The sequence below is a fragment of the Chiloscyllium plagiosum genome, unplaced genomic scaffold, assembly GCF_037043375.1.
Source record: "Chiloscyllium plagiosum isolate Xiang-an unplaced genomic scaffold, Cpla_swu_hap1 HiC_scaffold_21, whole genome shotgun sequence".
In the NCBI taxonomy this organism is placed as follows: Eukaryota; Metazoa; Chordata; class Chondrichthyes; order Orectolobiformes; family Hemiscylliidae; genus Chiloscyllium; species Chiloscyllium plagiosum.
The window spans coordinates 98,980,645-99,052,733 of NW_028270159.1; the positions used below are offsets into that span (position 1 = coordinate 98,980,645).

The 72,089-nt window shown below is 45.4% G+C and overlaps 8 non-coding genes across 8 annotated transcripts; all 8 read right to left on the minus strand.

Annotated features, from left to right (window-relative positions):
• Positions 1-27,986: 27,986 nt before the first annotated feature.
• trnav-aac (transfer RNA valine (anticodon AAC)) lies at positions 27,987-28,059 on the minus strand. The gene has a single exon. It is a non-coding gene; the product is annotated as a tRNA-Val (tRNA).
• A 3,265-nt stretch (positions 28,060-31,324) lies between these two features.
• On the minus strand, positions 31,325-31,397 carry trnav-aac (transfer RNA valine (anticodon AAC)). The gene has a single exon. It is a non-coding gene; the product is annotated as a tRNA-Val (tRNA).
• Positions 31,398-34,664: 3,267 nt separating this feature from the next.
• On the minus strand, positions 34,665-34,737 carry trnav-aac (transfer RNA valine (anticodon AAC)). Its single transcript has one exon. It is a non-coding gene; the product is annotated as a tRNA-Val (tRNA).
• A 3,267-nt stretch (positions 34,738-38,004) lies between these two features.
• trnav-aac (transfer RNA valine (anticodon AAC)) lies at positions 38,005-38,077 on the minus strand. Its single transcript has one exon. It is a non-coding gene; the product is annotated as a tRNA-Val (tRNA).
• A 19,940-nt stretch (positions 38,078-58,017) lies between these two features.
• On the minus strand, positions 58,018-58,090 carry trnav-aac (transfer RNA valine (anticodon AAC)). Its single transcript has one exon. It is a non-coding gene; the product is annotated as a tRNA-Val (tRNA).
• A 3,281-nt stretch (positions 58,091-61,371) lies between these two features.
• On the minus strand, positions 61,372-61,444 carry trnav-aac (transfer RNA valine (anticodon AAC)). Its single transcript has one exon. It is a non-coding gene; the product is annotated as a tRNA-Val (tRNA).
• A 3,280-nt stretch (positions 61,445-64,724) lies between these two features.
• On the minus strand, positions 64,725-64,797 carry trnav-aac (transfer RNA valine (anticodon AAC)). The gene has a single exon. It is a non-coding gene; the product is annotated as a tRNA-Val (tRNA).
• Positions 64,798-68,088: 3,291 nt separating this feature from the next.
• Positions 68,089-68,161, minus strand: trnav-aac (transfer RNA valine (anticodon AAC)). The gene has a single exon. It is a non-coding gene; the product is annotated as a tRNA-Val (tRNA).
• Between the last annotated feature and the right edge of the window lie 3,928 nt (positions 68,162-72,089).

The following is a 72,089-nucleotide window of genomic DNA, read 5'->3' on the forward strand; positions in this document are numbered from 1 at the left end:
CGAAACACACCGGACTACAGGGAAAATGCACAAACCTGAGCAGGCCGTGATCCACATCATACCGTGCAGCATAGTTTCAGTCACTGTGTCTGTTTTTTTTTTCAGAATAAGAGCCCCAAAGAATGTTCTCCACCCTAAAACCGGAGGTAGCATGACAATCCGAGAACGACAGATCACATTGTGAGAATGCTCTGACCTCGGAGCCAGTTCGAGATGCCACTTTCCTTGCCTTTTACCTTAACCGTGCAATTTGCTGCTGAGATGTTCACTCCTGGACATGAGCCACATGGATACCAACTGAGTTGGAAACCTGTGTGGGAATCGAGGAGAAGCGACTCAAGAAATTTTGCTAAATTCCGTGGTGCTTTTTAGAAATGCAGTTTCTGTTCACCTCAATCTAAAAGCCAGTTTCTGAACATAGTAACAGAAGTCAAAAGGTAATTACCTCACCCCACCCCCACTCCAGAAGAGGTGCTAACTGCCCTTGAGTACTTTTTGTTCTCAATGTGAAGAGCTTTCACGCCTGAGTCACCTTCACGTCTCTGGTTGCTGAGTGACTCACAAAGAAGGAATTTCAACAGAGTTGCAACTGCTTCACTTCTCCACTCGCCCTCCCCGTTTACATTTTCCTGATGGTCAGTGATTTAAAGAAAACCAAATGGATGCGATGTCATTCTGTAGCCTCTCTGTCGATTCCTCCGTTTCAGTTCCAACATGACTTAGATCTCGGGGCGGATCTTAATACTAGCGACGCTATGAATGCGCAAGTCGAAAGGTTCCTCTGAGAGTGCAATTTCTTTCATTGCTGTTGCTGATTGAATGAGCCACTAACGTGCGAATTGCTCCAAAACATGATTCAGGATATCTGGTGCCAATTCTCGCACATTGAATAACGATTGACAGCTTCCAAATGAGGTCTTTCTGAGACGGCTTTGGGGTACATTTGACAGGCAGACAAGTTCAGGAATTCGTGGTGCGCTGTGACACCAGAGCATCTGCTTCTTTCCTGTCTTTGAACCGAGCCGCCTGCGCAAGGAAGGCAAATGCGCTACTGCTTTTCGTGGAAGGATCAGAAGGCGGTAACTACACTCTCCAACAGAATGGCATATGATCAGAACCAGGTTGGAGAAAAACTTAACAACGCTTTGCACTGTAATTAAATGGAATTGCATTACATTTCACTCCCAGAGCAGATTTGATCAAGCAAATTCAAAGGCAGGTTTGCAGATGGGAAAGCGTGCAAGAAAGCTCAGCTCTTGTCCATGCAGTTGAAGAACAAAACAGTTTCTGCCCAGTTTAGAAGTGGGGACCTTTCGCGTGTTAGGCGAACGTGATGACCACTACACTACAGAAACAAGCCGCAGCCGGCCGTGCTGCGGCACAGTTGCGTCCAGCACTGAAAGTTGAATCCGTTCTTCTTTTTACAACGCGCTGTCCGTTCCCAATAGCTCGTTGTTGTCCAGCGTAATCGACATCTTGAAAACGTAAAAAAAAAGACACGTTAAATTGATGACAAAATATAGACAAAGATGTCGTCGATGTTTGTACCGTAGGGCGAGGTGGAATAGGCTGGGACGACTTTCCCTGCAGCGTAACAGCTGCGACATGACCTTATGGAAGGGTGGTAAACTGAGTATTTACGTGTTTTACCTAAGTTGGTGTGAGTTGAAAACTCGACAGCATAGCTTTAATGTGAGTGGGCTGAAAGTGACAAAGGACCTGAGGCACATTTCCCATAAAGAAGGTTGTGCGTGTTTGGAGTGATCTACCAGAGGAAGTGGAGGAGGCTATTCCACTCAGAAAATTGCAAAGGTAATCGGTTGAGTTTCTGGATAGGATGCGTTCAGAGGGATTGGGGCCTAAAGGTTGGGGAACGGGACTTGTTTAACTTTGGCTATGTGGTGAGCATGGACGAGGTCCACCGAAGTATCTTTTTCCACGGTGTACCCCAATAACGTCACGTTGCTTCCACCGGCTTTAAAGGATTACTTTTTAGCGGAGTTTGCCATCGCAGTCTGTGGCACAATCATTTCGTCTGTTCGACTGCTCACGGGAAAGGTAGTATTGTGAAACACTGCAGAAACGAACGACTTCCTTACTTTAGCTCCGACTGACCATACTCTGTGAAATTTTCCCAGATCCTCAGCTGAGGATTTTTGCTGCTGGAAGTTACCTCAGAAACCCTGTTAAATCGAAATGTATTGAGCGAATCGCAAAACAGAAAGCATTTAACACGGAACACAAACAAAACTGGCATACCTCATGCATTTTCAGACACAGAGATGCATGAATGCTAAATGTGATACAATCCGAGGGCATGAGTCATAAGGTAATCTCACAACTAACAACAGGGCATTTCCAAACGACTCTTTCAAACATACTGCAGCCTTACTGAACCATGACTTTCCAGACAATGCTGAAAAGAGAGGAAGAATTGGCCGTAAAAAGTGAATTTCACCAAGCACAGTCTCGATTAGATTACCTTTCCCTTCAGATGTTTCCAGGACGGAAATGAAGGAAATTCAACAAGGTATGACATCGAAATTCATTGGAACGATTTTCCCATTAGCTAGAAACCCAAATAACAACGAGTAGAGTCACCGTAGGACTTCGTTTCACAACAACGATGAAATAACAGTCTCCATTCGGTTTCAGAAAAAGCTCAACTTGCCTGGGACGGCAGAACTGTTTGCGATTTACCGAGCGGGAGGCGAACACGATCATGAGAGTAGAGACATTTTGAAATATTTGTCAGTATCCCACACCACAGTTAGTTCCCTGGGAAGCAAACCCATTTTACTTTTGTTTTCGACATCAATATACAGTGGGCACCGAAACAGCATTTTAACAAGCTGCAGCGTTGGAGTTGATCAGCAGAAATGGCAGTGGTGGGATGCGAACGCACGCCCCTTTCGAGACTGGAACCTGGATCCAGCGCCTTAGACCTCTCGGCCACACTACCAGCGGCCGTGCCGCCTCATTTTCTTCTATTTCCAATTGTGCTCCTGCATAACAACAGGTGCAAAGTCACATGAAATGGGTTCAATGATTCCTCTCGGACTCGCACAGCTGCTGGGATGTGGCCGGCTACAATGTCAATTTCGCAGCAGATATTGATAGCCCATCAATCCAGACAAAAATCAATGGTAAGCTCAGTCTATCTTCTCAGACTCTTTTCAGCTACAAATGTGTCTGTGAGTGCGTGAGAATAAGGGTTCGCTTATGATTTGGTCAAACAACCATGAGCAGCTTGACATTACTGGAATTTCCATTCTTGCTTTGCTAAATGATTTCACCCATTGCTCGAAACAGGACGACTTTCACGTTTACACGGAACACGAAACACACCGGACTACAGGGAAAATGCACAAACCTGAGCAGGCCGTGATCCACATCATACCGTGCAGCATAGTTTCAGTCACTGTGTCTGTTTTTTTTTTCAGAATAAGAGCCCCAAAGAATGTTCTCCACCCTAAAACCGGAGGTAGCATGACAATCCGAGAACGACAGATCACATTGCGAGAATGCTCTGACCTCGGAGCCAGTTCGAGATGCCACTTTCCTTGCCTTTTCCCTTAACCGTGCAATTTGCTGCTGAGATGTTCACTCCTGGACATGAGCCACATGGATACCAACTGAGTTGGAAACCTGTGTGGGAATCGAGGAGAAGCGACTCAAGAAATTTTGCTAAATTCCGTGGTGCTTTTTAGAAATGCAGTTTCTGTTCACCTCAATCTAAAAGCCAGTTTCTGAACATAGTAACAGAAGTCAAAAGGTAATTACCTCACCCCACCCCCACTCCAGAAGAGGTGCTAACTGCCCTTGAGTGCTTTTTGTTCTCAATGTGAAGAGCTTTCACGCCTGAGTCACCTTCACGTCTCTGGTTGCTGAGTGACTCACAAAGAAGGAATTTCACCAGAGCTGCAACTGCTTCACTTCTCCACTCGCCCTCCCCGTTTACATTTTCCTGATGGTCAGTGATTTAAAGAAAACCAAATGGATGCGATGTCATTCTGTAGCCTCTCTGTCGATTCCTCCGTTTCAGTTCCAACATGACTTAGATCTCGGGGCGGATCTTAATACTAGCGACGCTATGAATGCGCAAGTCGAAAGGTTCCTCTGAGAGTGCAATTTCTTTCATTGCTGTTGCTGATTGAATGAGCCACTAACGTGCGAATTGCTCCAAAACATGATTCAGGATATCTGGTGCCAATTCTCGCACATTGAATAACGATTGACAGCTTCCAAATGAGGTCTTTCTGAGACGGCTTTGGGGTACATTTGACAGGCAGACAAGTTCAGGAATTCGTGGTGCGCTGTGACACCAGAGCATCTGCTTCTTTCCTGTCTTTGAACCGAGCCGCCTGCGCAAGGAAGGCAAATGCTTTTCTGCTTTTCGTGGAAGGATCAGAAGGCGGTAACTACACTCTCCAACAGAATGGCATATGATCAGAACCAGGTTGGAGAAAAACTTAACAACGCTTTGCACTGTAATTAAATGGAATTGCATGACATTTCACTCCCAGAGCAGATTTGATCAAGCAAATTCAAAGGCAGGTTTGCAGATGGGAAAGCGTGCAAGAAAGCTCAGCTCTTGTCCATGCAGTTGAAGAACAAAACAGTTTCTGCCCAGTTTAGAAGTGGGGACCTTTCGCGTGTTAGACGAACGTGATGACCACTACACTACAGAAACAAGCCGCAGCCGGCCGTGCTGCGGCACAGTTGCGTCCAGCACTGAAAGTTGAATCCGTTCTTCTTTTTACAACGCGCTGTCCGTTCCCAATAGCTCGTTGTTGTCCAGCGTAATCGACATCTTGAAAACGTAAAAAAAAGACACGTTAAATTGATGACAAAATATAGACAAAGATGTCGTCGATGTTTGTACCGTAGGGCGAGGTGGAATAGGCTGGGACGACTTTCCCTGCAGCGTAACAGCTGCGACATGACCTTATGGAAGGGTGGTAAACTGAGTATTTACGTGTTTTACCTAAGTTGGTGTGAGTTGAAAACTCGACAGCATAGCTTTAATGTGAGTGGGCTGAAAGTGACAAAGGACCTGAGGCACATTTCCCATAAAGAAGGTTGTGCGTGTTTGGAGTGATCTACCAGAGGAAGTGGAGGAGGCTATTACACTCAGAAAATTGCAAAGGTAATCGGTTGAGTTTCTGGATAGGATGCGTTCAGAGGGATTGGGGCCTAAAGGTTGGGGAACGGGACTTGTTTAACTTTGGCTATGTGGTGAGCATGGACGAGGTCCACCGAAGTATCTTTTTCCACGGTGTACCCCAATAACGTCACGTTGCTTCCACCGGCTTTAAAGGATTACTTTTTAGCGGAGTTTGCCATCGCAGTCTGTGGCACAATCATTTCGTCTGTTCGACTGCTCACGGGAAAGGTAGTATTGTGAAACACTGCAGAAACGAACGACTTCCTTACTTTAGCTCCGACTGACCATACTCTGTGAAATTTTCCCAGATCCTCAGCTGAGGATTTTTGCTGCTGGAAGTTACCTCAGAAACCCTGTTAAATCGAAATGTATTGAGCGAATCGCAAAACAGAAAGCATTTAACACGGAACACAAACAAAACTGGCATACCTCATGCATTTTCAGACACAGAGATGCATGAATGCTAAATGTGATACAATCCGAGGGCATGAGTCATAAGGTAATCTCACAACTAACAACAGGGCATTTCCAAACGACTCTTTCAAACATACTGCAGCCTTACTGAACCATGACTTTCCAGACAATGCTGAAAAGAGAGGAAGAATTGGCCGTAAAAAGTGAATTTCACCAAGCACAGTCTCGATTAGATTACCTTTCCCTTCCGATGTTTCCAGGACGGAAATGAAGGAAATTCAACAAGGTATGACATCGAAATTCATTGGAACGATTTTCCCATTAGCTAGAAACCCAAATAACAACGAGTAGAGTCACCGTAGGACTTCGTTTCACAACAACGATGAAATAACAGTCTCCATTCGGTTTCAGAAAAAGCTCAACTTGCCTGGGACGGCAGAACTGTTTGCGATTTACCGAGCGGGAGGCGAACACGATCATGAGAGTAGAGACATTTTGAAATATTTGTCAGTATCCCACACCACAGTTAGTTCCCTGGGAAGCAAACCCATTTTACTTTTGTTTTCGACATCAATATACAGTGGGCACCGAAACAGCATTTTAACAAGCTGCAGCGTTGGAGTTGATCAGCAGAAATGGCAGTGGTGGGATGCGAACCCACGCCCCTTTCGAGACTGGAACCTGGATCCAGCGCCTTAGACCTCTCGGCCACACTACCAGCGGCCGTGCCGCCTCATTTTCTTCTATTTCCAATTGTGCTCCTGCATAACAACAGGTGCAAAGTCACATGAAATGGGTTCAATGATTCCTCTCGGACTCGCACAGCTGCTGGGATGTGGCCGGCTACAATGTCAATTTCGCAGCAGATATTGATAGCCCATCAATCCAGACAAAAATCAATGGTAAGCTCAGTCTATCTTCTCAGACTCTTTTCAGCTACAAATGTGTCTGTGAGTGCGTGAGAATAAGGGTTCGCTTATGATTTGGTCAAACAACCATGAGCAGCTTGACATTACTGGAATTTCCATTCTTGCTTTGCTAAATGATTTCACCCATTGCTCGAAACAGGACGACTTTCACGTTTACACGGAACACGAAACACAGCGGACTACAGGGAAAATGCACAAACCTGAGCAGGCCGTGATCCACATCATACCGTGCAGCATAGTTTCAGTCACTGTGTCTGTTTTTTTTTTCAGAATAAGAGCCCCAAAGAATGTTCTCCACCCTAAAACCGGAGGTAGCATGACAATCCGAGAACGACAGATCACATTGTGAGAATGCTCTGACCTCGGAGCCAGTTCGAGATGCCACTTTCCTTGCCTTTTACCTTAACCGTGCAATTTGCTGCTGAGATGTTCACTCCTGGACATGAGCCACATGGATACCAACTGAGTTGGAAACCTGTGTGGGAATCGAGGAGAAGCGACTCAAGAAATTTTGCTAAATTCCGTGGTGCTTTTTAGAAATGCAGTTTCTGTTCACCTCAATCTAAAAGCCAGTTTCTGAACATAGTAACAGAAGTCAAAAGGTAATTACCTCACCCCAACCCCACTCCAGAAGAGGTGCTAACTGCCCTTGAGTGCTTTTTGTTCTCAATGTGAAGAGCTTTCACGCCTGAGTCACCTTCACGTCTCTGGTTGCTGAGTGACTCACAAAGAAGGAATTTCACCAGAGCTGCAACTGCTTCACTTCTCCACTCGCCCTCCCCGTTTACATTTTCCTGATGGTCAGTGATTTAAAGAAAACCAAATGGATGCGATGTCATTCTGTAGCCTCTCTGTCGATTCCTCCGTTTCAGTTCCAACATGACTTAGATCTCGGGGCGGATCTTAATACTAGCGACGCTATGAATGCGCAAGTCGAAAGGTTCCTCTGAGAGTGCAATTTCTTTCATTGCTGTTGCTGATTGAATGAGCCACTAACGTGCGAATTGCTCCAAAACATGATTCAGGATATCTGGTGCCAATTCTCGCACATTGAATAACGATTGACAGCTTCCAAATGAGGTCTTTCTGAGACGGCTTTGGGGTACATTTGACAGGCAGACAAGTTCAGGAATTCGTGGTGCGCTGTGACACCAGAGCATCTGCTTCTTTCCTGTCTTTGAACCGAGCCGTCTGCGCAAGGAAGGCAAATGCTTTACTGCTTTTCGTGGAAGGATCAGAAGGCGGTAACTACACTCTCCAACAGAATGGCATATGATCAGAACCAGGTTGGAGAAAAACTTAACAACGCTTTGCACTGTAATTAAATGGAATTGCATTACATTTCACTCCCAGAGCAGATTTGATCAAGCAAATTCAAAGGCAGGTTTGCAGATGGGAAAGCGTGCAAGAAAGCTCAGCTCTTGTCCATGCAGTTGAAGAACAAAACAGTTTCTGCCCAGTTTAGAAGTGGGGACCTTTCGCGTGTTAGGCGAACGTGATGACCACTACACTACAGAAACAAGCCGCAGCCGGCCGTGCTGCGGCACAGTTGCGTCCAGCACTGAAAGTTGAATCCGATCTTCTTTTTACAACGCGCTGTCCGTTCCCAATAGCTCGTTGTTGTCCAGCGTAATCGACATCTTGAAAACGTAAAAAAAAAGACACGTTAAATTGATGACAAAATATAGACAAAGATGTCGTCGATGTTTGTACCGTAGGGCGAGGTGGAATAGGCTGGGACGACTTTCCCTGCAGCGTAACAGCTGCGACATGACCTTATGGAAGGGTGGTAAACTGAGTATTTACGTGTTTTACCTAAGTTGGTGTGAGTTGAAAACTCGACAGCATAGCTTTAATGTGAGTGGGCTGAAAGTGACAAAGGACCTGAGGCACATTTCCCATAAAGAAGGTTGTGCGTGTTTGGAGTGATCTACCAGAGGAAGTGGAGGAGGCTATTACACTCAGAAAATTGCAAAGGTAATCGGTTGAGTTTCTGGATAGGATGCGTTCAGAGGGATTGGGGCCTAAAGGTTGGGGAACGGGACTTGTTTAACTTTGGCTATGTGGTGAGCATGGACGAGGTCCACCGAAGTATCTTTTTCCACGGTGTACCCCAATAACGTCACGTTGCTTTCCACCGGCTTTAAAGGATTACTTTTTAGCGGAGTTTGCCATCGCAGTCTGTGGCACAATCATTTCGTCTGTTCGACTGCTCACGGGAAAGGTAGTATTGTGAAACACTGCAGAAACGAACGACTTCCTTACTTTAGCTCCGACTGACCATACTCTGTGAAATTTTCCCAGATCCTCAGCTGAGGATTTTTGCTGCTGGAAGTTACCTCATAAACCCTGTTAAATCGAAATGTATTGAGCGAATCGCAAAACAGAAAGCATTTAACACGGAACACAAACAAAACTGGCATACCCCATGCATTTTCAGACACAGAGATGCATGAATGCTAAATGTGATACAATCCGAGGGCATGAGTCATAAGGTAATCTCACAACTAACAACAGGGCATTTCCAAACGACTCTTTCAAACATACTGCAGCCTTACTGAACCATGACTTTCCAGACAATGCTGAAAAGAGAGGAAGAATTGGCCGTAAAAAGTGAATTTCACCAAGCACAGTCTCGATTAGATTACCTTTCCCTTCAGATGTTTCCAGGACGGAAATGAAGGAAATTCAACAAGGTACGACATCGAAATTCATTGGAACGATTTTCCCATTAGCTAGAAACCCAAATAACAACGAGTAGAGTCACCGTAGGACTTCGTTTCACAACAACGATGAAATAACAGTCTCCATTCGGTTTCAGAAAAAGCTCAACTTGCCTGGGACGGCAGAACTGTTTGCGATTTACCGAGCGGGAGGCGAACACGATCATGAGAGTAGAGACATTTTGAAATATTTGTCAGTATCCCACACCACAGTTAGTTCCCTGGGAAGCAAACCCATTTTACTTTTGTTTTCGACATCAATATACAGTGGGCACCGAAACAGCATTTTAACAAGCTGCAGCGTTGGAGTTGATCAGCAGAAATGGCAGTGGTGGGATGCGAACGCACGCCCATTTCGAGACTGGAACCTGGATCCAGCGCCTTAGACCTCTCGGCCACACTACCAGCGGCCGTGCCGCCTCATTTTCTTCTATTTCCAATTGTGCTCCTGCATAACAACAGGTGCAAAGTCACATGAAATGGGTTCAATGATTCCTCTCGGACTCGCACAGCTGCTGGGATGTGGCCGGCTACAATGTCAATTTCGCAGCAGATATTGATAGCCCATCAATCCAGACAAAAATCAATGGTAAGCTCAGTCTATCTTCTCAGACTCTTTTCAGCTACAAATGTGTCTGTGAGTGCGTGAGAATAAGGGTTCGCTTATGATTTGGTCAAACAACCATGAGCAGCTTGACATTACTGGAATTTCCATTCTTGCTTTGCTAAATGATTTCACCCATTGCTCGAAACAGGACGACTTTCACGTTTACACGGAACACGAAACACACCGGACTACAGAGAAAATGCACAAACCTGAGCAGGCCGTGATCCACATCATACCGTGCAGCATAGTTTCAGTCACTGTGTCTGTTTTTTTTTTCAGAATAAGAGCCCCAAAGAATGTTCTCCACCCTAAAACCGGAGGTAGCATGACAATCCGAGAACGACAGATCACATTGTGAGAATGCTCTGACCTCGGAGCCAGTTCGAGATGCCACTTTCCTTGCCTTTTACCTTAACCGTGCAATTTGCTGCTGAGATGTTCACTCCTGGACATGAGCCACATGGATACCAACTGAGTTGGAAACCTGTGTGGGAATCGAGGAGAAGCGACTCAAGAAATTTTGCTAAATTCCGTGGTGCTTTTTAGAAATGCAGTTTCTGTTCACCTCAATCTAAAAGCCAGTTTCTGAACATAGTAACAGAAGTCAAAAGGTAATTACCTCACCCCAACCCCACTCCAGAAGAGGTGCTAACTGCCCTTGAGTGCTTTTTGTTCTCAATGTGAAGAGCTTTCACGCCTGAGTCACCTTCACGTCTCTGGTTGCTGAGTGACTCACAAAGAAGGAATTTCACCAGAGCTGCAACTGCTTCACTTCTCCACTCGCCCTCCCCGTTTACATTTTCCTGATGGTCAGTGATTTAAAGAAAACCAAATGGATGCGATGTCATTCTGTAGCCTCTCTGTCGATTCCTCCGTTTCAGTTCCAACATGACTTAGATCTCGGGGCGGATCTTAATACTAGCGACGCTATGAATGCGCAAGTCGAAAGGTTCCTCTGAGAGTGCAATTTCTTTCATTGCTGTTGCTGATTGAATGAGCCACTAACGTGCGAATTGCTCCAAAACATGATTCAGGATATCTGGTGCCAATTCTCGCACATTGAATAACGATTGACAGCTTCCAAATGAGGTCTTTCTGAGACGGCTTTGGGGTACATTTGACAGGCAGACAAGTTCAGGAATTCGTGGTGCGCTGTGACACCAGAGCATCTGCTTCTTTCCTGTCTTTGAACCGAGCCGTCTGCGCAAGGAAGGCAAATGCTTTACTGCTTTTCGTGGAAGGATCAGAAGGCGGTAACTACACTCTCCAACAGAATGGCATATGATCAGAACCAGGTTGGAGAAAAACTTAACAACGCTTTGCACTGTAATTAAATGGAATTGCATTACATTTCACTCCCAGAGCAGATTTGATCAAGCAAATTCAAAGGCAGGTTTGCAGATGGGAAAGCGTGCAAGAAAGCTCAGCTCTTGTCCATGCAGTTGAAGAACAAAACAGTTTCTGCCCAGTTTAGAAGTGGGGACCTTTCGCGTGTTAGGCGAACGTGATGACCACTACACTACAGAAACAAGCCGCAGCCGGCCGTGCTGCGGCACAGTTGCGTCCAGCACTGAAAGTTGAATCCGATCTTCTTTTTACAACGCGCTGTCCGTTCCCAATAGCTCGTTGTTGTCCAGCGTAATCGACATCTTGAAAACGTAAAAAAAAAGACACGTTAAATTGATGACAAAATATAGACAAAGATGTCGTCGATGTTCGTACCGTAGGGCGAGGTGGAATAGGCTGGGACGACTTTCCCTGCAGCGTAACAGCTGCGACATGACCTTATGGAAGGGTGGTAAACTGAGTATTTACGTGTTTTACCTAAGTTGGTGTGAGTTGAAAACTCGACAGCATAGCTTTAATGTGAGTGGGCTGAAAGTGACAAAGGACCTGAGGCACATTTCCCATAAAGAAGGTTGTGCGTGTTTGGAGTGATCTACCAGAGGAAGTGGAGGAGGCTATTACACTCAGAAAATTGCAAAGGTAATCGGTTGAGTTTCTGGATAGGATGCGTTCAGAGGGATTGGGGCCTAAAGGTTGGGGAACGGGACTTGTTTAACTTTGGCTATGTGGTGAGCATGGACGAGGTCCACCGAAGTATCTTTTTCCACGGTGTACCCCAATAACGTCACGTTGCTTTCCACCGGCTTTAAAGGATTACTTTTTAGCGGAGTTTGCCATCGCAGTCTGTGGCACAATCATTTCGTCTGTTCGACTGCTCACGGGAAAGGTAGTATTGTGAAACACTGCAGAAACGAACGACTTCCTTACTTTAGCTCCGACTGACCATACTCTGTGAAATTTTCCCAGATCCTCAGCTGAGGATTTTTGCTGCTGGAAGTTACCTCATAAACCCTGTTAAATCGAAATGTATTGAGCGAATCGCAAAACAGAAAGCATTTAACACGGAACACAAACAAAACTGGCATACCCCATGCATTTTCAGACACAGAGATGCATGAATGCTAAATGTGATACAATCCGAGGGCATGAGTCATAAGGTAATCTCACAACTAACAACAGGGCATTTCCAAACGACTCTTTCAAACATACTGCAGCCTTACTGAACCATGACTTTCCAGACAATGCTGAAAAGAGAGGAAGAATTGGCCGTAAAAAGTGAATTTCACCAAGCACAGTCTCGATTAGATTACCTTTCCCTTCAGATGTTTCCAGGACGGAAATGAAGGAAATTCAACAAGGTACGACATCGAAATTCATTGGAACGATTTTCCCATTAGCTAGAAACCCAAATAACAACGAGTAGAGTCACCGTAGGACTTCGTTTCACAACAACGATGAAATAACAGTCTCCATTCGGTTTCAGAAAAAGCTCAACTTGCCTGGGACGGCAGAACTGTTTGCGATTTACCGAGCGGGAGGCGAACACGATCATGAGAGTAGAGACATTTTGAAATATTTGTCAGTATCCCACACCACAGTTAGTTCCCTGGGAAGCAAACCCATTTTACTTTTGTTTTCGACATCAATATACAGTGGGCACCGAAACAGCATTTTAACAAGCTGCAGCGTTGGAGTTGATCAGCAGAAATGGCAGTGGTGGGATGCGAACGCACGCCCATTTCGAGACTGGAACCTGGATCCAGCGCCTTAGACCTCTCGGCCACACTACCAGCGGCCGTGCCGCCTCATTTTCTTCTATTTCCAATTGTGCTCCTGCATAACAACAGGTGCAAAGTCACATGAAATGGGTTCAATGATTCCTCTCGGACTCGCACAGCTGCTGGGATGTGGCCGGCTACAATGTCAATTTCGCAGCAGATATTGATAGCCCATCAATCCAGACAAAAATCAATGGTAAGCTCAGTCTATCTTCTCAGACTCTTTTCAGCTACAAATGTGTCTGTGAGTGCGTGAGAATAAGGGTTCGCTTATGATTTGGTCAAACAACCATGAGCAGCTTGACATTACTGGAATTTCCATTCTTGCTTTGCTAAATGATTTCACCCATTGCTCGAAACAGGACGACTTTCACGTTTACACGGAACACGAAACACACCGGACTACAGAGAAAATGCACAAACCTGAGCAGGCCGTGATCCACATCATACCGTGCAGCATAGTTTCAGTCACTGTGTCTGTTTTTTTTTTCAGAATAAGAGCCCCAAAGAATGTTCTCCACCCTAAAACCGGAGGTAGCATGACAATCCGAGAACGACAGATCACATTGTGAGAATGCTCTGACCTCGGAGCCAGTTCGAGATGCCACTTTCCTTGCCTTTTACCTTAACCGTGCAATTTGCTGCTGAGATGTTCACTCCTGGACATGAGCCACATGGATACCAACTGAGTTGGAAACCTGTGTGGGAATCGAGGAGAAGCGACTCAAGAAATTTTGCTAAATTCCGTGGTGCTTTTTAGAAATGCAGTTTCTGTTCACCTCAATCTAAAAGCCAGTTTCTGAACATAGTAACAGAAGTCAAAAGGTAATTACCTCACCCCACCCCCACTCCAGAAGAGGTGCTAACTGCCCTTGAGTGCTTTTTGTTCTCAATGTGAAGAGCTTTCACGCCTGAGTCACCTTCACGTCTCTGGTTGCTGAGTGACTCACAAAGAAGGAATTTCAACAGAGCTGCAACTGCTTCACTTCTCCACTCGCCCTCCCCGTTTACATTTTCCTGATGGTCAGTGATTTAAAGAAAACCAAACGGATGCGATGTCATTCTGTAGCCTCTCTGTCGATTCCTCCGTTTCAGTTCCAACATGACTTAGATCTCGGGGCGGATCTTAATACTAGCGACGCTATGAATGCGCAAGTCGAAAGGTTGCTCTGAGAGTGCAATTTCTTTCATTGCTGTTGCTGATTGAATGAGCCACTAACGTGCGAATTGCTCCAAAACATGATTCCGGATATCTGGTGCCAATTCTCGCACATTGAATAACGATTGACAGCTTCCAAATGAGGTCTTTCTGAGACGGCTTTGGGGTACATTTGACAGGCAGACAAGTTCAGGAATTCGTGGTGCGCTGTGACACCAGAGCATCTGCTTCTTTCCTGTCTTTGAACCGAGCCGCCTGCGCAAGGAAGGCAAATGCGCTACTGCTTTTCGTGGAAGGATCAGAAGGCGGTAACTACACTCTCCAACAGAATGGCATATGATCAGAACCAGGTTGGAGAAAAACTTAACAACGCTTTGCACTGTAATTAAATGGAATTGCATTACATTTCACTCCCAGAGCAGATTTGATCAAGCAAATTCAAAGGCAGGTTTGCAGATGGGAAAGCGTGCAAGAAAGCTCAGCTCTTGTCCATGCAGTTGAAGAACAAAACAGTTTCTGCCCAGTTTAGAAGTGGGGACCTTTCGCGTGTTAGGCGAACGTGATGACCACTACACTACAGAAACAAGCCGCAGCCGGCCGTGCTGCGGCACAGTTGCGTCCAGCACTGAAAGTTGAATCCGTTCTTCTTTTTACAACGCGCTGTCCGTTCCCAATAGCTCGTTGTTGTCCAGCGTAATCGACATCTTGAAAACGTAAAAAAAAAGACACGTTAAATTGATGACAAAATATAGACAAAGATGTCGTCGATGTTTGTACCGTAGGGCGAGGTGGAATAGGCTGGGACGACTTTCCCTGCAGCGTAACAGCTGCGACATGACCTTATGGAAGGGTGGTAAACTGAGTATTTACGTGTTTTACCTAAGTTGGTGTGAGTTGAAAACTCGACAGCATAGCTTTAATGTGAGTGGGCTGAAAGTGACAAAGGACCTGAGGCACATTTCCCATAAAGAAGGTTGTGCGTGTTTGGAGTGATCTACCAGAGGAAGTGGAGGAGGCTATTACACTCAGAAAATTGCAAAGGTAATCGGTTGAGTTTCTGGATAGGATGCGTTCAGAGGGATTGGGGCCTAAAGGTTGGGGAACGGGACTTGTTTAACTTTGGCTATGTGGTGAGCATGGACGAGGTCCACCGAAGTATCTTTTTCCACGGTGTACCCCAATAACGTCACGTTGCTTCCACCGGCTTTAAAGGATTACTTTTTAGCGGAGTTTGCCATCGCAGTCTGTGGCACAATCATTTCGTCTGTTCGACTGCTCACGGGAAAGGTAGTATTGTGAAACACTGCAGAAACGAACGACTTCCTTACTTTAGCTCCGACTGACCATACTCTGTGAAATTTTCCCAGATCCTCAGCTGAGGATTTTTGCTGCTGGAAGTTACCTCAGAAACCCTGTTAAATCGAAATGTATTGAGCGAATCGCAAAACAGAAAGCATTTAACACGGAACACAAACAAAACTGGCATACCTCATGCATTTTCAGACACAGAGATGCATGAATGCTAAATGTGATACAATCCGAGGGCATGAGTCATAAGGTAATCTCACAACTAACAACAGGGCATTTCCAAACGACTCTTTCAAACATACTGCAGCCTTACTGAACCATGACTTTCCAGACAATGCTGAAAAGAGAGGAAGAATTGGCCGTAAAAAGTGAATTTCACCAAGCACAGTCTCGATTAGATTACCTTTCCCTTCCGATGTTTCCAGGACGGAAATGAAGGAAATTCAACAAGGTATGACATCGAAATTCATTGGAACGATTTTCCCATTAGCTAGAAACCCAAATAACAACGAGTAGAGTCACCGTAGGACTTCGTTTCACAACAACGATGAAATAACAGTCTCCATTCGGTTTCAGAAAAAGCTCAACTTGCCTGGGACGGCAGAACTGTTTGCGATTTACCGAGCGGGAGGCGAACACGATCATGAGAGTAGAGACATTTTGAAATATTTGTCAGTATCCCACACCACAGTTAGTTCCCTGGGAAGCAAACCCATTTTACTTTTGTTTTCGACATCAATATACAGTGGGCACCGAAACAGCATTTTAACAAGCTGCAGCGTTGGAGTTGATCAGCAGAAATGGCAGTGGTGGGATGCGAACCCACGCCCCTTTCGAGACTGGAACCTGGATCCAGCGCCTTAGACCTCTCGGCCACACTACCAGCGGCCGTGCCGCCTCATTTTCTTCTATTTCCAATTGTGCTCCTGCATAACAACAGGTGCAAAGTCACATGAAATGGGTTCAATGATTCCTCTCGGACTCGCACAGCTGCTGGGATGTGGCCGGCTACAATGTCAATTTCGCAGCAGATATTGATAGCCCATCAATCCAGACAAAAATCAATGGTAAGCTCAGTCTATCTTCTCAGACTCTTTTCAGCTACAAATGTGTCTGTGAGTGCGTGAGAATAAGGGTTCGCTTATGATTTGGTCAAACAACCATGAGCAGCTTGACATTACTGGAATTTCCATTCTTGCTTTGCTAAATGATTTCACCCATTGCTCGAAACAGGACGACTTTCACGTTTACACGGAACACGAAACACACCGGACTACAGGGAAAATGCACAAACCTGAGCAGGCCGTGATCCACATCATACCGTGCAGCATAGTTTCAGTCACTGTGTCTGTTTTTTTTTCAGAATAAGAGCCCCAAAGAATGTTCTCCACCCTAAAACCGGAGGTAGCATGACAATCCGAGAACGACAGATCACATTGTGAGAATGCTCTGACCTCGGAGCCAGTTCGAGATGCCACTTTCCTTGCCTTTTACCTTAACCGTGCAATTTGCTGCTGAGATGTTCACTCCTGGACATGAGCCACATGGATACCAACTGAGTTGGAAACCTGTGTGGGAATCGAGGAGAAGCGACTCAAGAAATTTTGCTAAATTCCGTGGTGCTTTTTAGAAATGCAGTTTCTGTTCACCTCAATCTAAAAGCCAGTTTCTGAACATAGTAACAGAAGTCAAAAGGTAATTACCTCACCCCAACCCCACTCCAGAAGAGGTGCTAACTGCCCTTGAGTGCTTTTTGTTCTCAATGTGAAGAGCTTTCACGCCTGAGTCACCTTCACGTCTCTGGTTGCTGAGTGACTCACAAAGAAGGAATTTCACCAGAGCTGCAACTGCTTCACTTCTCCACTCGCCCTCCCCGTTTACATTTTCCTGATGGTCAGTGATTTAAAGAAAACCAAATGGATGCGATGTCATTCTGTAGCCTCTCTGTCGATTCCTCCGTTTCAGTTCCAACATGACTTAGATCTCGGGGCGGATCTTAATACTAGCGACGCTATGAATGCGCAAGTCGAAAGGTTCCTCTGAGAGTGCAATTTCTTTCATTGCTGTTGCTGATTGAATGAGCCACTAACGTGCGAATTGCTCCAAAACATGATTCAGGATATCTGGTGCCAATTCTCGCACATTGAATAACGATTGACAGCTTCCAAATGAGGTCTTTCTGAGACGGCTTTGGGGTACATTTGACAGGCAGACAAGTTCAGGAATTCGTGGTGCGCTGTGACACCAGAGCATCTGCTTCTTTCCTGTCTTTGAACCGAGCCGTCTGCGCAAGGAAGGCAAATGCTTTACTGCTTTTCGTGGAAGGATCAGAAGGCGGTAACTACACTCTCCAACAGAATGGCATATGATCAGAACCAGGTTGGAGAAAAACTTAACAACGCTTTGCACTGTAATTAAATGGAATTGCATTACATTTCACTCCCAGAGCAGATTTGATCAAGCAAATTCAAAGGCAGGTTTGCAGATGGGAAAGCGTGCAAGAAAGCTCAGCTCTTGTCCATGCAGTTGAAGAACAAAACAGTTTCTGCCCAGTTTAGAAGTGGGGACCTTTCGCGTGTTAGGCGAACGTGATGACCACTACACTACAGAAACAAGCCGCAGCCGGCCGTGCTGCGGCACAGTTGCGTCCAGCACTGAAAGTTGAATCCGATCTTCTTTTTACAACGCGCTGTCCGTTCCCAATAGCTCGTTGTTGTCCAGCGTAATCGACATCTTGAAAACGTAAAAAAAAAGACACGTTAAATTGATGACAAAATATAGACAAAGATGTCGTCGATGTTCGTACCGTAGGGCGAGGTGGAATAGGCTGGGACGACTTTCCCTGCAGCGTAACAGCTGCGACATGACCTTATGGAAGGGTGGTAAACTGAGTATTTACGTGTTTTACCTAAGTTGGTGTGAGTTGAAAACTCGACAGCATAGCTTTAATGTGAGTGGGCTGAAAGTGACAAAGGACCTGAGGCACATTTCCCATAAAGAAGGTTGTGCGTGTTTGGAGTGATCTACCAGAGGAAGTGGAGGAGGCTATTACACTCAGAAAATTGCAAAGGTAATCGGTTGAGTTTCTGGATAGGATGCGTTCAGAGGGATTGGGGCCTAAAGGTTGGGGAACGGGACTTGTTTAACTTTGGCTATGTGGTGAGCATGGACGAGGTCCACCGAAGTATCTTTTTCCACGGTGTACCCCAATAACGTCACGTTGCTTTCCACCGGCTTTAAAGGATTACTTTTTAGCGGAGTTTGCCATCGCAGTCTGTGGCACAATCATTTCGTCTGTTCGACTGCTCACGGGAAAGGTAGTATTGTGAAACACTGCAGAAACGAACGACTTCCTTACTTTAGCTCCGACTGACCATACTCTGTGAAATTTTCCCAGATCCTCAGCTGAGGATTTTTGCTGCTGGAAGTTACCTCATAAACCCTGTTAAATCGAAATGTATTGAGCGAATCGCAAAACAGAAAGCATTTAACACGGAACACAAACAAAACTGGCATACCCCATGCATTTTCAGACACAGAGATGCATGAATGCTAAATGTGATACAATCCGAGGGCATGAGTCATAAGGTAATCTCACAACTAACAACAGGGCATTTCCAAACGACTCTTTCAAACATACTGCAGCCTTACTGAACCATGACTTTCCAGACAATGCTGAAAAGAGAGGAAGAATTGGCCGTAAAAAGTGAATTTCACCAAGCACAGTCTCGATTAGATTACCTTTCCCTTCAGATGTTTCCAGGACGGAAATGAAGGAAATTCAACAAGGTACGACATCGAAATTCATTGGAACGATTTTCCCATTAGCTAGAAACCCAAATAACAACGATTAGAGTCACCGTAGGACTTCGTTTCACAACAACGATGAAATAACAGTCTCCATTCGGTTTCAGAAAAAGCTCAACTTGCCTGGGACGGCAGAACTGTTTGCGATTTACCGAGCGGGAGGCGAACACGATCATGAGAGTAGAGACATTTTGAAATATTTGTCAGTATCCCACACCACAGTTAGTTCCCTGGGAAGCAAACCCATTTTACTTTTGTTTTCGACATCAATATACAGTGGGCACCGAAACAGCATTTTAACAAGCTGCAGCGTTGGAGTTGATCAGCAGAAATGGCAGTGGTGGGATGCGAACGCACGCCCATTTCGAGACTGGAACCTGGATCCAGCGCCTTAGACCTCTCGGCCACACTACCAGCGGCCGTGCCGCCTCATTTTCTTCTATTTCCAATTGTGCTCCTGCATAACAACAGGTGCAAAGTCACATGAAATGGGTTCAATGATTCCTCTCGGACTCGCACAGCTGCTGGGATGTGGCCGGCTACAATGTCAATTTCGCAGCAGATATTGATAGCCCATCAATCCAGACAAAAATCAATGGTAAGCTCAGTCTATCTTCTCAGACTCTTTTCAGCTACAAATGTGTCTGTGAGTGCGTGAGAATAAGGGTTCGCTTATGATTTGGTCAAACAACCATGAGCAGCTTGACATTACTGGAATTTCCATTCTTGCTTTGCTAAATGATTTCACCCATTGCTCGAAACAGGACGACTTTCACGTTTACACGGAACACGAAACACACCGGACTACAGAGAAAATGCACAAACCTGAGCAGGCCGTGATCCACATCATACCGTGCAGCATAGTTTCAGTCACTGTGTCTGTTTTTTTTTTCAGAATAAGAGCCCCAAAGAATGTTCTCCACCCTAAAACCGGAGGTAGCATGACAATCCGAGAACGACAGATCACATTGTGAGAATGCTCTGACCTCGGAGCCAGTTCGAGATGCCACTTTCCTTGCCTTTTACCTTAACCGTGCAATTTGCTGCTGAGATGTTCACTCCTGGACATGAGCCACATGGATACCAACTGAGTTGGAAACCTGTGTGGGAATCGAGGAGAAGCGACTCAAGAAATTTTGCTAAATTCCGTGGTGCTTTTTAGAAATGCAGTTTCTGTTCACCTCAATCTAAAAGCCAGTTTCTGAACATAGTAACAGAAGTCAAAAGGTAATTACCTCACCCCACCCCCACTCCAGAAGAGGTGCTAACTGCCCTTGAGTGCTTTTTGTTCTCAATGTGAAGAGCTTTCACGCCTGAGTCACCTTCACGTCTCTGGTTGCTGAGTGACTCACAAAGAAGGAATTTCAACAGAGCTGCAACTGCTTCACTTCTCCACTCGCCCTCCCCGTTTACATTTTCCTGATGGTCAGTGATTTAAAGAAAACCAAACGGATGCGATGTCATTCTGTAGCCTCTCTGTCGATTCCTCCGTTTCAGTTCCAACATGACTTAGATCTCGGGGCGGATCTTAATACTAGCGACGCTATGAATGCGCAAGTCGAAAGGTTGCTCTGAGAGTGCAATTTCTTTCATTGCTGTTGCTGATTGAATGAGCCACTAACGTGCGAATTGCTCCAAAACATGATTCCGGATATCTGGTGCCAATTCTCGCACATTGAATAACGATTGACAGCTTCCAAATGAGGTCTTTCTGAGACGGCTTTGGGGTACATTTGACAGGCAGACAAGTTCAGGAATTCGTGGTGCGCTGTGACACCAGAGCATCTGCTTCTTTCCTGTCTTTGAACCGAGCCGCCTGCGCAAGGAAGGCAAATGCGCTACTGCTTTTCGTGGAAGGATCAGAAGGCGGTAACTACACTCTCCAACAGAATGGCATATGATCAGAACCAGGTTGGAGAAAAACTTAACAACGCTTTGCACTGTAATTAAATGGAATTGCATTACATTTCACTCCCAGAGCAGATTTGATCAAGCAAATTCAAAGGCAGGTTTGCAGATGGGAAAGCGTGCAAGAAAGCTCAGCTCTTGTCCATGCAGTTGAAGAACAAAACAGTTTCTGCCCAGTTTAGAAGTGGGGACCTTTCGCGTGTTAGGCGAACGTGATGACCACTACACTACAGAAACAAGCCGCAGCCGGCCGTGCTGCGGCACAGTTGCGTCCAGCACTGAAAGTTGAATCCGTTCTTCTTTTTACAACGCGCTGTCCGTTCCCAATAGCTCGTTGTTGTCCAGCGTAATCGACATCTTGAAAACGTAAAAAAAAAGACACGTTAAATTGATGACAAAATATAGACAAAGATGTCGTCGATGTTTGTACCGTAGGGCGAGGTGGAATAGGCTGGGACGACTTTCCCTGCAGCGTAACAGCTGCGACATGACCTTATGGAAGGGTGGTAAACTGAGTATTTACGTGTTTTACCTAAGTTGGTGTGAGTTGAAAACTCGACAGCATAGCTTTAATGTGAGTGGGCTGAAAGTGACAAAGGACCTGAGGCACATTTCCCATAAAGAAGGTTGTGCGTGTTTGGAGTGATCTACCAGAGGAAGTGGAGGAGGCTATTACACTCAGAAAATTGCAAAGGTAATCGGTTGAGTTTCTGGATAGGATGCGTTCAGAGGGATTGGGGCCTAAAGGTTGGGGAACGGGACTTGTTTAACTTTGGCTATGTGGTGAGCATGGACGAGGTCCACCGAAGTATCTTTTTCCACGGTGTACCCCAATAACGTCACGTTGCTTCCACCGGCTTTAAAGGATTACTTTTTAGCGGAGTTTGCCATCGCAGTCTGTGGCACAATCATTTCGTCTGTTCGACTGCTCACGGGAAAGGTAGTATTGTGAAACACTGCAGAAACGAACGACTTCCTTACTTTAGCTCCGACTGACCATACTCTGTGAAATTTTCCCAGATCCTCAGCTGAGGATTTTTGCTGCTGGAAGTTACCTCAGAAACCCTGTTAAATCGAAATGTATTGAGCGAATCGCAAAACAGAAAGCATTTAACACGGAACACAAACAAAACTGGCATACCTCATGCATTTTCAGACACAGAGATGCATGAATGCTAAATGTGATACAATCCGAGGGCATGAGTCATAAGGTAATCTCACAACTAACAACAGGGCATTTCCAAACGACTCTTTCAAACATACTGCAGCCTTACTGAACCATGACTTTCCAGACAATGCTGAAAAGAGAGGAAGAATTGGCCGTAAAAAGTGAATTTCACCAAGCACAGTCTCGATTAGATTACCTTTCCCTTCCGATGTTTCCAGGACGGAAATGAAGGAAATTCAACAAGGTATGACATCGAAATTCATTGGAACGATTTTCCCATTAGCTAGAAACCCAAATAACAACGAGTAGAGTCACCGTAGGACTTCGTTTCACAACAACGATGAAATAACAGTCTCCATTCGGTTTCAGAAAAAGCTCAACTTGCCTGGGACGGCAGAACTGTTTGCGATTTACCGAGCGGGAGGCGAACACGATCATGAGAGTAGAGACATTTTGAAATATTTGTCAGTATCCCACACCACAGTTAGTTCCCTGGGAAGCAAACCCATTTTACTTTTGTTTTCGACATCAATATACAGTGGGCACCGAAACAGCATTTTAACAAGCTGCAGCGTTGGAGTTGATCAGCAGAAATGGCAGTGGTGGGATGCGAACCCACGCCCCTTTCGAGACTGGAACCTGGATCCAGCGCCTTAGACCTCTCGGCCACACTACCAGCGGCCGTGCCGCCTCATTTTCTTCTATTTCCAATTGTGCTCCTGCATAACAACAGGTGCAAAGTCACATGAAATGGGTTCAATGATTCCTCTCGGACTCGCACAGCTGCTGGGATGTGGCCGGCTACAATGTCAATTTCGCAGCAGATATTGATAGCCCATCAATCCAGACAAAAATCAATGGTAAGCTCAGTCTATCTTCTCAGACTCTTTTCAGCTACAAATGTGTCTGTGAGTGCGTGAGAATAAGGGTTCGCTTATGATTTGGTCAAACAACCATGAGCAGCTTGACATTACTGGAATTTCCATTCTTGCTTTGCTAAATGATTTCACCCATTGCTCGAAACAGGACGACTTTCACGTTTACACGGAACACGAAACACACCGGACTACAGGGAAAATGCACAAACCTGAGCAGGCCGTGATCCACATCATACCGTGCAGCATAGTTTCAGTCACTGTGTCTGTTTTTTTTTCAGAATAAGAGCCCCAAAGAATGTTCTCCACCCTAAAACCGGAGGTAGCATGACAATCCGAGAACGACAGATCACATTGTGAGAATGCTCTGACCTCGGAGCCAGTTCGAGATGCCACTTTCCTTGCCTTTTACCTTAACCGTGCAATTTGCTGCTGAGATGTTCACTCCTGGACATGAGCCACATGGATACCAACTGAGTTGGAAACCTGTGTGGGAATCGAGGAGAAGCGACTCAAGAAATTTTGCTAAATTCCGTGGTGCTTTTTAGAAATGCAGTTTCTGTTCACCTCAATCTAAAAGCCAGTTTCTGAACATAGTAACAGAAGTCAAAAGGTAATTACCTCACCCCACCCCCACTCCAGAAGAGGTGCTAACTGCCCTTGAGTGCTTTTTGTTCTCAATGTGAAGAGCTTTCACGCCTGAGTCACCTTCACGTCTCTGGTTGCTGAGTGACTCACAAAGAAGGAATTTCACCAGAGCTGCAACTGCTTCACTTCTCCACTCGCCCTCCCCGTTTACATTTTCCTGATGGTCAGTGATTTAAAGAAAACCAAATGGATGCGATGTCATTCTGTAGCCTCTCTGTCGATTCCTCCGTTTCATTTCCAACATGACTTAGATCTCGGGGCGGATCTTAATACGAGCGACGCTATGAATGCGCAAGTCGAAAGGTTCCTCTGAGAGTGCAATTTCTTTCATTGCTGTTGCTGATTGAATGAGCCACTAACGTGCGAATTGCTCCAAAACATGATTCAGGATAACTGGTGCCAATTCTCGCACATTGAATAACGATTGACAGCTTCCAAATGAGGTCTTTCTGAGACGGCTTTGGGGTACATTTGACAGGCAGACAAGTTCAGGAATTCGTGGTGCGCTGTGACACCAGAGCATCTGCTTCTTTCCTGTCTTTGAACCGAGCCGCCTGCGCAAGGAAGGCAAATGCTTTACTGCTTTTCGTGGAAGGATCAGAAGGCGGTAACTACACTCTCCAACAGAATGGCATATGATCAGAACCAGGTTGGAGAAAAACTTAACAACGCTTTGCACTGTAATTAAATGGAATTGCATGACATTTCACTCCCAGAGCAGATTTGATCAAGCAAATTCAAAGGCAGGTTTGCAGATGGGAAAGCGTGCAAGAAAGCTCAGCTCTTGTCCATGCAGTTGAAGAACAAAACAGTTTCAGCCCAGTTTAGAAGTGGGGACCTTTCGCGTGTTAGGCGAACGTGATGACCACTACACTACAGAAACAAGCCGCAGCCGGCCGTGCTGCGGCACAGTTGCGTCCAGCACTGAAAGTTGAATCCGTTCTTCTTTTTACAACGCGCTGTCCGTTCCCAATAGCTCGTTGTTGTCCATCGTAATCGACATCTTGAAAACGTAAAAATAATGACACGTTAAATTGATGACAAAATATAGACAAAGATGTCGTCGATGTTTGTACCGTAGGGCGAGGTGGAATAGGCTGGGACGACTTTCCCTGCAGCGTAACAGCTGCGACATGACCTTATGGAAGGGTGGTAAACTGAGTATTTACGTGTTTTACCTAAGTTGGTGTGAGTTGAAAACTCGACAGCATAGCTTTAATGTGAGTGGGCTGAAAGTGACAAAGGACCTGAGGCACATTTCCCATAAAGAAGGTTGTGCGTGTTTGGAGTGATCTACCAGAGGAAGTGGAGGAGGCTATTACACTCAGAAAATTGCAAAGGTAATCGGTTGAGTTTCTGGATAGGATGCGTTCAGAGGGATTGGGGCCTAAAGGTTGGGGAACGGGACTTGTTTAACTTTGGCTATGTGGTGAGCATGGACGAGGTCCACCGAAGTATCTTTTTCCACGGTGTACCCCAATAACGTCACGTTGCTTCCACCGGCTTTAAAGGATTACTTTTTAGCGGAGTTTGCCATCGCAGTCTGTGGCACAATCATTTCGTCTGTTCGACTGCTCACGGGAAAGGTAGTATTGTGAAACACTGCAGAAACGAACGACTTCCTTACTTTAGCTCCGACTGACCATACTCTGTGAAATTTTCCCAGATCCTCAGCTGAGGATTTTTGCTGCTGGAAGTTACCTCAGAAACCCTGTTAAATCGAAATTTATTGAGCGAATCGCAAAACAGAAAGCATTTAACACGGAACACAAACAAAACTGGCATACCTCATGCATTTTCAGACACAGAGATGCATGAATGCTAAATGTGATACAATCCGAGGGCATGAGTCATAAGGTAATCTCACAACTAACAACAGGGCATTTCCAAACGACTCTTTCAAACATACTGCAGCCTTACTGAACCATGACTTTCCAGACAATGCTGAAAAGAGAGGAAGAATTGGCCGTAAAAAGTGAATTTCACCAAGCACAGTCTCGATTAGATTACCTTTCCCTTCAGATGTTTCCAGGACGGAAATGAAGGAAATTCAACAAGGTATGACATCGAAATTCATTGGAACGATTTTCCCATTAGCTAGAAACCCAAATAACAACGAGTAGAGTCACCGTAGGACTTCGTTTCACAACAACGATGAAATAACAGTCTCCATTCGGTTTCAGAAAAAGCTCAACTTGCCTGGGACGGCAGAACTGTTTGCGATTTACCGAGCGGGAGGCGAACACGATCATGAGAGTAGAGACATTTTGAAATATTTGTCAGTATCCCACACCACAGTTAGTTCCCTGGGAAGCAAACCCATTTTACTTTTGTTTTCGACATCAATATACAGTGGGCACCGAAACAGCATTTTAACAAGCTGCAGCGTTGGAGTTGATCAGCAGAAATGGCAGTGGTGGGATGCGAACCCACGCCCCTTTCGAGACTGGAACCTGGATCCAGCGCCTTAGACCTCTCGGCCACACTACCAGCGGCCGTGCCGCCTCATTTTCTTCTATTTCCAATTGTGCTCCTGCATAACAACAGGTGCAAAGTCACATGAAATGGGTTCAATGATTCCTCTCGGACTCGCACAGCTACTGGGATGTGGCCGGCTACAATGTCAATTTCGCAGCAGATATTGATAGCCCATCAATCCAGACAAAAATCAATGGTAAGCTCAGTCTATCTTCTCAGACTCTTTTCAGCTACAAATGTGTCTGTGAGTGCGTGAGAATAAGGGTTCGCTTATGATTTGGTCAAACAACCATGAGCAGCTTGACATTACTGGAATTTCCATTCTTGCTTTGCTAAATGATTTCACCCATTGCTCGAAACAGGACGACTTTCACGTTTACACGGAACACGAAACACACCGGACTACAGAGAAAATGCACAAACCTGAGCAGGCCGTGATCCACATCATACCGTGCAGCATAGTTTCAGTCACTGTGTCTGTTTTTTTTTTCAGAATAAGAGCCCCAAAGAATGTTCTCCACCCTAAAACCGGAGGTAGCATGACAATCCGAGAACGGCAGATCACATTGCGAGAATGCTCTGACCTCGGAGCCAGTTCGAGATGCCACTTTCCTTGCCTTTTACCTTAACCGTGCAATTTGCTGCTGAGATGTTCACTCCTGGACATGAGCCACATGGATACCAACTGAGTTGGAAACCTGTGTGGGAATCGAGGAGAAGCGACTCAAGAAATTTTGCTAAATTCCGTGGTGCTTTTTAGAAATGCAGTTTCTGTTCACCTCAATCTAAAAGCCAGTTTCTGAACATAGTAACAGAAGTCAAAAGGTAATTACCTCACCCCACCCCCACTCCAGAAGAGGTGCTAACTGCCCTTGAATGCTTTTTGTTCTCAATGTGAAGAGCTTTCACGCCTGAGTCACCTTCACGTCTCTGGTTGCTGAGTGACTCACAAAGAAGGAATTTCAACAGAGCTGCAACTGCTTCACTTCTCCACTCGCCCTCCCCGTTTACATTTTCCTGATGGTCAGTGATTTAAAGAAAACCAAATGGATGCGATGTCATTCTGTAGCCTCTCTGTCGATTCCTCCGTTTCAGTTCCAACATGATTTAGATCTCGGGGCGGATCTTAATACTAGCGACGCTATGAATGCGCAAGTCGAAAGGTTCCTCTGAGAGTGCAATTTCTTTCATTGCTGTTGCTGATTGAATGAGCCACTAACGTGCGAATTGCTCCAAAACATGATTCAGGATATCTGGTGCCAATTCTCGCACATTGAATAACGATTGACAGCTTCCAAATGAGGTCTTTCTGAGACGGCTTTGGGGTACATTTGACAGGCAGACAAGTTCAGGAATTCGTGGTGCGCTGTGACACCAGAGCATCTGCTTCTTTCCTGTCTTTGAACCGAGCCGCCTGCGCAAGGAAGGCAAATGCTTTACTGCTTTTCGTGGAAGGATCAGAAGGCGGTAACTACACTCTCCAACAGAATGGCATATGATCAGAACCAGGTTGGAGAAAAACTTAACAACGCTTTGCACTGTAATTAAATGGAATTGCATTACATTTCACTCCCAGAGCAGATTTGATCAAGCAAATTCAAAGGCAGGTTTGCAGATGGGAAAGCGTGCAAGAAAGCTCAGCTCTTGTCCATGCAGTTGAAGAACAAAACAGTTTCTGCCCAGTTTCGAACTGGGGACCTTTCGCGTGTTAGGCGAACGTGATGACCACTACACTACAGAAACAAGCCGCAGCCGGCCGTGCTGCGGCACAGTTGCGTCCAGCACTGAAAGTTGAATCCGTTCTTCTTTTTACAACGCGCTGTCCGTTCCCAATAGCTCGTTGTTGTCCAGCGTAATCGACATCTTGAAAACGTAAAAAAAAAGACACGTTAAATTGATGACAAAATATAGACAAAGATGTCGTCGATGTTTGTACCGTAGGGCGAGGTGGAATAGGCTGGGACGACTTTCCCTGCAGCGTAACAGCTGCGACATGACCTTATGGAAGGGTGGTAAACTGAGTATTTACGTGTTTTACCTAAGTTGGTGTGAGTTGAAAACTCGACAGCATAGCTTTAATGTGAGTGGGCTGAAAGTGACAAAGGACCTGAGGCACATTTCCCATAAAGAAGGTTGTGCGTGTTTGGAGTGATCTACCAGAGGAAGTGGAGGAGGCTATTACACTCAGAAAATTGCAAAGGTAATCGGTTGAGTTTCTGGATAGGATGCGTTCAGAGGGATTGGGGCCTAAAGGTTGGGGAACGGGAATTGTTTAACTTTGGCTATGTGGTGAGCATTGACGAGGTCCACCGAAGTATCTTTTTCCACGGTGTACCCCAATAACGTCACGTTGCTTTCCACCGGCTTTAAAGGATTACTTTTTAGCGGAGTTTGCCATCGCAGTCTGTGGCACAATCATTTCGTCTGTTCGACTGCTCACGGGAAAGGTAGTATTGTGAAACACTGCAGAAACGAACGACTTCCTTACTTTAGCTCCGACTGACCATACTCTGTGAAATTTTCCCAGATCCTCAGCTGAGGATTTTTGCTGCTGGAAGTTACCTCATAAACCCTGTTAAATCGAAATGTATTGAGCGAATCGCAAAACAGAAAGCATTTAACACGGAACACAAACAAAACTGGCATACCCCATGCATTTTCAGACACAGAGATGCATGAATGCTAAATGTGATACAATCCGAGGGCATGAGTCATAAGGTAATCTCACAACTAACAACAGGGCATTTCCAAACGACTCTTTCAAACATACTGCAGCCTTACTGAACCATGACTTTCCAGACAATGCTGAAAAGAGAGGAAGAATTGGCCGTAAAAAGTGAATTTCACCAAGCACAGTCTCGATTAGATTACCTTTCCCTTCAGATGTTTCCAGGACGGAAATGAAGGAAATTCAACAAGGTACGACATCGAAATTCATTGGAACGATTTTCCCATTAGCTAGAAACCCAAATAACAACGAGTAGAGTCACCGTAGGACTTCGTTTCACAACAACGATGAAATAACAGTCTCCATTCGGTTTCAGAAAAAGCTCAACTTGCCTGGGACGGCAGAACTGTTTGCGATTTACCGAGCGGGAGGCGAACACGATCATGAGAGTAGAGACATTTTGAAATATTTGTCAGTATCCCACACCACAGTTAGTTCCCTGGGAAGCAAACCCATTTTACTTTTGTTTTCGACATCAATATACAGTGGGCACCGAAACAGCATTTTAACAAGCTGCAGCGTTGGAGTTGATCAGCAGAAATGGCAGTGGTGGGATGCGAACCCACGCCCCTTTCGAGACTGGAACCTGGATCCAGCGCCTTAGACCTCTCGGCCACACTACCAGCGGCCGTGCCGCCTCATTTTCTTCTATTTCCAATTGTGCTCCTGCATAACAACAGGTGCAAAGTCACATGAAATGGGTTCAATGATTCCTCTCGGACTCGCACAGCTACTGGGATGTGGCCGGCTACAATGTCAATTTCGCAGCAGATATTGATAGCCCATCAATCCAGACAAAAATCAATGGTAAGCTCAGTCTATCTTCTCAGACTCTTTTCAGCTACAAATGTGTCTGTGAGTGCGTGAGAATAAGGGTTCGCTTATGATTTGGTCAAACAACCATGAGCAGCTTGACATTACTGGAATTTCCATTCTTGCTTTGCTAAATGATTTCACCCATTGCTCGAAACAGGACGACTTTCACGTTTACACGGAACACGAAACACACCGGACTACAGAGAAAATGCACAAACCTGAGCAGGCCGTGATCCACATCATACCGTGCAGCATAGTTTCAGTCACTGTGTCTGTTTTTTTTTCAGAATAAGAGCCCCAAAGAATGTTCTCCACCCTAAAACCGGAGGTAGCATGACAATCCGAGAACGGCAGATCACATTGCGAGAATGCTCTGACCTCGGAGCCAGTTCGAGATGCCACTTTCCTTGCCTTTTACCTTAACCGTGCAATTTGCTGCTGAGATGTTCACTCCTGGACATGAGCCACATGGATACCAACTGAGTTGGAAACCTGTGTGGGAATCGAGGAGAAGCGACTCAAGAAATTTTGCTAAATTCCGTGGTGCTTTTTAGAAATGCAGTTTCTGTTCACCTCAATCTAAAAGCCAGTTTCTGAACATAGTAACAGAAGTCAAAAGGTAATTACCTCACCCCACCCCCACTCCAGAAGAGGTGCTAACTGCCCTTGAATGCTTTTTGTTCTCAATGTGAAGAGCTTTCACGCCTGAGTCACCTTCACGTCTCTGGTTGCTGAGTGACTCACAAAGAAGGAATTTCAACAGAGCTGCAACTGCTTCACTTCTCCACTCGCCCTCCCCGTTTACATTTTCCTGATGGTCAGTGATTTAAAGAAAACCAAATGGATGCGATGTCATTCTGTAGCCTCTCTGTCGATTCCTCCGTTTCAGTTCCAACATGATTTAGATCTCGGGGCGGATCTTAATACTAGCGACGCTATGAATGCGCAAGTCGAAAGGTTCCTCTGAGAGTGCAATTTCTTTCATTGCTGTTGCTGATTGAATGAGCCACTAACGTGCGAATTGCTCCAAAACATGATTCAGGATATCTGGTGCCAATTCTCGCACATTGAATAACGATTGACAGCTTCCAAATGAGGTCTTTCTGAGACGGCTTTGGGGTACATTTGACAGGCAGACAAGTTCAGGAATTCGTGGTGCGCTGTGACACCAGAGCATCTGCTTCTTTCCTGTCTTTGAACCGAGCCGCCTGCGCAAGGAAGGCAAATGCTTTACTGCTTTTCGTGGAAGGATCAGAAGGCGGTAACTACACTCTCCAACAGAATGGCATATGATCAGAACCAGGTTGGAGAAAAACTTAACAACGCTTTGCACTGTAATTAAATGGAATTGCATTACATTTCACTCCCAGAGCAGATTTGATCAAGCAAATTCAAAGGCAGGTTTGCAGATGGGAAAGCGTGCAAGAAAGCTCAGCTCTTGTCCATGCAGTTGAAGAACAAAACAGTTTCTGCCCAGTTTCGAACTGGGGACCTTTCGCGTGTTAGGCGAACGTGATGACCACTACACTACAGAAACAAGCCGCAGCCGGCCGTGCTGCGGCACAGTTGCGTCCAGCACTGAAAGTTGAATCCGTTCTTCTTTTTACAACGCGCTGTCCGTTCCCAATAGCTCGTTGTTGTCCAGCGTAATCGACATCTTGAAAACGTAAAAAAAAAGACACGTTAAATTGATGACAAAATATAGACAAAGATGTCGTCGATGTTTGTACCGTAGGGCGAGGTGGAATAGGCTGGGACGACTTTCCCTGCAGCGTAACAGCTGCGACATGACCTTATGGAAGGGTGGTAAACTGAGTATTTACGTGTTTTACCTAAGTTGGTGTGAGTTGAAAACTCGACAGCATAGCTTTAATGTGAGTGGGCTGAAAGTGACAAAGGACCTGAGGCACATTTCCCATAAAGAAGGTTGTGCGTGTTTGGAGTGATCTACCAGAGGAAGTGGAGGAGGCTATTACACTCAGAAAATTGCAAAGGTAATCGGTTGAGTTTCTGGATAGGATGCGTTCAGAGGGATTGGGGCCTAAAGGTTGGGGAACGGGACTTGTTTAACTTTGGCTATGTGGTGAGCATGGACGAGGTCCACCGAAGTATCTTTTTCCACGGTGTACCCCAATAACGTCACGTTGCTTTCCACCGGCTTTAAAGGATTACTTTTTAGCGGAGTTTGCCATCGCAGTCTGTGGCACAATCATTTCGTCTGTTCGACTGCTCACGGGAAAGGTAGTATTGTGAAACACTGCAGAAACGAACGACTTCCTTACTTTAGCTCCGACTGACCATACTCTGTGAAATTTTCCCAGATCCTCAGCTGAGGATTTTTGCTGCTGGAAGTTACCTCAGAAACCCTGTTAAATCGAAATTTATTGAGCGAATCGCAAAACAGAAAGCATTTAACACGGAACACAAACAAAACTGGCATACCTCATGCATTTTCAGACACAGAGATGCATGAATGCTAAATGTGATACAATCCGAGGGCATGAGTCATAAGGTAATCTCACAACTAACAACAGGGCATTTCCAAACGACTCTTTCAAACATACTGCAGCCTTACTGAACCATGACTTTCCAGACAATGCTGAAAAGAGAGGAAGAATTGGCCGTAAAAAGTGAATTTCACCAAGCACAGTCTCGATTAGATTACCTTTCCCTTCAGATGTTTCCAGGACGGAAATGAAGGAAATTCAACAAGGTATGACATCGAAATTCATTGGAACGATTTTCCCATTAGCTAGAAACCCAAATAACAACGAGTAGAGTCACCGTAGGACTTCGTTTCACAACAACGATGAAATAACAGTCTCCATTCGGTTTCAGAAAAAGCTCAACTTGCCTGGGACGGCAGAACTGTTTGCGATTTACCGAGCGGGAGGCGAACACGATCATGAGAGTAGAGACATTTTGAAATATTTGTCAGTATCCCACACCACAGTTAGTTCCCTGGGAAGCAAACCCATTTTACTTTTGTTTTCGACATCAATATACAGTGGGCACCGAAACAGCATTTTAACAAGCTGCAGCGTTGGAGTTGATCAGCAGAAATGGCAGTGGTGGGATGCGAACCCACGCCCCTTTCGAGACTGGAACCTGGATCCAGCGCCTTAGACCTCTCGGCCACACTACCAGCGGCCGTGCCGCCTCATTTTCTTCTATTTCCAATTGTGCTCCTGCATAACAACAGGTGCAAAGTCACATGAAATGGGTTCAATGATTCCTCTCGGACTCGCACAGCTGCTGGGATGTGGCCGGCTACAATGTCAATTTCGCAGCAGATATTGATAGCCCATCAATCCAGACAAAAATCAATGGTAAGCTCAGTCTATCTTCTCAGACTCTTTTCAGCTACAAATGTGTCTGTGAGTGCGTGAGAATAAGGGTTCGCTTATGATTTGGTCAAACAACCATGAGCAGCTTGACATTACTGGAATTTCCATTCTTGCTTTGCTAAATGATTTCACCCATTGCTCGAAACAGGACGACTTTCACGTTTACACGGAACACGAAACACACCGGACTACAGAGAAAATGCACAAACCTGAGCAGGCCGTGATCCACATCATACCGTGCAGCATAGTTTCAGTCACTGTGTCTGTTTTTTTTTTTCAGAATAAGAGCCCCAAAGAATGTTCTCCACCCTAAAACCGGAGGTAGCATGACAATCCGAGAACGGCAGATCACATTGCGAGAATGCTCTGACCTCGGAGCCAGTTCGAGATGCCACTTTCCTTGCCTTTTACCTTAACCGTGCAATTTGCTGCTGAGATGTTCACTCCTGGACATGAGCCACATGGATACCAACTGAGTTGGAAACCTGTGTGGGAATCGAGGAGAAGCGACTCAAGAAATTTTGCTAAATTCCGTGGTGCTTTTTAGAAATGCAGTTTCTGTTCACCTCAATCTAAAAGCCAGTTTCTGAACATAGTAACAGAAGTCAAAAGGTAATTACCTCACCCCACCCCCACTCCAGAAGAGGTGCTAACTGCCCTTGAATGCTTTTTGTTCTCAATGTGAAGAGCTTTCACGCCTGAGTCACCTTCACGTCTCTGGTTGCTGAGTGACTCACAAAGAAGGAATTTCAACAGAGCTGCAACTGCTTCACTTCTCCACTCGCCCTCCCCGTTTACATTTTCCTGATGGTCAGTGATTTAAAGAAAACCAAATGGATGCGATGTCATTCTGTAGCCTCTCTGTCGATTCCTCCGTTTCAGTTCCAACATGATTTAGATCTCGGGGCGGATCTTAATACTAGCGACGCTATGAATGCGCAAGTCGAAAGGTTCCTCTGAGAGTGCAATTTCTTTCATTGCTGTTGCTGATTGAATGAGCCACTAACGTGCGAATTGCTCCAAAACATGATTCAGGATATCTGGTGCCAATTCTCGCACATTGAATAACGATTGACAGCTTCCAAATGAGGTCTTTCTGAGACGGCTTTGGGGTACATTTGACAGGCAGACAAGTTCAGGAATTCGTGGTGCGCTGTGACACCAGAGCATCTGCTTCTTTCCTGTCTTTGAACCGAGCCGCCTGCGCAAGGAAGGCAAATGCTTTACTGCTTTTCGTGGAAGGATCAGAAGGCGGTAACTACACTCTCCAACAGAATGGCATATGATCAGAACCAGGTTGGAGAAAAACTTAACAACGCTTTGCACTGTAATTAAATGGAATTGCATTACATTTCACTCCCAGAGCAGATTTGATCAAGCAAATTCAAAGGCAGGTTTGCAGATGGGAAAGCGTGCAAGAAAGCTCAGCTCTTGTCCATGCAGTTGAAGAACAAAACAGTTTCTGCCCAGTTTCGAACTGGGGACCTTTCGCGTGTTAGGCGAACGTGATGACCACTACACTACAGAAACAAGCCGCAGCCGGCCGTGCTGCGGCACAGTTGCGTCCAGCACTGAAAGTTGAATCCGTTCTTCTTTTTACAACGCGCTGTCCGTTCCCAATAGCTCGTTGTTGTCCAGCGTAATCGACATCTTGAAAACGTAAAAAAAAAGACACGTTAAATTGATGACAAAATATAGACAAAGATGTCGTCGATGTTTGTACCGTAGGGCGAGGTGGAATAGGCTGGGACGACTTTCCCTGCAGCGTAACAGCTGCGACATGACCTTATGGAAGGGTGGTAAACTGAGTATTTACGTGTTTTACCTAAGTTGGTGTGAGTTGAAAACTCGACAGCATAGCTTTAATGTGAGTGGGCTGAAAGTGACAAAGGACCTGAGGCACATTTCCCATAAAGAAGGTTGTGCGTGTTTGGAGTGATCTACCAGAGGAAGTGGAGGAGGCTATTACACTCAGAAAATTGCAAAGGTAATCGGTTGAGTTTCTGGATAGGATGCGTTCAGAGGGATTGGGGCCTAAAGGTTGGGGAACGGGAATTGTTTAACTTTGGCTATGTGGTGAGCATGGACGAGGTCCACCGAAGTATCTTTTTCCACGGTGTACCCCAATAACGTCACGTTGCTTTCCACCGGCTTTAAAGGATTACTTTTTAGCGGAGTTTGCCATCGCAGTCTGTGGCACAATCATTTCGTCTGTTCGACTGCTCACGGGAAAGGTAGTATTGTGAAACACTGCAGAAACGAACGACTTCCTTACTTTAGCTCCGACTGACCATACTCTGTGAAATTTTCCCAGATCCTCAGCTGAGGATTTTTGCTGCTGGAAGTTACCTCATAAACCCTGTTAAATCGAAATGTATTGAGCGAATCGCAAAACAGAAAGCATTTAACACGGAACACAAACAAAACTGGCATACCCCATGCATTTTCAGACACAGAGATGCATGAATGCTAAATGTGATACAATCCGAGGGCATGAGTCATAAGGTAATCTCACAACTAACAACAGGGCATTTCCAAACGACTCTTTCAAACATACTGCAGCCTTACTGAACCATGACTTTCCAGACAATGCTGAAAAGAGAGGAAGAATTGGCCGTAAAAAGTGAATTTCACCAAGCACAGTCTCGATTAGATTACCTTTCCCTTCAGATGTTTCCAGGACGGAAATGAAGGAAATTCAACAAGGTACGACATCGAAATTCATTGGAACGATTTTCCCATTAGCTAGAAACCCAAATAACAACGAGTAGAGTCACCGTAGGACTTCGTTTCACAACAACGATGAAATAACAGTCTCCATTCGGTTTCAGAAAAAGCTCAACTTGCCTGGGACGGCAGAACTGTTTGCGATTTACCGAGCGGGAGGCGAACACGATCATGAGAGTAGAGACATTTTGAAATATTTGTCAGTATCCCACACCACAGTTAGTTCCCTGGGAAGCAAACCCATTTTACTTTTGTTTTCGACATCAATATACAGTGGGCACCGAAACAGCATTTTAACAAGCTGCAGCGTTGGAGTTGATCAGCAGAAATGGCAGTGGTGGGATGCGAACCCACGCCCCTTTCGAGACTGGAACCTGGATCCAGCGCCTTAGACCTCTCGGCCACACTACCAGCGGCCGTGCCGCCTCATTTTCTTCTATTTCCAATTGTGCTCCTGCATAACAACAGGTGCAAAGTCACATGAAATGGGTTCAATGATTCCTCTCGGACTCGCACAGCTGCTGGGATGTGGCCGGCTACAATGTCAATTTCGCAGCAGATATTGATAGCCCATCAATCCAGACAAAAATCAATGGTAAGCTCAGTCTATCTTCTCAGACTCTTTTCAGCTACAAATGTGTCTGTGAGTGCGTGAGAATAAGGGTTCGCTTATGATTTGGTCAAACAACCATGAGCAGCTTGACATTACTGGAATTTCCATTCTTGCTTTGCTAAATGATTTCACCCATTGCTCGAAACAGGACGACTTTCACGTTTACACGGAACACGAAACACACCGGACTACAGAGAAAATGCACAAACCTGAGCAGGCCGTGATCCACATCATACCGTGCAGCATAGTTTCAGTCACTGTGTCTGTTTTTTTTTTTCAGAATAAGAGCCCCAAAGAATGTTCTCCACCCTAAAACCGGAGGTAGCATGACAATCCGAGAACGGCAGATCACATTGCGAGAATGCTCTGACCTCGGAGCCAGTTCGAGATGCCACTTTCCTTGCCTTTTACCTTAACCGTGCAATTTGCTGCTGAGATGTTCACTCCTGGACATGAGCCACATGGATACCAACTGAGTTGGAAACCTGTGTGGGAATCGAGGAGAAGCGACTCAAGAAATTTTGCTAAATTCCGTGGTGCTTTTTAGAAATGCAGTTTCTGTTCACCTCAATCTAAAAGCCAGTTTCTGAACATAGTAACAGAAGTCAAAAGGTAATTACCTCACCCCACCCCCACTCCAGAAGAGGTGCTAACTGCCCTTGAATGCTTTTTGTTCTCAATGTGAAGAGCTTTCACGCCTGAGTCACCTTCACGTCTCTGGTTGCTGAGTGACTCACAAAGAAGGAATTTCAACAGAGCTGCAACTGCTTCACTTCTCCACTCGCCCTCCCCGTTTACATTTTCCTGATGGTCAGTGATTTAAAGAAAACCAAATGGATGCGATGTCATTCTGTAGCCTCTCTGTCGATTCCTCCGTTTCAGTTCCAACATGATTTAGATCTCGGGGCGGATCTTAATACTAGCGACGCTATGAATGCGCAAGTCGAAAGGTTCCTCTGAGAGTGCAATTTCTTTCATTGCTGTTGCTGATTGAATGAGCCACTAACGTGCGAATTGCTCCAAAACATGATTCAGGATATCTGGTGCCAATTCTCGCACATTGAATAACGATTGACAGCTTCCAAATGAGGTCTTTCTGAGACGGCTTTGGGGTACATTTGACAGGCAGACAAGTTCAGGAATTCGTGGTGCGCTGTGACACCAGAGCATCTGCTTCTTTCCTGTCTTTGAACCGAGCCGCCTGCGCAAGGAAGGCAAATGCTTTACTGCTTTTCGTGGAAGGATCAGAAGGCGGTAACTACACTCTCCAACAGAATGGCATATGATCAGAACCAGGTTGGAGAAAAACTTAACAACGCTTTGCACTGTAATTAAATGGAATTGCATTACATTTCACTCCCAGAGCAGATTTGATCAAGCAAATTCAAAGGCAGGTTTGCAGATGGGAAAGCGTGCAAGAAAGCTCAGCTCTTGTCCATGCAGTTGAAGAACAAAACAGTTTCTGCCCAGTTTCGAACTGGGGACCTTTCGCGTGTTAGGCGAACGTGATGACCACTACACTACAGAAACAAGCCGCAGCCGGCCGTGCTGCGGCACAGTTGCGTCCAGCACTGAAAGTTGAATCCGTTCTTCTTTTTACAACGCGCTGTCCGTTCCCAATAGCTCGTTGTTGTCCAGCGTAATCGACATCTTGAAAACGTAAAAAAAAAGACACGTTAAATTGATGACAAAATATAGACAAAGATGTCGTCGATGTTTGTACCGTAGGGCGAGGTGGAATAGGCTGGGACGACTTTCCCTGCAGCGTAACAGCTGCGACATGACCTTATGGAAGGGTGGTAAACTGAGTATTTACGTGTTTTACCTAAGTTGGTGTGAGTTGAAAACTCGACAGCATAGCTTTAATGTGAGTGGGCTGAAAGTGACAAAGGACCTGAGGCACATTTCCCATAAAGAAGGTTGTGCGTGTTTGGAGTGATCTACCAGAGGAAGTGGAGGAGGCTATTACACTCAGAAAATTGCAAAGGTAATCGGTTGAGTTTCTGGATAGGATGCGTTCAGAGGGATTGGGGCCTAAAGGTTGGGGAACGGGAATTGTTTAACTTTGGCTATGTGGTGAGCATGGACGAGGTCCACCGAAGTATCTTTTTCCACGGTGTACCCCAATAACGTCACGTTGCTTTCCACCGGCTTTAAAGGATTACTTTTTAGCGGAGTTTGCCATCGCAGTCTGTGGCACAATCATTTCGTCTGTTCGACTGCTCACGGGAAAGGTAGTATTGTGAAACACTGCAGAAACGAACGACTTCCTTACTTTAGCTCCGACTGACCATACTCTGTGAAATTTTCCCAGATCCTCAGCTGAGGATTTTTGCTGCTGGAAGTTACCTCATAAACCCTGTTAAATCGAAATGTATTGAGCGAATCGCAAAACAGAAAGCATTTAACACGGAACACAAACAAAACTGGCATACCCCATGCATTTTCAGACACAGAGATGCATGAATGCTAAATGTGATACAATCCGAGGGCATGAGTCATAAGGTAATCTCACAACTAACAACAGGGCATTTCCAAACGACTCTTTCAAACATACTGCAGCCTTACTGAACCATGACTTTCCAGACAATGCTGAAAAGAGAGGAAGAATTGGCCGTAAAAAGTGAATTTCACCAAGCACAGTCTCGATTAGATTACCTTTCCCTTCAGATGTTTCCAGGACGGAAATGAAGGAAATTCAACAAGGTACGACATCGAAATTCATTGGAACGATTTTCCCATTAGCTAGAAACCCAAATAACAACGAGTAGAGTCACCGTAGGACTTCGTTTCACAACAACGATGAAATAACAGTCTCCATTCGGTTTCAGAAAAAGCTCAACTTGCCTGGGACGGCAGAACTGTTTGCGATTTACCGAGCGGGAGGCGAACACGATCATGAGAGTAGAGACATTTTGAAATATTTGTCAGTATCCCACACCACAGTTAGTTCCCTGGGAAGCAAACCCATTTTACTTTTGTTTTCGACAGTGGGCACCGAAACAGCATTTTAACAAGCTGCAGCGTTGGAGTTGATCAGCAGAAATGGCAGTGGTGGGATGCGAACCCACGCCCCTTTCGAGACTGGAACCTGGATCCAGCGCCTTAGACCTCTCGGCCACACTACAGCGGCCGTGCCGCCTCATTTTCTTCTATTTCCAATTGTGCTCCTGCATAACAACAGGTGCAAAGTCACATGAAATGGGTTCAATGATTCCTCTCGGACTCGCACAGCTGCTGGGATGTGGCCGGCTACAATGTCAATTTCGCAGCAGATATTGATAGCCCATCAATCCAGACAAAAATCAATGGTAAGCTCAGTCTATCTTCTCAGACTCTTTTCAGCTACAAATGTGTCTGTGAGTGCGTGAGAATAAGGGTTCGCTTATGATTTGGTCAAACAACCATGAGCAGCTTGACATTACTGGAATTTCCATTCTTGCTTTGCTAAATGATTTCACCCATTGCTCGAAACAGGACGACTTTCACGTTTACACGGAACACGAAACACACCGGACTACAGAGAAAATGCACAAACCTGAGCAGGCCGTGATCCACATCATACCGTGCAGCATAGTTTCAGTCACTGTGTCTGTTTTTTTTTCAGAATAAGAGCCCCAAAGAATGTTCTCCACCCTAAAACCGGAGGTAGCATGACAATCCGAGAACGGCAGATCACATTGCGAGAATGCTCTGACCTCGGAGCCAGTTCGAGATGCCACTTTCCTTGCCTTTTACCTTAACCGTGCAATTTGCTGCTGAGATGTTCACTCCTGGACATGAGCCACATGGATACCAACTGAGTTGGAAACCTGTGTGGGAATCGAGGAGAAGCGACTCAAGAAATTTTGCTAAATTCCGTGGTGCTTTTTAGAAATGCAGTTTCTGTTCACCTCAATCTAAAAGCCAGTTTCTGAACATAGTAACAGAAGTCAAAAGGTAATTACCTCACCCCACCCCCACTCCAGAAGAGGTGCTAACTGCCCTTGAATGCTTTTTGTTCTCAATGTGAAGAGCTTTCACGCCTGAGTCACCTTCACGTCTCTGGTTGCTGAGTGACTCACAAAGAAGGAATTTCAACAGAGCTGCAACTGCTTCACTTCTCCACTCGCCCTCCCCGTTTACATTTTCCTGATGGTCAGTGATTTAAAGAAAACCAAATGGATGCGATGTCATTCTGTAGCCTCTCTGTCGATTCCTCCGTTTCAGTTCCAACATGACTTAGATCTCGGGGCGGATCTTAATACTAGCGACGCTATGAATGCGCAAGTCGAAAGGTTCCTCTGAGAGTGCAATTTCTTTCATTGCTGTTGCTGATTGAATGAGCCACTAACGTGCGAATTGCTCCAAAACATGATTCAGGATATCTGGTGCCAATTCTCGCACATTGAATAACGATTGACAGCTTCCAAATGAGGTCTTTCTGAGACGGCTTTGGGGTACATTTGACAGGCAGACAAGTTCAGGAATTCGTGGTGCGCTGTGACACCAGAGCATCTGCTTCTTTCCTGTCTTTGAACCGAGCCGCCTGCGCAAGGAAGGCAAATGCTTTACTGCTTTTCGTGGAAGGATCAGAAGGCGGTAACTACACTCTCCAACAGAATGGCATATGATCAGAACCAGGTTGGAGAAAAACTTAACAACGCTTTGCACTGTAATTAAATGGAATTGCATTACATTTCACTCCCAGAGCAGATTTGATCAAGCAAATTCAAAGGCAGGTTTGCAGATGGGAAAGCGTGCAAGAAAGCTCAGCTCTTGTCCATGCAGTTGAAGAACAAAACAGTTTCTGCCCAGTTTAGAAGTGGGGACCTTTCGCGTGTTAGGCGAACGTGATGACCACTACACTACAGAAACAAGCCGCAGCCGGCCGTGCTGCGGCACAGTTGCGTCCAGCACTGAAAGTTGAATCCGTTCTTCTTTTTACAACGCGCTGTCCGTTCCCAATAGCTCGTTGTTGTCCAGCGTAATCGACATCTTGAAAACGTAAAAAAAAAGACACGTTAAATTGATGACAAAATATAGACAAAGATGTCGTCGATGTTTGTACCGTAGGGCGAGGTGGAATAGGCTGGGACGACTTTCCCTGCAGCGTAACAGCTGCGACATGACCTTATGGAAGGGTGGTAAACTGAGTATTTACGTGTTTTACCTAAGTTGGTGTGAGTTGAAAACTCGACAGCATAGCTTTAATGTGAGTGGGCTGAAAGTGACAAAGGACCTGAGGCACATTTCCCATAAAGAAGGTTGTGCGTGTTTGGAGTGATCTACCAGAGGAAGTGGAGGAGGCTATTACACTCAGAAAATTGCAAAGGTAATCGGTTGAGTTTCTGGATAGGATGCGTTCAGAGGGATTGGGGCCTAAAGGTTGGGGAACGGGACTTGTTTAACTTTGGCTATGTGGTGAGCATGGACGAGGTCCACCGAAGTATCTTTTTCCACGGTGTACCCCAATAACGTCACGTTGCTTCCACCGGCTTTAAAGGATTACTTTTTAGCGGAGTTTGCCATCGCAGTCTGTGGCACAATCATTTCGTCTGTTCGACTGCTCACGGGAAAGGTAGTATTGTGAAACACTGCAGAAACGAACGACTTCCTTACTTTAGCTCCGACTGACCATACTCTGTGAAATTTTCCCAGATCCTCAGCTGAGGATTTTTGCTGCTGGAAGTTACCTCAGAAACCCTGTTAAATCGAAATTTATTGAGCGAATCGCAAAACAGAAAGCATTTAACACGGAACACAAACAAAACTGGCATACCTCATGCATTTTCAGACACAGAGATGCATGAATGCTAAATGTGATACAATCCGAGGGCATGAGTCATAAGGTAATCTCACAACTAACAACAGGGCATTTCCAAACGACTCTTTCAAACATACTGCAGCCTTACTGAACCATGACTTTCCAGACAATGCTGAAAAGAGAGGAAGAATTGGCCGTAAAAAGTGAATTTCACCAAGCACAGTCTCGATTAGATTACCTTTCCCTTCAGATGTTTCCAGGACGGAAATGAAGGAAATTCAACAAGGTATGACATCGAAATTCATTGGAACGATTTTCCCATTAGCTAGAAACCCAAATAACAACGAGTAGAGTCACCGTAGGACTTCGTTTCACAACAACGATGAAATAACAGTCTCCATTCGGTTTCAGAAAAAGCTCAACTTGCCTGGGACGGCAGAACTGTTTGCGATTTACCGAGCGGGAGGCGAACACGATCATGAGAGTAGAGACATTTTGAAATATTTGTCAGTATCCCACACCACAGTTAGTTCCCTGGGAAGCAAACCCATTTTACTTTTGTTTTCGACATCAATATACAGTGGGCACCGAAACAGCATTTTAACAAGCTGCAGCGTTGGAGTTGATCAGCAGAAATGGCAGTGGTGGGATGCGAACCCACGCCCCTTTCGAGACTGGAACCTGGATCCAGCGCCTTAGACCTCTCGGCCACACTACCAGCGGCCGTGCCGCCTCATTTTCTTCTATTTCCAATTGTGCTCCTGCATAACAACAGGTGCAAAGTCACATGAAATGGGTTCAATGATTCCTCTCGGACTCGCACAGCTACTGGGATGTGGCCGGCTACAATGTCAATTTCGCAGCAGATATTGATAGCCCATCAATCCAGACAAAAATCAATGGTAAGCTCAGTCTATCTTCTCAGACTCTTTTCAGCTACAAATGTGTCTGTGAGTGCGTGAGAATAAGGGTTCGCTTATGATTTGGTCAAACAACCATGAGCAGCTTGACATTACTGGAATTTCCATTCTTGCTTTGCTAAATGATTTCACCCATTGCTCGAAACAGGACGACTTTCACGTTTACACGGAACACGAAACACACCGGACTACAGAGAAAATGCACAAACCTGAGCAGGCCGTGATCCACATCATACCGTGCAGCATAGTTTCAGTCACTGTGTCTGTTTTTTTTTTAGAATAAGAGCCCCAAAGAATGTTCTCCACCCTAAAACCGGAGGTAGCATGACAATCCGAGAACGGCAGATCACATTGCGAGAATGCTCTGACCTCGGAGCCAGTTCGAGATGCCACTTTCCTTGCCTTTTACCTTAACCGTGCAATTTGCTGCTGAGATGTTCACTCCTGGACATGAGCCACATGGATACCAACTGAGTTGGAAACCTGTGTGGGAATCGAGGAGAAGCGACTCAAGAAATTTTGCTAAATTCCGTGGTGCTTTTTAGAAATGCAGTTTCTGTTCACCTCAATCTAAAAGCCAGTTTCTGAACATAGTAACAGAAGTCAAAAGGTAATTACCTCACCCCACCCCCACTCCAGAAGAGGTGCTAACTGCCCTTGAATGCTTTTTGTTCTCAATGTGAAGAGCTTTCACGCCTGAGTCACCTTCACGTCTCTGGTTGCTGAGTGACTCACAAAGAAGGAATTTCAACAGAGCTGCAACTGCTTCACTTCTCCACTCGCCCTCCCCGTTTACATTTTCCTGATGGTCAGTGATTTAAAGAAAACCAAATGGATGCGATGTCATTCTGTAGCCTCTCTGTCGATTCCTCCGTTTCAGTTCCAACATGACTTAGATCTCGGGGCGGATCTTAATACTAGCGACGCTATGAATGCGCAAGTCGAAAGGTTCCTCTGAGAGTGCAATTTCTTTCATTGCTGTTGCTGATTGAATGAGACACTAACGTGCGAATTGCTCCAAAACATGATTCAGGATATCTGGTGCCAATTCTCGCACGTTGAATAACGATTGACAGCTTCCAAATGAGGTCTTTCTGAGACGGCTTTGGGGTACATTTGACAGGCAGACAAGTTCAGGAATTTGTGGTGCGCTGTGACACCAGAGCATCTGCTTCTTTCCTGTCTTTGAACCGAGCCGCCTGCGCAAGGAAGGCAAATGCTTTACTGCTTTTCGTGGAAGGATCAGAAGGCGGTAACTGCACTCTCCAACAGAATGGCATATGATCAGAACCAGGTTGGAGAAAAACTTAACAACGCTTTGCACTGTAATTAAATGGAATTGCATTACATTTCACTCCCAGAGCAGATTTGATCAAGCAAATTCAAAGGCAGGTTTGCAGATGGGAAAGCGTGCAAGAAAGCTCAGCTCTTGTCCATGCAGTTGAAGAACAAAACAGTTTCTGCCCAGTTTAGAAGTGGGGACCTTTCGCGTGTTAGGCGAACGTGATGACCACTACACTACAGAAACAAGCCGCAGCCGGCCGTGCTGCGGCACAGTTGCGTCCAGCACTGAAAGTTGAATCCGTTCTTCTTTTTAAACGCGCTGTCCGTTCCCAATAGCTCGTTGTTGTCCAGCGTAATCGACATCTTGAAAACGTAAAAAAAAAGACACGTTAAATTGATGACAAAATATAGACAAAGATGTCGTCGATGTTTGTACCGTAGGGCGAGGTGGAATAGGCTGGGACGACTTTCCCTGCAGCGTAACAGCTGCGACATGACCTTATGGAAGGGTGGTAAACTGAGTATTTACGTGTTTTACCTAAGTTGGTGTGAGTTGAAAACTCGACAGCATAGCTTTAATGTGAGTGGGCTGAAAGTGACAAAGGACCTGAGGCACATTTCCCATAAAGAAGGTTGTGCGTGTTTGGAGTGATCTACCAGAGGAAGTGGAGGAGGCTATTACACTCAGAAAATTGCAAAGGTAATCGGTTGAGTTTCTGGATAGGATGCGTTCAGAGGGATTGGGGCCTAAAGGTTGGGGAACGGGACTTGTTTAACTTTGGCTATGTGGTGAGCATGGACGAGGTCCACCGAAGTATCTTTTTCCACGGTGTACCCCAATAACGTCACGTTGCTTTCCACCGGCTTTAAAGGATTACTTTTTAGCGGAGTTTGCCATCGCAGTCTGTGGCACAATCATTTCGTCTGTTCGACTGCTCACGGGAAAGGTAGTATTGTGAAACACTGCAGAAACGAACGACTTCCTTACTTTAGCTCCGACTGACCATACTCTGTGAAATTTTCCCAGATCCTCAGCTGAGGATTTTTGCTGCTGGAAGTTACCTCATAAACCCTGTTAAATCGAAATGTATTGAGCGAATCGCAAAACAGAAAGCATTTAACACGGAACACAAACAAAACTGGCATACCCCATGCATTTTCAGACACAGAGATGCATGAATGCTAAATGTGATACAATCCGAGGGCATGAGTCATAAGGTAATCTCACAACTAACAACAGGGCATTTCCAAACGACTCTTTCAAACATACTGCAGCCTTACTGAACCATGACTTTCCAGACAATGCTGAAAAGAGAGGAAGAATTGGCCGTAAAAAGTGAATTTCACCAAGCACAGTCTCGATTAGATTACCTTTCCCTTCAGATGTTTCCAGGACGGAAATGAAGGAAATTCAACAAGGTACGACATCGAAATTCATTGGAACGATTTTCCCATTAGCTAGAAACCCAAATAACAACGAGTAGAGTCACCGTAGGACTTCGTTTCACAACAACGATGAAATAACAGTCTCCATTCGGTTTCAGAAAAAGCTCAACTTGCCTGGGACGGCAGAACTGTTTGCGATTTACCGAGCGGGAGGCGAACACGATCATGAGAGTAGAGACATTTTGAAATATTTGTCAGTATCCCACACCACAGTTAGTTCCCTGGGAAGCAAACCCATTTTACTTTTGTTTTCGACATCAATATACAGTGGGCACCGAAACAGCATTTTAACAAGCTGCAGCGTTGGAGTTGATCAGCAGAAATGGCAGTGGTGGGATGCGAACCCACGCCCCTTTCGAGACTGGAACCTGGATCCAGCGCCTTAGACCTCTCGGCCACACTACAGCGGCCGTGCCGCCTCATTTTCTTCTATTTCCAATTGTGCTCCTGCATAACAACAGGTGCAAAGTCACATGAAATGGGTTCAATGATTCCTCTCGGACTCGCACAGCTGCTGGGATGTGGCCGGCTACAATGTCAATTTCGCAGCAGATATTGATAGCCCATCAATCCAGACAAAAATCAATGGTAAGCTCAGTCTATCTTCTCAGACTCTTTTCAGCTACAAATGTGTCTGTGAGTGCGTGAGAATAAGGGTTCGCTTATGATTTGGTCAAACAACCATGAGCAGCTTGACATTACTGGAATTTCCATTCTTGCTTTGCTAAATGATTTCACCCATTGCTCGAAACAGGACGACTTTCACGTTTACACGGAACACGAAACACACCGGACTACAGGGAAAATGCACAAACCTGAGCAGGCCGTGATCCACATCATACCGTGCAGCATAGTTTCAGTCACTGTGTCTGTTTTTTTTTTCAGAATAAGAGCCCCAAAGAATGTTCTCCACCCTAAAACCGGAGGTAGCATTACAATCCGAGAACGACAGATCACATTGTGAGAATGCTCTGACCTCGGAGCCAGTTCGAGATGCCACTTTCCTTGCCTTTTACCTTAACCGTGCAATTTGCTGCTGAGATGTTCACTCCTGGACATGAGCCACATGGATACCAACTGAGTTGGAAACCTGTGTGGGAATCGAGGAGAAGCGACTCAAGAAATTTTGCTAAATTCCGTGGTGCTTTTTAGAAATGCAGTTTCTGTTCACCTCAATCTAAAAGCCAGTTTCTGAACATAGTAACAGAAGTCAAAAGGTAATTACCTCACCCCACCCCCACTCCAGAAGAGGTGCTAACTGCCCTTGAGTGCTTTTTGTTCTCAATGTGAAGAGCTTTCACGCCTGAGTCACCTTCACGTCTCTGGTTGCTGAGTGACTCACAAAGAAGGAATTTCACCAGAGCTGCAACTGCTTCACTTCTCCACTCGCCCTCCCCGTTTACATTTTCCTGATGGTCAGTGATTTAAAGAAAACCAAATGGATGCGATGTCATTCTGTAGCCTCTCTGTCGATTCCTCCGTTTCAGTTCCAACATGACTTAGATCTCGGGGCGGATCTTAATACTAGCGACGCTATGAATGCGCAAGTCGAAAGGTTCCTCTGAGAGTGCAATTTCTTTCATTGCTGTTGCTGATTGAATGAGCCACTAACGTGCGAATTGCTCCAAAACATGATTCAGGATATCTGGTGCCAATTCTCGCACATTGAATAACGATTGACAGCTTCCAAATGAGGTCTTTCTGAGACGGCTTTGGGGTACATTTGACAGGCAGACAAGTTCAGGAATTCGTGGTGCGCTGTGACACCAGAGCATCTGCTTCTTTCCTGTCTTTGAACCGAGCCGCCTGCGCAAGGAAGGCAAATGCTTTACTGCTTTTCGTGGAAGGATCAGAAGGCGGTAACTACACTCTCCAACAGAATGGCATATGATCAGAACCAGGTTGGAGAAAAACTTAACAACGCTTTGCACTGTAATTAAATGGAATTGCATGACATTTCACTCCCAGAGCAGATTTGATCAAGCAAATTCAAAGGCAGGTTTGCAGATGGGAAAGCGTGCAAGAAAGCTCAGCTCTTGTCCATGCAGTTGAAGAACAAAACAGTTTCTGCCCAGTTTAGAAGTGGGGACCTTTCGCGTGTTAGGCGAACGTGATGACCACTACACTACAGAAACAAGCCGCAGCCGGCCGTGCTGCGGCACAGTTGCGTCCAGCACTGAAAGTTGAATCCGTTCTTCTTTTTACAACGCGCTGTCCGTTCCCAATAGCTCGTTGTTGTCCAGCGTAATCGACATCTTGAAAACGTAAAAAAAAAGACACGTTAAATTGATGACAAAATATAGACAAAGATGTCGTCGATGTTTGTACCGTAGGGCGAGGTGGAATAGGCTGGGACGACTTTCTCTGCAGCGTAACAGCTGCGACATGACCTTATGGAAGGGTGGTAAACTGAGTATTTACGTGTTTTACCTAAGTTGGTGTGAGTTGAAAACTCGACAGCATAGCTTTAATGTGAGTGGGCTGAAAGTGACAAAGGACCTGAGGCACATTTCCCATAAAGAAGGTTGTGCGTGTTTGGAGTGATCTACCAGAGGAAGTGGAGGAGGCTATTACACTCAGAAAATTGCAAAGGTAATCGGTTGAGTTTCTGGATAGGATGCGTTCAGAGGGATTGGGGCCTAAAGGTTGGGGAACGGGACTTGTTTAACTTTGGCTATGTGGTGAGCATGGACGAGGTCCACCGAAGTATCTTTTTCCACGGTGTACCCCAATAACGTCACGTTGCTTCCACCGGCTTTAAAGGATTACTTTTTAGCGGAGTTTGCCATCGCAGTCTGTGGCACAATCATTTCGTCTGTTCGACTGCTCACGGGAAAGGTAGTATTGTGAAACACTGCAGAAACGAACGACTTCCTTACTTTAGCTCCGACTGACCATACTCTGTGAAATTTTCCCAGATCCTCAGCTGAGGATTTTTGCTGCTGGAAGTTACCTCATAAACCCTGTTAAATCGAAATGTATTGAGCGAATCGCAAAACAGAAAGCATTTAACACGGAACACAAACAAAACTGGCATACCCCATGCATTTTCAGACACAGAGATGCATGAATGCTAAATGTGATACAATCCGAGGGCATGAGTCATAAGGTAATCTCACAACTAACAACAGGGCATTTCCAAACGACTCTTTCAAACATACTGCAGCCTTACTGAACCATGACTTTCCAGACAATGCTGAAAAGAGAGGAAGAATTGGCCGTAAAAAGTGAATTTCACCAAGCACAGTCTCGATTAGATTACCTTTCCCTTCAGATGTTTCCAGGACGGAAATGAAGGAAATTCAACAAGGTATGACATCGAAATTCATTGGAACGATTTTCCCATTAGCTAGAAACCCAAATAACAACGAGTAGAGTCACCGTAGGACTTCGTTTCACAACAACGATGAAATAACAGTCTCCATTCGGTTTCAGAAAAAGCTCAACTTGCCTGGGACGGCAGAACTGTTTGCGATTTACCGAGCGGGAGGCGAACACGATCATGAGAGTAGAGACATTTTGAAATATTTGTCAGTATCCCACACCACAGTTAGTTCCCTGGGAAGCAAACCCATTTTACTTTTGTTTTCGACATCAATATACAGTGGGCACCGAAACAGCATTTTAACAAGCTGCAGCGTTGGAGTTGATCAGCAGAAATGGCAGTGGTGGGATGCGAACCCACGCCCCTTTCGAGACTGGAACCTGGATCCAGCGCCTTCGACCTCTCGGCCACACTACCAGCGGCCGCGCCGCCTCATTTTCTTCTATTTCCAATTGTGCTCCTGCATAACAACAGGTGCAAAGTCACATGAAATGGGTTCAATGATTCCTCTCGGACTCGCACAGCTGCTGGGATGTGGCCGGCTACAATGTCAATTTCGCAGCAGATATTGATAGCCCATCAATCCAGACAAAAATCAATGGTAAGCTCAGTCTATCTTCTCAGACTCTTTTCAGCTACAAATGTGTCTGTGAGTGCGTGAGAATAAGGGTTCGCTTATGATTTGGTCAAACAACCATGAGCAGCTTGACATTACTGGAATTTCCATTCTTGCTTTGCTAAATGATTTCACCCATTGCTCGAAACAGGACGACTTTCACGTTTACACGGAACACGAAACACACCGGACTACAGAGAAAATGCACAAACCTGAGCAGGCCGTGATCCACATCATACCGTGCAGCATAGTTTCAGTCACTGTGTCTGTTTTTTTTTCAGAATAAGAGCCCCAAAGAATGTTCTCCACCCTAAAACCGGAGGTAGCATGACAATCCGAGAACGGCAGATCACATTGCGAGAATGCTCTGACCTCGGAGCCAGTTCGAGATGCCACTTTCCTTGCCTTTTACCTTAACCGTGCAATTTGCTGCTGAGATGTTCACTCCTGGACATGAGCCACATGGATACCAACTGAGTTGGAAACCTGTGTGGGAATCGAGGAGAAGCGACTCAAGAAATTTTGCTAAATTCCGTGGTGCTTTTTAGAAATGCAGTTTCTGTTCACCTCAATCTAAAAGCCAGTTTCTGAACATAGTAACAGAAGTCAAAAGGTAATTACCTCACCCCACCCCCACTCCAGAAGAGGTGCTAACTGCCCTTGAATGCTTTTTGTTCTCAATGTGAAGAGCTTTCACGCCTGAGTCACCTTCACGTCTCTGGTTGCTGAGTGACTCACAAAGAAGGAATTTCACCAGAGCTGCAACTGCTTCACTTCTCCACTCGCCCTCCCCGTTTACATTTTCCTGATGGTCAGTGATTTAAAGAAAACCAAATGGATGCGATGTCATTCTGTAGCCTCTCTGTCGATTCCTCCGTTTCAGTTCCAACATGACTTAGATCTCGGGGCGGATCTTAATACTAGCGACGCTATGAATGCGCAAGTCGAAAGGTTCCTCTGAGAGTGCAATTTCTTTCATTGCTGTTGCTGATTGAATGAGCCACTAACGTGCGAATTGCTCCAAAACATGATTCAGGATATCTGGTGCCAATTCTCGCACATTGAATAACGATTGACAGCTTCCAAATGAGGTCTTTCTGAGACGGCTTTGGGGTACATTTGACAGGCAGACAAGTTCAGGAATTCGTGGTGCGCTGTGACACCAGAGCATCTGCTTCTTTCCTGTCTTTGAACCGAGCCGCCTGCGCAAGGAAGGCAAATGCTTTACTGCTTTTCGTGGAAGGATCAGAAGGCGGTAACTACACTCTCCAACAGAATGGCATATGATCAGAACCAGGTTGGAGAAAAACTTAACAACGCTTTGCACTGTAATTAAATGGAATTGCATTACATTTCACTCCCAGAGCAGATTTGATCAAGCAAATTCAAAGGCAGGTTTGCAGATGGGAAAGCGTGCAAGAAAGCTCAGCTCTTGTCCATGCAGTTGAAGAACAAAACAGTTTCTGCCCAGTTTAGAAGTGGGGACCTTTCGCGTGTTAGGCGAACGTGATGACCACTACACTACAGAAACAAGCCGCAGCCGGCCGTGCTGCGGCACAGTTGCGTCCAGCACTGAAAGTTGAATCCGTTCTTCTTTTTACAACGCGCTGTCCGTTCCCAATAGCTCGTTGTTGTCCAGCGTAATCGACATCTTGAAAACGTAAAAAAAAAGACACGTTAAATTGATGACAAAATATAGACAAAGATGTCGTCGATGTTTGTACCGTAGGGCGAGGTGGAATAGGCTGGGACGACTTTCCCTGCAGCGTAACAGCTGCGACATGACCTTATGGAAGGGTGGTAAACTGAGTATTTACGTGTTTTACCTAAGTTGGTGTGAGTTGAAAACTCGACAGCATAGCTTTAATGTGAGTGGGCTGAAAGTGACAAAGGACCTGAGGCACATTTCCCATAAAGAAGGTTGTGCGTGTTTGGAGTGATCTACCAGAGGAAGTGGAGGAGGCTATTACACTCAGAAAATTGCAAAGGTAATCGGTTGAGTTTCTGGATAGGATGCGTTCAGAGGGATTGGGGCCTAAAGGTTGGGGAACGGGACTTGTTTAACTTTGGCTATGTGGTGAGCATGGACGAGGTCCACCGAAGTATCTTTTTCCACAGTGTACCCCAATAACGTCACGTTGCTTTCCACCGGCTTTAAAGGATTACTTTTTAGCGGAGTTTGCCATCGCAGTCTGTGGCACAATCATTTCGTCTGTTCGACTGCTCACGGGAAAGGTAGTATTGTGAAACACTGCAGAAACGAACGACTTCCTTACTTTAGCTCCGACTGACCATACTCTGTGAAATTTTCCCAGATCCTCAGCTGAGGATTTTTGCTGCTGGAAGTTACCTCATAAACCCTGTTAAATCGAAATGTATTGAGCGAATCGCAAAACAGAAAGCATTTAACACGGAACACAAACAAAACTGGCATACCCCATGCATTTTCAGACACAGAGATGCATGAATGCTAAATGTGATACAATCCGAGGGCATGAGTCATAAGGTAATCTCACAACTAACAACAGGGCATTTCCAAACGACTCTTTCAAACATACTGCAGCCTTACTGAACCATGACTTTCCAGACAATGCTGAAAAGAGAGGAAGAATTGGCCGTAAAAAGTGAATTTCACCAAGCACAGTCTCGATTAGATTACCTTTCCCTTCAGATGTTTCCAGGACGGAAATGAAGGAAATTCAACAAGGTACGACATCGAAATTCATTGGAACGATTTTCCCATTAGCTAGAAACCCAAATAACAACGAGTAGAGTCACCGTAGGACTTCGTTTCACAACAACGATGAAATAACAGTCTCCATTCGGTTTCAGAAAAAGCTCAACTTGCCTGGGACGGCAGAACTGTTTGCGATTTACCGAGCGGGAGGCGAACACGATCATGAGAGTAGAGACATTTTGAAATATTTGTCAGTATCCCACACCACAGTTAGTTCCCTGGGAAGCAAACCCATTTTACTTTTGTTTTCGACATCAATATACAGTGGGCACCGAAACAGCATTTTAACAAGCTGCAGCGTTGGAGTTGATCAGCAGAAATGGCAGTGGTGGGATGCGAACCCACGCCCCTTTCGAGACTGGAACCTGGATCCAGCGCCTTAGCCCTCTCGGCCACACTACAGCGGCCGTGCCGCCTCATTTTCTTCTATTTCCAATTGTGCTCCTGCATAACAACAGGTGCAAAGTCACATGAAATGGGTTCAATGATTCCTCTCGGACTCGCACAGCTGCTGGGATGTGGCCGGCTACAATGTCAATTTCGCAGCAGATATTGATAGCCCATCAATCCAGACAAAAATCAATGGTAAGCTCAGTCTATCTTCTCAGACTCTTTTCAGCTACAAATGTGTCTGTGAGTGCGTGAGAATAAGGGTTCGCTTATGATTTGGTCAAACAACCATGAGCAGCTTGACATTACTGGAATTTCCATTCTTGCTTTGCTAAATGATTTCACCCATTGCTCGAAACAGGACGACTTTCACGTTTACACGGAACACGAAACACACCGGACTACAGGGAAAATGCACAAACCTGAGCAGGCCGTGATCCACATCATACCGTGCAGCATAGTTTCAGTCACTGTGTCTGTTTTTTTTTTCAGAATAAGAGCCCCAAAGAATGTTCTCCACCCTAAAACCGGAGGTAGCATTACAATCCGAGAACGACAGATCACATTGTGAGAATGCTCTGACCTCGGAGCCAGTTCGAGATGCCACTTTCCTTGCCTTTTACCTTAACCGTGCAATTTGCTGCTGAGATGTTCACTCCTGGACATGAGCCACATGGATACCAACTGAGTTGGAAACCTGTGTGGGAATCGAGGAGAAGCGACTCAAGAAATTTTGCTAAATTCCGTGGTGCTTTTTAGAAATGCAGTTTCTGTTCACCTCAATCTAAAAGCCAGTTTCTGAACATAGTAACAGAAGTCAAAAGGTAATTACCTCACCCCACCCCCACTCCAGAAGAGGTGCTAACTGCCCTTGAGTGCTTTTTGTTCTCAATGTGAAGAGCTTTCACGCCTGAGTCACCTTCACGTCTCTGGTTGCTGAGTGACTCACAAAGAAGGAATTTCACCAGAGCTGCAACTGCTTCACTTCTCCACTCGCCCTCCCCGTTTACATTTTCCTGATGGTCAGTGATTTAAAGAAAACCAAATGGATGCGATGTCATTCTGTAGCCTCTCTGTCGATTCCTCCGTTTCAGTTCCAACATGACTTAGATCTCGGGGCGGATCTTAATACTAGCGACGCTATGAATGCGCAAGTCGAAAGGTTCCTCTGAGAGTGCAATTTCTTTCATTGCTGTTGCTGATTGAATGAGCCACTAACGTGCGAATTGCTCCAAAACATGATTCAGGATATCTGGTGCCAATTCTCGCACATTGAATAACGATTGACAGCTTCCAAATGAGGTCTTTCTGAGACGGCTTTGGGGTACATTTGACAGGCAGACAAGTTCAGGAATTCGTGGTGCGCTGTGACACCAGAGCATCTGCTTCTTTCCTGTCTTTGAACCGAGCCGCCAGCGCAAGGAAGGCAAATGCTTTACTGCTTTTCGTGGAAGGATCAGAAGGCGGTAACTACACTCTCCAACAGAATGGCATATGATCAGAACCAGGTTGGAGAAAAACTTAACAACGCTTTGCACTGTAATTAAATGGAATTGCATGACATTTCACTCCCAGAGCAGATTTGATCAAGCAAATTCAAAGGCAGGTTTGCAGATGGGAAAGCGTGCAAGAAAGCTCAGCTCTTGTCCATGCAGTTGAAGAACAAAACAGTTTCTGCCCAGTTTAGAAGTGGGGACCTTTCGCGTGTTAGGCGAACGTGATGACCACTATACTACAGAAACAAGCCGCAGCCGGCCGTGCTGCGGCACAGTTGCGTCCAGCACTGAAAGTTGAATCCGTTCTTCTTTTTACAACGCGCTGTCCGTTCCCAATAGCTCGTTGTTGTCCAGCGTAATCGACATCTTGAAAACGTAAAAAAAAAGACACGTTAAATTGATGACAAAATATAGACAAAGATGTCGTCGATGTTTGTACCGTAGGGCGAGGTGGAATAGGCTGGGACGACTTTCTCTGCAGCGTAACAGCTGCGACATGACCTTATGGAAGGGTGGTAAACTGAGTATTTACGTGTTTTACCTAAGTTGGTGTGAGTTGAAAACTCGACAGCATAGCTTTAATGTGAGTGGGCTGAAAGTGACAAAGGACCTGAGGCACATTTCCCATAAAGAAGGTTGTGCGTGTTTGGAGTGATCTACCAGAGGAAGTGGAGGAGGCTATTACACTCAGAAAATTGCAAAGGTAATCGGTTGAGTTTCTGGATAGGATGCGTTCAGAGGGATTGGGGCCTAAAGGTTGGGGAACGGGACTTGTTTAACTTTGGCTATGTGGTGAGCATGGACGAGGTCCACCGAAGTATCTTTTTCCACGGTGTACCCCAATAACGTCACGTTGCTTCCACCGGCTTTAAAGGATTACTTTTTAGCGGAGTTTGCCATCGCAGTCTGTGGCACAATCATTTCGTCTGTTCGACTGCTCACGGGAAAGGTAGTATTGTGAAACACTGCAGAAACGAACGACTTCCTTACTTTAGCTCCGACTGACCATACTCTGTGAAATTTTCCCAGATCCTCAGCTGAGGATTTTTGCTGCTGGAAGTTACCTCAGAAACCCTGTTAAATCGAAATGTATTGAGCGAATCGCAAAACAGAAAGCATTTAACACGGAACACAAACAAAACTGGCATACCTCATGCATTTTCAGACACAGAGATGCATGAATGCTAAATGTGATACAATCCGAGGGCATGAGTCATAAGGTAATCTCACAACTAACAACAGGGCATTTCCAAACGACTCTTTCAAACATACTGCAGCCTTACTGAACCATGACTTTCCAGACAATGCTGAAAAGAGAGGAAGAATTGGCCGTAAAAAGTGAATTTCACCAAGCACAGTCTCGATTAGATTACCTTTCCCTTCAGATGTTTCCAGGACGGAAATGAAGGAAATTCAACAAGGTATGACATCGAAATTCATTGGAACGATTTTCCCATTAGCTAGAAACCCAAATAACAACGAGTAGAGTCACCGTAGGACTTCGTTTCACAACAACGATGAAATAACAGTCTCCATTCGGTTTCAGAAAAAGCTCAACTTGCCTGGGACGGCAGAACTGTTTGCGATTTACCGAGCGGGAGGCGAACACGATCATGAGAGTAGAGACATTTTGAAATATTTGGCAGTATCCCACACCACAGTTAGTTCCCTGGGAAGCAAACCCATTTTACTTTTGTTTTCGACATCAATATACAGTGGGCACCGAAACAGCATTTTAACAAGCTGCAGCGTTGGAGTTGATCAGCAGAAATGGCAGTGGTGGGATGCGAACCCACGCCCCTTTCGAGACTGGAACCTGGATCCAGCGCCTTAGACCTCTCGGCCACACTACCAGCGGCCGCGCCGCCTCATTTTCTTCTATTTCCAATTGTGCTCCTGCATAACAACAGATGCAAAGTCACATGAAATGGGTTCAATGATTCCTCTCGGACTCGCACAGCTGCTGGGATGTGGCCGGCTACAATGTCAATTTCGCAGCAGATATTGATAGCCCATCAATCCAGACAAAAATCAATGGTAAGCTCAGTCTATCTTCTCAGACTCTTTTCAGCTACAAATGTGTCTGTGAGTGCGTGAGAATAAGGGTTCGCTTATGATTTGGTCAAACAACCATGAGCAGCTTGACATTACTGGAATTTCCATTCTTGCTTTGCTAAATGATTTCACCCATTGCTCGAAACAGGACGACTTTCACGTTTACACGGAACACGAAACACACCGGACTACAGGGAAAATGCACAAACCTGAGCAGGCCGTGATCCACATCATACCGTGCAGCATAGTTTCAGTCACTGTGTCTGTTTTTTTTTCAGAATAAGAGCCCCAAAGAATGTTCTCCACCCTAAAACCGGAGGTAGCATTACAATCCGAGAACGACAGATCACATTGTGAGAATGCTCTGACCTCGGAGCCAGTTCGAGATGCCACTTTCCTTGCCTTTTACCTTAACCGTGCAATTTGCTGCTGAGATGTTCACTCCTGGACATGAGCCACATGGATACCAACTGAGTTGGAAACCTGTGTGGGAATCGAGGAGAAGCGACTCAAGAAATTTTGCTAAATTCCGTGGTGCTTTTTAGAAACGCAGTTTCTGTTCACCTCAATCTAAAAGCCAGTTTCTGAACATAGTAACAGAAGTCAAAAGGTAATTACCTCACCCCACCCCCACTCCAGAAGAGGTGCTAACTGCCCTTGAGTGCTTTTTGTTCTCAATGTGAAGAGCTTTCACGCCTGAGTCACCTTCACGTCTCTGGTTGCTGAGTGACTCACAAAGAAGGAATTTCACCAGAGCTGCAACTGCTTCACTTCTCCACTCGTCCTCCCCGTTTACATTTTCCTGCTGGTCAGTGATTTAATGAAAACCAAACGGATGCGATGTCATTCTGTAGCCTCTCTGTCGATTCCTCCGTTTCAGTTCCAACATGACTTAGATCTCGGGGCGGATCTTAATACGAGCGACGCTATGAATGCGCAAGTCGAAAGGTTCCTCTGAGAGTGCAATTTCTTTCATTGCTGTTGCTGATTGAATGAGCCACTAACGTGCGAATTGCTCCAAAACATGATTCAGGATATCTGGTGCCAATTCTCGCACATTGAATAACGATTGACAGCTTCCAAATGAGGTCTTTCTGAGACGGCTTTGGGGTACATTTGACAGGCAGACAAGTTCAGAAATTCGTGGTGCGCTGTGACACCAGAGCATCTGCTTCTTTCCTGTCTTTGAACCGAGCCGCCTGCGCAAGGAAGGCAAATGCGCTACTGCTTTTCGTGGAAGGATCAGAAGGCGGTAACTACACTCTCCAACACAATGGCATATGATCAGAACCAGGTTGGAGAAAAACTTAACAACGCTTTGCACTGTAATTAAATGGAATTGCATTACATTTCACTCCCAGAGCAGATTTGATCAAGCAAATTCAAAGGCAGGTTTGCAGATGGGAAAGCGTGCAAGAAAGCTCAGCTCTTGTCCATGCAGTTGAAGAACAAAACAGTTTCTGCCCAGTTTCGAACTGGGGACCTTTCGCGTGTTAGGCGAACGTGATGACCACTACACTACAGAAACAAGCCGCAGCCGGCCGTGCTGCGGCACAGTTGCGTCCAGCACTGAAAGTTGAATCCGTTCTTCTTTTTACAACGCGCTGTCCGTTCCCAATAGCTCGTTGTTGTCCAGCGTAATCGACATCTTGAAAACGTAAAAAAAAAGACACGTTAAATTGATGACAAAATATAGACAAAGATGTCGTCGATGTTTGTACCGTAGGGCGAGGTGGAATAGGCTGGGACGACTTTCCCTGCAGCGTAACAGCTGCGACATGACCTTATGGAAGGGTGGTAAACTGAGTATTTACGTGTTTTACCTAAGTTGGTGTGAGTTGAAAACTCGACAGCATAGCTTTAATGTGAGTGGGCTGAAAGTGACAAAGGACCTGAGGCACATTTCCCATAAAGAAGGTTGTGCGTGTTTGGAGTGATCTACCAGAGGAAGTGGAGGAGGCTATTACACTCAGAAAATTGCAAAGGTAATCGGTTGAGTTTCTGGATAGGATGCGTTCAGAGGGATTGGGGCCTAAAGGTTGGGGAACGGGACTTGTTTAACTTTGGCTATGTGGTGAGCATGGACGAGGTCCACCGAAGTATCTTTTTCCACGGTGTACCCCAATAACGTCACGTTGCTTCCACCGGCTTTAAAGGATTACTTTTTAGCGGAGTTTGCCATCGCAGTCTGTGGTACAATCATTTCGTCTGTTCGACTGCTCACGGGAAAGGTAGTATTGTGAAACACTGCAGAAACGAACGACTTCCTTACTTTAGCTCCGACTGACCATACTCTGTGAAATTTTCCCAGATCCTCAGCTGAGGATTTTTGCTGCTGGAAGTTACCTCAGAAACCCTGTTAAATCGAAATGTATTGAGCGAATCGCAAAACAGAAAGCATTTAACACGGAACACAAACAAAACTGGCATACCTCATGCATTTTCAGACACAGAGATGCATGAATGCTAAATGTGATACAATCCGAGGGCATGAGTCATAAGGTAATCTCACAACTAACAACAGGGCATTTCCAAACGACTCTTTCAAACATACTGCAGCCTTACTGAACCATGACTTTCCAGACAATGCTGAAAAGAGAGGAAGAAAGAACATAATAAGAATTGGCCGTAAAAAGTGAATTTCACCAAGCACAGTCTCGATTAGATTACCTTTCCCTTCCGATGTTTCCAGGACGGAAATGAAGGAAATTCAACAAGGTATGACATCGAAATTCATTGGAACGATTTTCCCATTAGCTAGAAACCCAAATAACAACGAGTAGAGTCACCGTAGGACTTCGTTTCACAACAACGATGAAATAACAGTCTCCATTCGGTTTCAGAAAAAGCTCAACTTGCCTGGGACGGCAGAACTGTTTGCGATTTACCGAGCGGGAGGCGAACACGATCATGAGAGTAGAGACATTTTGAAATATTTGGCAGTATCCCACACCACAGTTAGTTCCCTGGGAAGCAAACCCATTTTACTTTTGTTTTCGACATCAATATACAGTGGGCACCGAAACAGCATTTTAACAAGCTGCAGCGTTGGAGTTGATCAGCAGAAATGGCAGTGGTGGGATGCGAACCCACGCCCCTTTCGAGACTGGAACCTGGATCCAGCGCCTGAGACCTCTCGGCCACACTACCAGCGGCCGCGCCGCCTCATTTTCTTCTATTTCCAATTGTGCTCCTGCATAACAACAGATGCAAAGTCACATGAAATGGGTTCAATGATTCCTCTCGGACTCGCACAGCTGCTGGGATGTGGCCGGCTACAATTTCAATTTCGCAGCAGATATTGATAGCCCATCAATCCAGACAAAAATCAATGGTAAGCTCAGTCTATCTTCTCAGACTCTTTTCAGCTACAAATGTGTCTGTGAGTGCGTGAGAATAAGGGTTCGCTTATGATTTGGTCAAACAACCATGAGCAGCTTGAAATTACTGGAATTTCCATTCTTGCTTTGCTAAATGATTTCACCCATTGCTCGAAACAGGACGACTTTCACGTTTACACGGAACACGAAACACACCGGACTACAGGGAAAATGCACAAACCTGAGCAGGCCGTGATCCACATCATACCGTGCAGCATAGTTTCAGTCACTGTGTCTGTTTTTTTTTTTCAGAATAAGAGCCCCAAAGAATGTTCTCCACCCTAAAACCGGAGGTAGCATTACAATCCAAGAACGACAGATCACATTGTGAGAATGCTCTGACCTCGGAGCCAGTTCGAGATGCCACTTTCCTTGCCTTTTACCTTAACCGTGCAATTTGCTGCTGAGATGTTCACTCCTGGACATGAGCCACATGGATACCAACTGAGTTGGAAACCTGTGTGGGAATCGAGGAGAAGCGACTCAAGAAATTTTGCTAAATTCCGTGGTGCTTTTTAGAAACGCAGTTTCTGTTCACCTCAATCTAAAAGCCAGTTTCTGAACATAGTAACAGAAGTCAAAAGGTAATTACCTCACCCCACCCCCACTCCAGAAGAGGTGCTAACTGCCCTTGAATGCTTTTTGTTCTCAATGTGAAGAGCTTTCACGCCTGAGTCACCTTCACGTCTCTGGTTGCTGAGTGACTCACAAAGAAGGAATTTCACCAGAGCTGCAACTGCTTCACTTCTCCACTCGCCCTCCCCGTTTACATTTTCCTGATGGTCAGTGATTTAAAGAAAACCAAATGGATGCGATGTCATTCTGTAGCCTCTCTGTCGATTCCTCCGTTTCAGTTCCAACATGACTTAGATCTCGGGGCGGATCTTAATACTAGCGACGCTATGAATGCGCAAGTCGAAAGGTTCCTCTGAGAGTGCAATTTCTTTCATTGCTGTTGCTGATTGAATGAGCCACTAACGTGCGAATTGCTCCAAAACATGATTCAGGATATCTGGTGCCAATTCTCGCACATTGAATAACGATTGACAGCTTCCAAATGAGGTCTTTCTGAGACGGCTTTGGGGTACATTTGACAGGCAGACAAGTTCAGAAATTCGTGGTGCGCTGTGACACCAGAGCATCTGCTTCTTTCCTGTCTTTGAACCGAGCCGCCTGCGCAAGGAAGGCAAATGCGCTACTGCTTTTCGTGGAAGGATCAGAAGGCGGTAACTGCACTCTCCAACAGAATGGCATATGATCAGAACCAGGTTGGAGAAAAACTTAACAACGCTTTGCACTGTAATTAAATGGAATTGCATTACATTTCACTCCCAGAGCAGATTTGATCAAGCAAATTCAAAGGCAGGTTTGCAGATGGGAAAGCGTGCAAGAAAGCTCAGCTCTTGTCCATGCAGTTGAAGAACAAAACAGTTTCTGCCCAGTTTCGAACTGGGGACCTTTCGCGTGTTAGGCGAACGTGATGACCACTACACTACAGAAACAAGCCGCAGCCGGCCGTGCTGCGGCACAGTTGCGTCCAGCACTGAAAGTTGAATCCGTTCTTCTTTTTACAACGCGCTGTCCGTTCCCAATAGCTCGTTGTTGTCCAGCGTAATCGACATCTTGAAAACGTAAAAAAAAAGACACGTTAAATTGATGACAAAATATAGACAAAGATGTCGTCGATGTTTGTACCGTAGGGCGAGGTGGAATAGGCTGGGACGACTTTCCCTGCAGCGTAACAGCTGCGACATGACCTTATGGAAGGGTGGTAAACTGAGTATTTACGTGTTTTACCTAAGTTGGTGTGAGTTGAAAACTCGACAGCATAGCTTTAATGTGAGTGGGCTGAAAGTGACAAAGGACCTGAGGCACATTTCCCATAAAGAAGGTTGTGCGTGTTTGGAGTGATCTACCAGAGGAAGTGGAGGAGGCTATTACACTCAGAAAATTGCAAAGGTAATCGGTTGAGTTTCTGGATAGGATGCGTTCAGAGGGATTGGGGCCTAAAGGTTGGGGAACGGGACTTGTTTAACTTTGGCTATGTGGTGAGCATGGACGAGGTCCACCGAAGTATCTTTTTCCACGGTGTACCCCAATAACGTCACGTTGCTTCCACCGGCTTTAAAGGATTACTTTTTAGCGGAGTTTGCCATCGCAGTCTGTGGTACAATCATTTCGTCTGTTCGACTGCTCACGGGAAAGGTAGTATTGTGAAACACTGCAGAAACGAACGACTTCCTTACTTTAGCTCCGACTGACCATACTCTGTGAAATTTTCCCAGATCCTCAGCTGAGGATTTTTGCTGCTGGAAGTTACCTCAGAAACCCTGTTAAATCGAAATGTATTGAGCGAATCGCAAAACAGAAAGCATTTAACACGGAACACAAACAAAACTGGCATACCTCATGCATTTTCAGACACAGAGATGCATGAATGCTAAATGTGATACAATCCGAGGGCATGAGTCATAAGGTAATCTCACAACTAACAACAGGGCATTTCCAAACGACTCTTTCAAACATACTGCAGCCTTACTGAACCATGACTTTCCAGACAATGCTGAAAAGAGAGGAAGAAAGAACATAATAAGAATTGGCCGTAAAAAGTGAATTTCACCAAGCACAGTCTCGATTAGATTACCTTTCCCTTCCGATGTTTCCAGGACGGAAATGAAGGAAATTCAACAAGGTATGACATCGAAATTCATTGGAATGATTTTCCCATTAGCTAGAAACCCAAATAACAACGAGTAGAGTCACCGTAGGACTTCGTTTCACAACAACGATGAAATAACAGTCTCCATTCGGTTTCAGAAAAAGCTCAACTTGCCTGGGACGGCAGAACTGTTTGCGATTTACCGAGCGGGAGGCGAACACGATCATGAGAGTAGAGACATTTTGCAATATTTGGCAGTATCCCACACCACAGTTAGTTCCCTGGGAAGCAAACCCATTTTACTTTTGTTTTCGACATCAATATACAGTGGGCACCGAAACAGCATTTTAACAAGCTGCAGCGTTGGAGTTGATCAGCAGAAATGGCAGTGGTGGGATGCGAACCCACGCCCCTTTCGAGACTGGAACCTGGATCCAGCGCCTTAGCCCTCTCGGCCACTCTACCAGCGGCCGCGCCGCCTCATTTTCTTCTATTTCCAATTGTGCTCCTGCATAACAACAGATGCAAAGTCACATGAAATGGGTTCAATGATTCCTCTCGGACTCGCACAGCTGCTGGGATGTGGCCGGCTACAATGTCAATTTCGCAGCAGATATTGATAGCCCATCAATCCAGACAAAAATCAATGGTAAGCTCAGTCTATCTTCTCAGACTCTTTTCAGCTACAAATGTGTCTGTGAGTGCGTGAGAATAAGGGTTCGCTTATGATTTGGTCAAACAACCATGAGCAGCTTGACATTACTGGAATTTCCATTCTTGCTTTGCTAAATGATTTCACCCATTGCTCGAAACAGGACGACTTTCACGTTTACACGGAACACGAAACACACCGGACTACAGGGAAAATGCACAAACCTGAGCAGGCCGTGATCCACATCATACCGTGCAGCATAGTTTCAGTCACTGTGTCTGTTTTTTTTTTCAGAATAAGAGCCCCAAAGAATGTTCTCCACCCTAAAACCGGAGGTAGCATTACAATCCGAGAACGACAGATCACATTGTGAGAATGCTCTGACCTCGGAGCCAGTTCGAGATGCCACTTTCCTTGCCTTTTACCTTAACCGTGCAATTTGCTGCTGAGATGTTCACTCCTGGACATGAGCCACATGGATACCAACTGAGTTGGAAACCTGTGTGGGAATCGAGGAGAAGCGACTCAAGAAATTTTGCTAAATTCCGTGGTGCTTTTTAGAAACGCAGTTTCTGTTCACCTCAATCTAAAAGCCAGTTTCTGAACATAGTAACAGAAGTCAAAAGGTAATTACCTCACCCCACCCCCACTCCAGAAGAGGTGCTAACTGCCCTTGAGTGCTTTTTGTTCTCAATGTGAAGAGCTTTCACGCCTGAGTCACCTTCACGTCTCTGGTTGCTGAGTGACTCACAAAGAAGGAATTTCACCAGAGCTGCAACTGCTTCACTTCTCCACTCGTCCTCCCCGTTTACATTTTCCTGCTGGTCAGTGATTTAATGAAAACCAAACGGATGCGATGTCATTCTGTAGCCTCTCTGTCGATTCCTCCGTTTCAGTTCCAACATGACTTAGATCTCGGGGCGGATCTTAATACGAGCGACGCTATGAATGCGCAAGTCGAAAGGTTCCTCTGAGAGTGCAATTTCTTTCATTGCTGTTGCTGATTGAATGAGCCACTAACGTGCGAATTGCTCCAAAACATGATTCAGGATATCTGGTGCCAATTCTCGCACATTGAATAACGATTGACAGCTTCCAAATGAGGTCTTTCTGAGACGGCTTTGGGGTACATTTGACAGGCAGACAAGTTCAGGAATTCGTGGTGCGCTGTGACACCAGAGCATCTGCTTCTTTCCTGTCTTTGAACCGAGCCGCCTGCGCAAGGAAGGCAAATGCTTTACTGCTTTTCGTGGAAGGATCAGAAGGCGGTAACTACACTCTCCAACAGAATGGCATATGATCAGAACCAGGTTGGAGAAAAACTTAACAACGCTTTGCACTGTAATTAAATGGAATTGCATTACATTTCACTCCCAGAGCAGATTTGATCAAGCAAATTCAAAGGCAGGTTTGCAGATGGGAAAGCGTGCAAGAAAGCTCAGCTCTTGTCCATGCAGTTGAAGAACAAAACAGTTTCTGCCCAGTTTCGAACTGGGGACCTTTCGCGTGTTAGGCGAACGTGATGACCACTACACTACAGAAACAAGCCGCAGCCGGCCCTGCTGCGGCACAGTTGCGTCCAGCACTGAAAGTTGAATCCGTTCTTCTTTTTACAACGCGCTGTCCGTTCCCAATAGCTCGTTGTTGTCCAGCGTAATCGACATCTTGAAAACGTAAAAAAAAAAGACACGTTAAATTGATGACAAAATATAGACAAAGATGTCGTCGATGTTTGTACCGTAGGGCGAGGTGGAATAGGCTGGGACGACTTTCTCTGCAGCGTAACAGCTGCGACATGACCTTATGGAAGGGTGGTAAACTGAGTATTTACGTGTTTTACCTAAGTTGGTGTGAGTTGAAAACTCGACAGCATAGCTTTAATGTGAGTGGGCTGAAAGTGACAAAGGACCTGAGGCACATTTCCCATAAAGAAGGTTGTGCGTGTTTGGAGTGATCTACCAGAGGAAGTGGAGGAGGCTATTACACTCAGAAAATTGCAAAGGTAATCGGTTGAGTTTCTGGATAGGATGCGTTCAGAGGGATTGGGGCCTAAAGGTTGGGGAACGGGACTTGTTTAACTTTGGCTATGTGGTGAGCATGGACGAGGTCCACCGAAGTATCTTTTTCCACGGTGTACCCCAATAACGTCACGTTGCTTCCACCGGCTTTAAAGGATTACTTTTTAGCGGAGTTTGCCATCGCAGTCTGTGGTACAATCATTTCGTCTGTTCGACTGCTCACGGGAAAGGTAGTATTGTGAAACACTGCAGAAACGAACGACTTCCTTACTTTAGCTCCGACTGACCATACTCTGTGAAATTTTCCCAGATCCTCAGCTGAGGATTTTTGCTGCTGGAAGTTACCTCAGAAACCCTGTTAAATCGAAATGTATTGAGCGAATCGCAAAACAGAAAGCATTTAACACGGAACACAAACAAAACTGGCATACCTCATGCATTTTCAGACACAGAGATGCATGAATGCTAAATGTGATACAATCCGAGGGCATGAGTCATAAGGTAATCTCACAACTAACAACAGGGCATTTCCAAACGACTCTTTCAAACATACTGCAGCCTTACTGAACCATGACTTTCCAGACAATGCTGAAAAGAGAGGAAGAAAGAACATAATAAGAATTGGCCGTAAAAAGTGAATTTCACCAAGCACAGTCTCGATTAGATTACCTTTCCCTTCCGATGTTTCCAGGACGGAAATGAAGGAAATTCAACAAGGTATGACATCGAAATTCATTGGAACGATTTTCCCATTAGCTAGAAACCCAAATAACAACGAGTAGAGTCACCGTAGGACTTCGTTTCACAACAACGATGAAATAACAGTCTCCATTCGGTTTCAGAAAAAGCTCAACTTGCCTGGGACGGCAGAACTGTTTGCGATTTACCGAGCGGGAGGCGAACACGATCATGAGAGTAGAGACATTTTGCAATATTTGGCAGTATCCCACACCACAGTTAGTTCCCTGGGAAGCAAACCCATTTTACTTTTGTTTTCGACATCAATATACAGTGGGCACCGAAACAGCATTTTAACAAGCTGCAGCGTTGGAGTTGATCAGCAGAAATGGCAGTGGTGGGATGCGAACCCACGCCCCTTTCGAGACTGGAACCTGGATCCAGCGCCTTAGCCCTCTCGGCCACTCTACCAGCGGCCGCGCCGCCTCATTTTCTTCTATTTCCAATTGTGCTCCTGCATAACAACAGATGCAAAGTCACATGAAATGGGTTCAATGATTCCTCTCGGACTCGCACAGCTGCTGGGATGTGGCCGGCTACAATGTCAATTTCGCAGCAGATATTGATAGCCCATCAATCCAGACAAAAATCAATGGTAAGCTCAGTCTATCTTCTCAGACTCTTTTCAGCTACAAATGTGTCTGTGAGTGCGTGAGAATAAGGGTTCGCTTATGATTTGGTCAAACAACCATGAGCAGCTTGACATTACTGGAATTTCCATTCTTGCTTTGCTAAATGATTTCACCCATTGCTCGAAACAGGACGACTTTCACGTTTACACGGAACACGAAACACACCGGACTACAGGGAAAATGCACAAACCTGAGCAGGCCGTGATCCACATCATACCGTGCAGCATAGTTTCAGTCACTGTGTCTGTTTTTTTTTTCAGAATAAGAGCCCCAAAGAATGTTCTCCACCCTAAAACCGGAGGTAGCATTACAATCCGAGAACGACAGATCACATTGTGAGAATGCTCTGACCTCGGAGCCAGTTCGAGATGCCACTTTCCTTGCCTTTTACCTTAACCGTGCAATTTGCAGCTGAGATGTTCACTCCTGGACATGAGCCACATGGATACCAACTGAGTTGGAAACCTGTGTGGGAATCGAGGAGAAGCGACTCAAGAAATTTTGCTAAATTCCGTGGTGCTTTTTAGAAATGCAGTTTCTGTTCACCTCAATCTAAAAGCCAGTTTCTGAACATAGTAACAGAAGTCAAAAGGTAATTACCTCACCCCACCCCCACTCCAGAAGAGGTGCTAACTGCCCTTGAGTGCTTTTTGTTCTCAATGTGAAGAGCTTTCACGCCTGAGTCACCTTCACGGCTCTGGTTGCTGAGTGAATCACAAAGAAGGAATTTCACCAGAGCTGCAACTGCCTCACTTCTCGACTCGTCCTCCCCGTTTACATTTTCCTGCTGGTCAGTGATTTAATGAAAACCAAACGGATGCGATGTCATTCTGTAGCCTCTCTGTCGATTCCTCCGTTTCAGTTCCAACATGACTTAGATCTCGGGGCGGATCTTAATACGAGCGACGCTATGAATGCGCAAGTCGAAAGGTTCCTCTGAGAGTGCAATTTCTTTCATTGCTGTTGCTGATTGAATGAGCCACTAACGTGCGAATTGCTCCAAAACATGATTCAGGATATCTGGTGCCAATTCTCGCACATTGAATAACGATTGACAGCTTCCAAATGAGGTCTTTCTGAGACGGCTTTGGGGTACATTTGACAGGCAGACAAGTTCAGGAATTCGTGATGCGCTGTGACACCAGAGCATCTGCTTCTTTCCTGTCTTTGAACCGAGCCGCCTGCGCAAGGAAGGCAAATGCTTTACTGCTTTTCGTGGAAGGATCAGAAGGCGGTAACTACACTCTCCAACAGAATGGCATATGATCAGAACCAGGTTGGAGAAAAACTTAACAACGCTTTGCACTGTAATTAAATGGAATTGCATTACATTTCACACCCAGAGCAGATTTGATCAAGCAAATTCAAAGGCAGGTTTGCAGATGGGAAAGCGTGCAAGAAAGCTCAGCTCTTGTCCATGTAAACGGCTGCAGTTGAAGAACAAAACAGTTTCTGCCCAGTTTCGAACTGGGGACCTTTCGCGTGTTAGGCGAACGTGATGACCACTACACTACAGAAACAAGCCGCAGCCAGCCGTGCTGCGGCACAGTTGCGTCCAGCACTGAAAGTTGAATCCGTTCTTCTTTTTCCAACGCGCTGTCCGTTCCCAATCGCTCGTTGTTGTCCAGCGTCATCGACATCTTGAAAACGTAAAAAAAAAGACACGTTAAATTGATGACAAAATATAGACAAAGATGTCGTCGATGTTTGTACCGTAGGGCGAGGTGGAATAGGCTGGGACGACTTTCCCTGCAGCGTAACAGCTGCGACATGACCTTATGGAAGGGTGGTAAACTGAGTATTTACGTGTTTTACCTAAGTTGGTGTGAGTTGAAAACTCGACAGCATAGCTTTAATGTGAGTGGGCTGAAAGTGACAAAGGACCTGAGGCACATTTCCCATAAAGAAGGTTGTGCGTGTTTGGAGTGATCTACCAGAGGAAGTGGAGGAGACTATTACACTCAGAAAATTGCAAAGGTAATCGGTTGAGTTTCTGGATAGGATGCGTTCAGAGGGATTGGGGCCTAAAGGTTGGGGAACGGGACTTGTTTAACTTTGGCTATGTGGTGAGCATGGACGAGGTCCACCGAAGTATCTTTTTCCACGGTGTACCCCAATAACGTCACGTTGCTTCCACCGGCTTTAAAGGATTACTTTTTAGCGGAGTTTGCCATCGCAGTCTGCGGCACAATCATTTCGTCTGTTCGACTGCTCACGGGAAAGGTAGTATTGTGAAACACTGCAGAAACGAACGACTTCCTTACTTTAGCTCCGACAGACCATACTCTGTGAAATTTTCCCAGATCCTCAGCTGAGGATTTTTGCTGCTGGAAGTTACCTCAGAAACCATGTTAAATCGAAATGTATTGAGCGAATCGCAAAACAGAAAGCATTTAACACGGAACACAAACAAAACTGGCATACCTCATGCATTTTCAGACACAGAGATGCATGAATGCTAAATGTGATACAATCCGAGGGCATGAGTCATAAGGTAATCTCACAACTAACAACAGGGCATTTCCAAACGACTCTTTCAAACATACTGCAGCCTTACTGAACCATGACTTTCCAGACAATGCTGAAAAGAGAGGAAGAAAGAACATAATAAGAATTGGCCGTAAAAAGTGAATTTCACCAAGCACAGTCTCGATTAGATTACCTTTCCCTTCCGATGTTTCCAGGACGGAAATGAAGGAAATTCAACAAGGTATGACATCGAAATTCATTGGAACGATTTTCCCATTAGCTAGAAACCCAAATAACAACGAGTAGAGTCACCGTAGGACTTCGTTTCACAACAACGATGAAATAACAGTCTCCATTCGGTTTCAGAAAAAGCTCAACTTGCCTGGGACGGCAGAACTGTTTGCGATTTACCGAGCGGGAGGCGAACACGATCATGAGAGTAGAGACATTTTGAAATATTTGGCAGTATCCCACACCACAGTTAGTTCCCTGGGAAGCAAACCCATTTTACTTTTGTTTTCGACATCAATATACAGTGGGCACCGAAACAGCATTTTAACAAGCTGCAGCGTTGGAGTTGATCAGCAGAAATGGCAGTGGTGGGATGCGAACCCACGCCCCTTTCGAGACTGGAACCTGGATCCAGCGCCTTAGACCTCTCGGCCACACTACCAGCGGCCGCGCCGCCTCATTTTCTTCTATTTCCAATTGTGCTCCTGCATAACAACAGATGCAAAGTCACATGAAATGGGTTCAATGATTCCTCTCGGACTCGCACAGCTGCTGGGATGTGGCCGGCTACAATGTCAATTTCGCAGCAGATATTGATAGCCCATCAATCCAGACAAAAATCAATGGTAAGCTCAGTCTATCTTCTCAGACTCTTTTCAGCTACAAATGTGTCTGTGAGTGCGTGAGAATAAGGGTTCGCTTATGATTTGGTCAAACAACCATGAGCAGCTTGACATTACTGGAATTTCCATTCTTGCTTTGCTAAATGATTTCACCCATTGCTCGAAACAGGACGACTTTCACGTTTACACGGAACACGAAACACACCGGACTACAGGGAAAATGCACAAACCTGAGCAGGCCGTGATCCACATCATACCGTGCAGCATAGTTTCAGTCACTGTGTCTGTTTTTTTTTTCAGAATAAGAGCCCCAAAGAATGTTCTCCACCCTAAAACCGGAGGTAGCATTACAATCCGAGAACGACAGATCACATTGTGAGAATGCTCTGACCTCGGAGCCAGTTCGAGATGCCACTTTCCTTGCCTTTTACCTTAACCGTGCAATTTGCTGCTGAGATGTTCACTCCTGGACATGAGCCACATGGATACCAACTGAGTTGGAAACCTGTGTGGGAATCGAGGAGAAGCGACTCAAGAAATTTTGCTAAATTCCGTGGTGCTTTTTAGAAACGCAGTTTCTGTTCACCTCAATCTAAAAGCCAGTTTCTGAACATAGTAACAGAAGTCAAAAGGTAATTACCTCACCCCACCCCCACTCCAGAAGAGGTGCTAACTGCCCTTGAGTGCTTTTTGTTCTCAATGTGAAGAGCTTTCACGCCTGAGTCACCTTCACGTCTCTGGTTGCTGAGTGAATCACAAAGAAGGAATTTCACCAGAGCTGCAACTGCCTCACTTCTCCACTCGTCCTCCCCGTTTACATTTTCCTGCTGGTCAGTGATTTAAAGAAAACCAAACGGATGCGATGTCATTCTGTAGCCTCTCTGTCGATTCCTCCGTTTCAGTTCCAACATGACTTAGATCTCGGGGCGGATCTTAATACTAGCGACGCTATGAATGCGCAAGTCGAAAGGTTCCTCTGAGAGTGCAATTTCTTTCATTGCTGTTGCTGATTGAATGAGCCACTAACGTGCGAATTGCTCCAAAACATGATTCAGGATATCTGGTGCCAATTCTCGCACATTGAATAACGATTGACAGCTTCCAATTGAGGACTTTCTGAGACGGCTTTGGGGTACATTTGACAGGCAGACAAGTTCAGGAATTCGTGGTGCGCTGTGACACCAGAGCATCTGCTTCTTTCCTGTCTTTGAACCGAGCCGCCTGCGCCAGGAAGGCAAATGCTTTACTGCTTTTCGTGGAAGGATCAGAAGGCGGTAACTACACTCTCCAACAGAATGGCATATGATCAGAACCAGGTTGGAGAAAAATTTAACAACGCTTTGCACTGTAATTAAATGGAATTGCATTACATTTCACACCCAGAGCAGATTTGATCAAGCAAATTCAAAGGCAGGTTTGCAGATGGGAAAGCGTGCAAGAAAGCTCAGCTCTTGTCCATGTAAACGGCTGCAGTTGAAGAACAAAGCAGTTTCGGCCCAGTTTCGAACTGGGGACCTTTCGCGTGTTAGGCGAACGTGATGACCACTACACTACAGAAACAAGCCGCAACCGGCCGTGCTGCGGCACAGTTGCGTCCAGCACTGAAAGTTGAATCCGTTCTTCTTTTTACAACGCGCTGTCCGTTCCCAATAGCTCGTTGTTGTCCAGCGTAATCGACATCTTGAAAACGTAAAAAAAAAGACACGTTAAATTGATGACAAAATATAGACAAAGATGTCGTCGATGTTTGTACCGTAGGGCGAGGTGGAATAGGCTGGGACGACTTTCCCTGCAGCGTAACAGCTGCGACATGACCTTATGGAAGGGTGGTAAACTGAGTATTTACGTGTTTTACCTAAGTTGGTGTGAGTTGAAAACTCGACAGCATAGCTTTAATGTGAGTGGGCTGAAAGTGACAAAGGACCTGAGGCACATTTCCCATAAAGAAGGTTGTGCGTGTTTGGAGTGATCTACCAGAGGAAGTGGAGGAGGCTATTACACTCAGAAAATTGCAAAGGTAATCGGTTGAGTTTCTGGATAGGATGCGTTCAGAGGGATTGGGGCCTAAAGGTTGGGGAACGGGACTTGTTTAACTTTGGCTATGTGGTGAGCATGGACGAGGTCC